The 60118-nt window shown below is 38.9% G+C and overlaps 5 protein-coding genes across 8 annotated transcripts in view; all 5 read left to right on the top strand.

The window, feature by feature from the left end:
* Positions 1-1508: 1508 nt before the first annotated feature.
* fkbp6 (FKBP prolyl isomerase 6) lies at positions 1509-6567 on the top strand. Of its 2 annotated transcripts, none has more exons than XR_012591463.1 (9): positions 1509-1718; positions 2613-2730; positions 2820-2909; positions 2981-3183; positions 3695-3814; positions 3929-4126; positions 5324-5533; positions 5657-5751; positions 6040-6567. XR_012591463.1 is itself a non-coding variant. In XM_074616063.1 (9 exons), exons 1-8 carry the CDS (start codon positions 1644-1646, stop codon positions 5727-5729), a joined length of 987 nt encoding a protein of 328 aa, XP_074472164.1. In that variant the 5' UTR covers positions 1510-1643; the 3' UTR covers positions 5730-5751; positions 6040-6567. The 2 variants fall into 2 exon arrangements, 1 of the variants encoding a protein (XP_074472164.1); XM_074616063.1 differs by having other exon boundaries at positions 1510-1718; positions 5324-5433.
* Positions 6568-9534: 2967 nt separating this feature from the next.
* On the top strand, positions 9535-32041 carry arhgap18 (Rho GTPase activating protein 18). Of its 2 annotated transcripts, none has more exons than XM_074616061.1 (18): positions 9535-9882; positions 18578-18842; positions 20069-20213; positions 20811-20893; positions 21137-21289; positions 22635-22705; positions 23812-23926; positions 25203-25274; positions 25493-25586; positions 25888-25979; positions 26887-26964; positions 27136-27295; positions 27393-27475; positions 27587-27793; positions 27952-28086; positions 29015-29136; positions 29232-29287; positions 29492-32041. In XM_074616061.1, exons 1-18 carry the CDS (start codon positions 9746-9748, stop codon positions 29581-29583), a joined length of 2160 nt encoding a protein of 719 aa, XP_074472162.1. In that variant the 5' UTR covers positions 9535-9745; the 3' UTR covers positions 29584-32041. The 2 variants fall into 2 exon arrangements, with proteins under 2 accessions (XP_074472162.1, XP_074472163.1); XM_074616062.1 differs by having other exon boundaries at positions 9537-9882; positions 22635-22698; positions 23808-23926.
* Positions 32042-33989: 1948 nt separating this feature from the next.
* LOC141756387 (protein sel-1 homolog 1-like) lies at positions 33990-46432 on the top strand. 2 transcript variants are annotated; one of them, XM_074616058.1, is made up of 21 exons: positions 33990-34464; positions 34580-34617; positions 35578-35773; positions 37907-38074; positions 38352-38457; positions 38605-38767; positions 38867-38920; positions 39059-39118; positions 39210-39291; positions 39409-39563; positions 40951-41007; positions 41100-41168; positions 41592-41669; positions 41869-41931; positions 42099-42186; positions 42396-42544; positions 42670-42835; positions 43562-43633; positions 43791-43963; positions 44120-44248; positions 44400-46432. In XM_074616058.1, exons 1-21 carry the CDS (start codon positions 34377-34379, stop codon positions 44682-44684), a joined length of 2439 nt encoding a protein of 812 aa, XP_074472159.1. In that variant the 5' UTR covers positions 33990-34376; the 3' UTR covers positions 44685-46432. The 2 variants fall into 2 exon arrangements, with proteins under 2 accessions (XP_074472159.1, XP_074472158.1); XM_074616057.1 differs by having other exon boundaries at positions 43559-43633.
* Positions 46433-46550: 118 nt separating this feature from the next.
* Positions 46551-54719, top strand: LOC141756388 (phospholipase B1, membrane-associated-like). Its single transcript, XM_074616060.1, has 16 exons — positions 46551-46750; positions 47020-47084; positions 48240-48330; positions 48440-48498; positions 48759-48826; positions 49344-49387; positions 49533-49653; positions 49742-49793; positions 49961-50041; positions 50147-50212; positions 50316-50407; positions 51502-51583; positions 51848-51949; positions 52199-52294; positions 52574-52645; positions 53926-54719. The coding sequence occupies exons 1-16, from the start codon at positions 46693-46695 to the stop codon at positions 54046-54048; spliced, it is 1272 nt and encodes a 423-aa protein (XP_074472161.1). The 5' UTR covers positions 46551-46692; the 3' UTR covers positions 54049-54719.
* A 4568-nt stretch (positions 54720-59287) lies between these two features.
* The window catches only part of chga (chromogranin A), a 9668-nt gene continuing 8837 nt past the window's right edge, over positions 59288-60118 (top strand). The window contains exons 1-2 of the mRNA XM_074615066.1: positions 59288-59546; positions 59826-59875. Coding sequence (XP_074471167.1) covers positions 59489-59546; positions 59826-59875 — 108 coding nt within the window. The 5' untranslated portion in view covers positions 59288-59488. The remainder of the gene's footprint in view (positions 59547-59825; positions 59876-60118) is intronic.

Genomic DNA, 60118 nt, shown 5'->3' with positions numbered 1-60118 from the left:
ATAGTATTTTATATTTGGCAATGTATAAAAGGAAATCTGGGGGACCCACACAGCTGAAGGCCTATATATAGGCTTTATTTATTTGGTGGGAGTAGAGGAGAGGATGGCAAGTGTGAACCCACTCAAGTAAAAGGTACATAAATTTTTTTGACAGGTTGATAATTAATCTGTTCACCTTTGTTCTATTAAGATTTGAACTGTTATTTCCCCTTGCCTGCATTTGTTTTTATAAAGAGAGGAGAGGAGGTGGTAGGAGAGTAGAGGAATACTTTACATTTCTGGGATCCAACATCTCCTAAGACGGGTCTGCAACCTTTACGATCAAAAGAGCAATTTTAGACAAAAAAAAAAAATAAATTCTGTCTGGAGCCGCAAAACATTTGATTATTGTGATGAAGGTAACACAGTTTATAGTCTAAGTATATAGTATATAAGTCTAATGCAGTGAGGGCCAAAGAGCAAATGTATACGGAGTATAAGGGTATAGTTTACAGAATAAAGTCATAATATTACGAGAAAAAAAATCTTAATATTACGAGAATAAAGTCATAACTTTATGAGAAAAAAGTCGTAATATTACAAGAATAAAGTCATAACTTAACGAGAAAAAAAGTTGTAATATTACTGGAATAAAGTCATAACTTTACGAGAAAAAAAAGTTGTAATATTACGAGAATAAAGTCATAACTTAACGAGAAAAAAAGTTGTAATATTACTGGAATAAAGTCATAACTTAACGAGAAAAAAAGTTGTAATATTACTGGAATAAAGTCATAACTTTACGAGAAAAAAAGTCGTAATATTACGAGAATAAAGTCATAACTAAACGAGAAAAAAGTCATAATATTACGAGAATAAAGTCATAACTTTACAAGAAAAAAGTCGTAATATTACGAGAATAAAGTCATAACTAAACGAGAAAAAAGTCATAATATTACGAGAATAAAGTCATAACTTTATGAGAAAAAAGTCGTAATATTACAAGAATAAAGTCATAACTTAACGAGAAAAAAAGTTGTAATATTACTGGAATAAAGTCATAACTTTACGAGAAAAAAAAGTTGTAATATTACGAGAATAAAGTCATAACTTAACGAGAAAAAAAGTTGTAATATTACTGGAATAAAGTCATAACTTTACGAGAAAAAAAGTCGTAATATTACGAGAATAAAGTCATAACTAAACGAGAAAAAAAGTTGTAATATTACTGGAATAAAGTCATAACTAAACGAGAAAAAAGTCATAATATTACGAGAATAAAGTCATACGAGAAAAAAAGAAAATAACACATAAAATTACTACTACTATACTACTATACATATATATACAGTAGTATATATATGTATAGTAGTATAGTGTATAATGTTATGACTTTATTCTCATAATATTACGACTTTATTCTCTAAATCTCAGATGAATTTCTTTCCTCAATGTGACCCTAACAGTAAACATGATATTGGGGTAATAGCAGTATTAGTAGTCTGTAACCTTGACACACATTGACCTCTGTGACGTCCAGCCCCGCCCTCACGCTGCAACCTGACGTCACTACTTGATTGATTGACCCCAAAACACAGTTAAACTACTTTTACTCACAAACAGGCTAAACCACGTGTTAGACTAAGGTACAATAAACCGACTAAATGTCAGGTAACGGGTTAATATCCAGTATCCGGAGGTTAATAAGCGATGAAGAGCAGCTGAGGAGGAACACTCCGGTACCTTACCATGGTGAAGAGGGTTAGCATGGCGAGCTAACTAGCAGGCTAAGTGGAAGCTAGCTAGCTGCAGGATGTTGATGTCTCAGTGAGAGGCTGACTGCTGACACCAGAGTTTAAAATCCACATTACTGCAGCTCAGCTAGTTCAGCTGAGGTCATTACTCATAAGTTAAGTCAGCATCAGTCTTTTCTAATGTTAAGAAATGTTATTATTATAGTCTACTGTTCAGCATATATGTGAATGAGGCTAAAGAGTGATCATACCAGTTAACTTAACAGTTTAAGTTAAGCATGTAAAGTTTAGTTTAAAGTTTAATTTTGTACAAATCAGATGAGTTAAGTGAAACAACATTAACATTATCTCTTCAAACTTGAATTTTAACGTCATCAGGAGTTGGTATCTTATATTTTAATGTTACTTGACACACTGTAAAACCCATAAATGGTTATATGAAATTTTAATGAAGCACTTTAAAGTGTACAAATTATACATGTGTACCAAATAAATATTGTATAGAAAAACTTTATTATAAACTTCATAATTCATTTAGCACAGCAGCATCAGCTGTGTGACACAAACAACAAAACAAATCACCAACAAAAGCTCAAATCAATAAGCTGACAAAAGAATAAAATGCTGTTGAGCTTTCCTTATAGCAGTTTTCTCATCAGCATTTTTGTAAATAGTAGATTTGTCTTTGTTTCAAAGCCTTTCAGTAGAATGAAAACTACTGTGAGACTAAATTTCCTCTGGACCAACAGTACAGTTGCAACCATGTGCTTTGATAATAACTAAGGATAATAACACTATACATAACAGATGTATTTACACACAGATGGAACTGATTGTGAAACACTGGAGTTCTTTCAAGGCTTTTCCTGCCGTTTGTAGAGTCCGTTTGATCAACTTCGCCAGCAGATGGATGATGTCTTGGGAGATGAAGGGATCCTGAAAGAGGTGGTACAACCTGGAGAGGGCCCACCTGTACCTGAAAACGCTTCAGTATTGAGTATTTACAAGTGTAAATTTATTCTAAAAAACTCCTGACGCAGTTTTTATTTTGTCCTGCCGTAACTTCTCTTTATTCTCCTTCCACAGTCCATTACTCTGGTTTCCTGGAATACTCTGACCGGCCTTTTGAAACCACCACGCACCTCAAGTACCCCCGGATGATGAAGTTAGGGAAAGGTCAGTAATTCTTTGTGCAGGTTCAATAGACGCTTTCTCCTTGATTGATTTGGAAATGATAATTCAAACAGATGTGACGGTGTTCGGACTGGAGGTGGGCCTGTTGACCATGCGGAAAGGAGAGTTCTCTCGCTTCCTCTTCCAGCCCCGGTATGCGTACGGGGACCTCGGCTGTCCTCCGTTCATTCCCGCCGCTGCAGTGCTTCTGTATGAGATTCAGATGGTCGACTTCCTGGACTCGGCTCAAGTGGACGACTTCATCGCGATGTGTCCGGTAGGGGAGAGGCTTCAGGTGTCCTGTTGTTGTCGTGGTCTGAGCGTACTGAGAGGTAACGCTCCTAAATTCAGATAACTGTGTAAATGACCTGCGTAAACATGATGAATGCCACCTGTGCATAAATGAGTGCGCGTTCATGAGAATTGTAAATGAGACAAGTTCTTCTAAATCACTCGTACGAGCCACTTAAGAACGAATCTGTTCGTAGGCCACTTGACAGCAAATACATGCTTTTGTCATGCTACTAACAGAAGATTTATTTACATTTTCATCCACTTATGCATGCATTTGCATTTCTGCAGTTGTGGAGAAGAACTGAGGAATCTTGATTATGATTATGCACCTCTAAACTTATCCTTTTCTGCACATGCATTATAGCGTATAACCTATTGCTCTTTTTATGATTAATTTTTTTAATAGCCAAAATAAGACAGAAGGAGGTAGAAAAATTCCCTTTGGATGATCTCTGTTTGGCTATTTTGCGTTGCTTTTTACCTTCTGTGTTCAGGAGGAGCAGAACACAGTTCCTCTGTCCACGCTCCTCGAAGTTGTCAGTACTCTACGCAGCTTTGGCAACCGATGCTTCAACCAGAGCCATTACGACAACGCCAAAGATCGCTATAAACAGGTAAATCTTGAAGAGTGTATAAAAAAAACCACATTCTATTTCCAGGTCCTTTATTTGTGTGTACTGGTAACGGTGAAAATGTGTTTTGTAATGGATTTTGTGCTTGGCCTACAGGCAACGAAGCTGCTAGGAAACAGGGAAACAGAGAGCGATGCAGAGACAGAGAGGATCAAGACAGCGCTGCTTCCTCTCTATCTGAACCTTTCTCTCACCGAGGTCCGTCTGGACAGCCCGAACAAAGCCCTGAAATACGGCAAGAAAGCCTTGGAGATAGACTCTGCCAACACAAAGGCTCTTTTCCGCTGCGGTCAGGTCAGACGGGGCTCCAAACCATCAGATAAAAATCCTCACAGACTCTTGGAGGTCTTTAAAGTGTGCCTGATATCAAATGTTTTGAAGTCGCCAAGGAGGTTAAAAATAGGGACGTGACAGCACAGGCAGAACCACATGCAATCTTTGGAGAAGTGTATTAAAGGTGATATTGATAACATTGATAATATTCAGCCACTAGATGTCACACTCTCCCTCTGCCGTTCCATTGCATTCACTTCCAACACTTTCTCATCCCAACTCGTCACATACTGACGCTTTGTCAGACCCCTCGGCGACGAGAACTAGAGGGAGGAGGAGAGTTTGATGTCAGAATGAGTCAGCAACATAACAGCCCAGCGATGGAAAGCTTTGGTAGATAGATAGACCGATAGATAGATAGATGGATAAATAGGTGAATAGATAGACTACCTATCAGTTAGTGAGTGGATGTCAGCGGTGTGTGGAGCAGAAGAAGAAAGAAGAAAAGGAGGAGAAACATGAGTCTTCGGCAGCAGTCCCAGGGAGGGTTTTTAACGGGTTACCACAGCAACGCGCCGTCATATTGGGAAGGGTTACAATCAGAGATGGGCAGTGTTTCTGTTACTTGTATTTTAAATACAATTACTTTGGAGTATTTCGTAATTGGTATTTGACAGCGGTATTTGTTTTGTTTTTTGTGCTTCAAGGAAAAAATACAGCATGGTCAAATCTAGCATGTACAAGAATGTAAGCTTGTACGGTCACCGAAATATGGCTAAATAGGCGTTTTTTGTAGGATCATATCATATCATTATTTTTAAAACTTGCCCCTCATACAATTCCTTCGACTTTTTTTCTCCCATTCAGAGCATATTGAGGACACAAAATCCATTGAGTTTGTTTTTGTTGCAATTTGTGTGAGGTTGACCCACGTTTTTAGGTAAAATGCCTGTACTGGTATTATTTTTTTTATTCGTCTACATAAAAATGTTCAATAAGACCTTTAAGTTTGCTATGTTGAATGAAAAACTACTAATGATAATGTTGTTGTTTTTTTTGTACATTTTGGTTTAGAATTGAAGTATATATTTATTTACTTTATACACTGTGGGATCCATGGGCAGCTTGACCTTCACCCCCTTGGGTCCCTCTGTTGCTAACTGCTTACACTCGTGATAACAATGAGTCCATTATTCACACTGATGTCATCTCTGCCAGGCGTATCTGGAGCTGCATGAGTACGAGAGCGCCCAGGGTTGCCTCATAACTGCTCAAGCAAAAAAGCCCTTCGACAGCGACATTAACAACCTGCTGAGGAAGGTGGCAATGTAAGATGAACTGTTGTTGACACATTTCAGGATGTTTGGAATTAACGCTGTTGTCAAGGCAGTGTGGCTCAGTGGGCCAGAAATTTGCATTAGTTTCAAGGTAGAATGATCAAACTTATATTAATGTGTTCACATATGCTTATTGTATGGCATATTTGGCTACTCTGAGCAACAAATCACTGAAGATATTCTATGTGTATAATAAATAGTTTCCATGTTTCAGATGTTGTAAAGAGAGCTTGGACAAGCAGAAAGACGTGTACTCCAAGATGTTCAAAGACTTGAGGAGCAAGTGAAGATGTAAAGACGAGTAAAAAGGTAAGAAATCATCAATATTCATCCAGGTTATTTAATCTCTTATCATTTTAACCAAGATAAAACAACAAACTACAGCTCCCATGATTCTTAGCAATAGGCACACAGTTGAAGTATCATTCGACCAGTAGTTTTTTGAGTGCTAAAATATGTTTTATGATGAAAATGAGGCGCTCAAATTTTACTGCCCAGTACAAAATTAGATATTAATTTAACAAGACAGAGAAACACTGCATCGTGTTTGAGCTTTTCATAAATACTGATCTCATTTATAAAATGTTTGTGTTGCAGATGACAATGTAAACAACAAACTTCAAGGTTCAACAGCACATTTTCTCTCCAGTACAGCGTATTCTGAAAGTTAAACCTTTTTGTGTTTTTTTTTTGTTTTTTTTGCATATGTTATGAAAGGAATAATGTTGTACAGTTAATTTCCGTAAAAGAGTTAATTAAGTTCTTTAAAGTTCCTCAAATGTTTGTTAATTATGTAGCTCAACAGTTCTGTTTCTGTTTGAGGATATGCAGAATTTGCTTTCACCCTAAATACCTAAATATTAAGACTGTGTTCGCTGGAGTGTTACATATTTGCATGGGGTCTGGTCACTCTTGAGGTGATAATGATAAAAAATAAAATTAAAAAAAATTTTTTTTGCTTCTAAGATATCTCGTCTTTGTTTTAGATAAATTGGAAATAGCACATTTTCATTATCGGTTTTTCTTAAATTACACTTGGCTACAGTTTAATGTAGAAGATAATTGGATTAATGTTCCTTTTAATTAATTTTTTTGTGTGAAATAAATTACTTCAGTTGTACAAATTATGATTGTCAGTGTAAATTTAGAGTTTATCTGATGACAAAGGAATGCATAATGAGTGTGTAAATGTAAAATCACTGGTTCTGGCAGAAAATGTTAGAGGACATGATCACTAAGTTTCTTTACAGTTTATATATTTAACACACTGACTTTAGACATTTATGGGTGTTGATAATAAGTGGTTGTGGTTCACTTCAGGGAGCAAAGTGTGACACAGTGCAAGTTTCAGATTATCAGTGTTGTAGTGTAAGTACTTGGAGATCATTTGCATTTTGATACAAGAACCACTAGTTGTTGTGTGTACCAAGAAACTCTAGGGGGCGTACTTGAACAATCTCTGCCTCCAGAACAGCAACCTGCCCATTTATAAAAATGTGATTTAAGAAAATGTGAAACTTAAGCAGTGGTGAAAGAAATACCCAGATATTTTACTACTTAAAAATACTCCATTACAAGTAAAACTCCTGAATTCAGAATGTTACTAAAGTAAGAGTACAGAATTATTATCAACAAAATCTTAAATTATCAAAAGTAAAAGTACTCATTATGTAGAACGGCTCCTTTTAAAGTGTTATATTATTATAGAATATTATATTATTCTTTTATTTATCCCTAACACATACATTTTAATGTTGTAGTTCTTCAATTTGGAATCATTTTTACATACTTTATAAACTACTGGGTATAGATTAGTATTACATTTCTGCATCATATCACAAAAGCATATATGTTTTTTTATGTAAGGTAACAAGTAGCTAAAGTGTCAAATAAATGTAGTAAAAAGTACAATATTTCTCTGAGATGTAGTGGAGTAGAGGTATAAAGTAGCAGAAAATGGTAAAACTCAAGTAAAGTACCTCAAAATTGTGCTTAAGTAAATGTACTTGGTTACATTCCACCACTGAACTTAAGTTTAAATATTCAAGCTTTGGTAGAAAAACTCCAAAAACAATGAACATATGTGACCAAATTAAAAAATGAAAAGTTAGATGGCTCATATGAATAGGCTGTTCGAAGATATTTTTTTTAATTCACCAGGGCCCCACGCTTCATTGTGAGTTTTCCAGAGCTACTGTAAGGCATCATCCTCCCTGCCTCTGTGACAGCCTATTATAGCAATTACTCTACTGTCCTCATTAACTGCCCTCATCACATGCACCAAACATGCTGCCATATTGTGTGTGGAAGCACTATTTGTCACAGTGCAGCAGAGTCCGAGAGGGCGGTGAGTGATTGGTAGTAAGTGGACAGACAGAGTAGTGGGGGGAAGGTAGGATGATGGGGGGCCAGATGGAGGAGCAGAACAATCTGATTGACCTCTGTGGCTAATCCACTCGTCACAGTGTGTGAGTGTTTTACTATCATCTCCCAGCATATGGCCAGCAGGTCATGCTCCGTTAAAGACTGTGTGACTGGACGCAGACACAGACGGACACAATGGTCTCCAGACTCACCTACTACCTTCATCTCAGGTGAGGAACCAGAGAAGGAGACAGCATCTCTCTGTGTGTGTGTGTGTGTGTGTGTGTGTGTGTGTGTGTGTGTGTGTGTGTGTGTGTGTGTGTGTGTGTGTGTGTGTGTGTGTGTGTGTGTGCATAATCCTTCTCATTTGCATGTATGTTGCTGTTTTGAGTGTGGATGTTCAGATTCTTAAAGAAAGGCATTTGTTCCACATTCAGGTGCCAATATTTTACCATTTTAACAGCTTAAATTTTTTAAAAACACCTGGAAATTTGTAGTTTCAAATATTAAGATGTCATTCAGTTTATGTATGTTGAAACATATTGTGTCACTTAAACATTTTCTGCTGTATATGGAAAGATATTCATCAAGTTTTGTTTACTCCCAGGGTGTGATATTCCCTGCTATAAATGTGCTGTGATCACTGATGCTGAACACTATCCAGAGCTTTGGTTTCAAAATAAGAGTATATATGAAAGTATGTAGACAACAAAAATCATTTTGAGGTGAGTTTTTTTTTTTTTTAGGTTTTTGGCTGTATAGTTACCAGGAACTTTGCAATATTTCACCTGCAAGATGATATGATACACATAAAATATGATGCATGGCAATGTTTTAAACAACCTACCACCTATCAAAATGAGATCTCCGTGCAACACTAATTATTACTCATTTGAAACACTGAGTGGAACCATTCTTTAAAATGAGGTGAGCCTTGCATGATGAAGTACATTTTACTGCGGATGCACTAAGTAAGAAGTAGCACCTTCACTTCTTACTTGTTTTTGGTGCTTTTACCTTCAGTCCGGCCTTCAGCTGAGCAGCTGTCACTCACTTGCGAACTCCGATCAAACGGTCAAACTAGGCAGCGCCGATCAAATATGAATCAATATTCAGTAACTGTAATGCCTATTTCTCGCCTCAAATGTTTTCAGAAACATCTTGTAGAGTACTGTTTAGCTGTAAAATGGGACAGTTTGTGATCCTGCAGCCATCTTGAGATCAGTTGAAGAAATACCAAGCACCGCCCACCAGCCGGAGCACAGCCAATAGGAACTCTCTCTCTCTCTCTGAAATGACCTGTGATTGGCCAAAGTCTCCAGTCACGGGCTAGATTTTCTAAAGCCTGAAAACAGAGCCACGAGGAGGTGCAGAAGTCTAGTAATCTCTCAAAACACTTGAATTACAATATGCTGAAAGGTTATTATGGAATTTTTTCCCAATGATGCCAAAAACATGTCTGCATATACTGCAGGTTTAATAGCTTTAAAATTGAATATTAACACTGAAATTAAAAATGCTTCAGACGTGAAGTGGGGTGTGCATTTATTAAAATGATGAGGTTTGTTGTTATTTATTAATAGCCTACATTGAAGCATATTGCACCAGGAAGTAGTTGGTACCCTCTTGCAGCAGCAGGAGGCGCCACATCACCTATGAAACATTTCTCCTGTGGTTTCAGCCAATCCCTGCTCTGTGTTGTATCTGTAATCCAGCCCCTGTGTCCTGCCTCACAAACACACACACAAGTTTGTAGAGAAAGACGAGAAGAAGTAGAGGGAGAAGGAGGAGGAGAGTTTGATGTCAGCATGAGTCGGCAACACAACAACCCAGCTGTGGCAGACAGATAGAGATAGACAGATAGATAAATAGGTGAATAGATAGACTATCAATTAGTGAGTGAAGAAGAAGAAAGAAGGAAAAGAAAAGGAGGAGAAACATGAGTCGGCAGCAGCAGCAGCAGTCCCAGGGAGTGGTTTTAACGGGTTACCACAGCAACGCGGAACTGCAGCCCAAAACTGGACCGCGTGCCTCCAGCTGTGCGTCAGCCCAGGACCACGAGCCCCCCGTGCCCAGGTGTGTGTAGTCGCTTTAGAATGAGGTCAGGTACAGGTGTCGGTGTGTGAGTGTGTGTGTGTGAAAGAAAGAGAGCAAAGGTCACAGTGATAGTGTTGTTTTCCTTATTTTTGCAAAGAAAGCTGTGCAGAGTATAGTTGGAAAAAAAGCAAACCATCCTTCAGTGTGTTAAACTAACCTGAACCCAGCACAACCTGCTTAATTACAGCTTCTTTTATTTTCCATGATGAGGTCAACAACTCCGCCCTAAGCTTTGCCCTGCCTGGCTTGTGTTGTTCCTTTTTAGTTTACCACATTCCTAATCAGCAGGTTTTAACCTTGACTTGGTTACACTAGCACAGATTTTTTTTGCAAGGTTGCCTATCTTAACTACACCACTGTAGGTCTGATGATAATCTTTGTTCCAATAATGTGCAATTTAAGAAAACATTGCTCTGAATCAGTGCCAAGTGTCTGCAACATAAAATAGCAACTTGCTTGTTGTGGGACTATGTGGTTGAAAGTATATTGAGCTCATTCTAAGTAATGTCTCAATCAAGAATGCCAAATAGTCGATAATAATAATAATCTTTATTTGTATAGCACCTTTCTAAACATAATTTCAAAGTGCTTGCACAGATGCAATGAAATACAGACAAAATAAAAACAACAATAAAAGAACAAAACATAAAGACCAAATAATGAGAATTTAAGTTGAACATCTTTGGGTTTTGCACTTGTTAGTTGAACAAAATAAGTAATATTAAGTAATATTTCAAGACATCTCTTTTAGGCTCTTGGAAATTGTTAAGGGCCCTTTTCACTATTTTCTGATTATTATTTTTTATTATGATCAAACAATTAATTGATTGAGAAAATAATTAGATTAATTGATTAGTTGTCAATTATTAAATTAATCGCCAACTATTTTAATGATCAGTTTGACATTTTCTTTGAGAAAAAAAGTCAAAATTCTCTGATTCCAGCTTCTTAAATGTGAATATTTTCTGGTTTCTTTACTCCTCTATGACGGTAAACTGAACACTTTGAGTTGTGGACCGAAACAAGACATTTGAGGACGTCACATAAGGGCTTTAGGCAACACTGATTGACATTTATTACCATTTTATGACATTTTATAGACCAAACAACTAATCGATTAATCAATAAGATTAATTAATAATTGTTAGTTGCAGCCCTAAACTTATGGGGAAATAACTGTCAGGAACAGCAGCCTACTGTACAGCAGCCGGACTACCAGGTTAAAAGGAGACTCATATCTCTTAAATCATCTACTAGGTCATAATTTTTTTAATTAATCGTTTAGTCTATGAAAAATAGTGGAAAATGCACGTTCTCACAGCCCAATGTGACAGCTTCAAATGTCTTGTTTTGTCTCACCAACCATCCAACTCAAAAATATTGAGTTTTCGGTGATATAAAATAGAGAAAAGCAGCAAGTCATCACATTAGAGAAGCTAAAACCAACAGATATGGCTTTTTTGCTTGATAAATGGGTTAAATGATCAACTAATCATTGAATGTATAATATAATGTAGAATATTTTAGCAGGAAAATATACAGAGGGGTACAAATGACAGGGAAAAGCAACAGTAAGTGTCTTAATAAGGTGTTTGGCCACAGTGTTTGGCATTCAGTTAGGTTGAGATGTGGGGATTTTCACACTCATCAGAGCTTCCAATGAGCCCTGAACTGTATAGAAACATCTGCATTTGTTAGGTTTCTACATTCATTTATTATGATGGAGTCACATCATCTGTTTTCATTGCATGATAACCTTCTTGTCTGCTTCTCACATTGAGGAAAAGACACATCTGAGGTGCTGTATGTCACAGAGGAAACACTGAATGGGAACTAAGCTCACATGGAAACAGCTGTACAGTTACAGTGTTTTATTTATAACCGAGCACACTTGTTTATTCGTCCGGGCCGGCGCTGGCTGTGTGTGTGTGTGTGTCCAGTTCATGTTTAGATCAGCAAACAACTGCTGTCAACAACTGTGGTGTGGTGAAAGTAAACAACTCAGTGTCCAGCTGGCATTCAAACGTATACACACCTGCCTCTCTGTGTTTGTGTGTGTATATACAGTATATGTGTGTGTGTGTGTGTGTGTGTGTGTGTGTGTGTGTTCCAGATGGCCAGTCCAGCTAACTGGAAAAAAAACAGCATCACGTTACAGCCTGCCTTTGTCTCACCTCCCACAGCAAAGTGTGTGTGTCCTGCCTAGGTTGACGTGGAGGCTTCGTTTTGTGGTCATTGTTTCCCCGGGTCAGGAAATGAGAGACAGAGAGACACAGACAGACAGACAGACAGACAGACAGGCCTTTTACCAGCGGCAGTGGACATCCGACCTAAGGAGCCTTAGGTTACGCGTCCGCTTTTAGATGCCCCGAGAAGGAGAAGTTGAGCTTTTAGCTAAAGGGAAGCGTGTTCCTGTTGTGTTTTCCATCGTCGTGTAGGAACCGGTGCTTCCCCCCAAGCATCTTTAGTGGTGTGACTTAGTCAGTGGACACACATGGTTTAGATTAATTCACTGTGTGAGGCAACAGACAGCCTGACCTCACGACAGAAATACAACACTGCACAGGAAATGACATCTGCGGAAAGGAGGAGAAGCTGTGAAAGGTTACAAGATGTCAGATCAGCAACAAAACAGTCATCAAAGTGGACACAAATTACTACTATAAATGAGCAAGAATAATAATAATAATCCAGAGAATCAGATGGCAAAACAGCAGCAATGTGGTGCCTGACAGGGATGGAGTGGCAGAAAGATTGACAAAAACAAACTGGCAGATTCGTCAAAACTAAACGCAGATGATTTATTCAACCAGTTCAGGGACGTCGCTGAGACCAGAGAGGGGGAACAGAGGCAGCCTCTGTTTTTCCACAGAGGGCAGCTGGCACCTGTTGATCTGAATGGGAATACCACGCACACAATTCTCATCCTCTTTCCCCTTCTTATGTTGGCTGCACAACATCCTCAGCTGCCCATTGTTCACTTTTTGAAGTTGAAAAATCATAAAACTAAATCGGATCTTCTACCTCATCCAGCTCAAGTGGTGGAAGCAGTACTCATATCCTTTAAAAGATTTTTTTTTTTTAAATTGGGAAATATGCAAGTGTGCTTTCTTGCTGAGAGTTAGATGAGAAGATTGATAGCTACTTGTTTACACTTTGTTTTTTGTATGGATCAAACAAGACATAACTTGTTAACTAGTGAGCTTTAGGTGCTGGTAGACAGATTTGCTACTTCAGTTTGGACAGAGCCAGGCTAGCTGTTTCCCTCTGTTTCCAGTCTTTGTGCTAAGCTAGGCTAACCAGCTCCTGGCAGTACTGTAGCATCATATTTACCGTACATACAAGAGAGTGGTATCGATCTTCTCAACTTACTCTTCGCAAGTATTCCTTTAAGTAAAAGTAGTAATAGGCCTACCACAGTGTAAAAGTACTTACAATTAATGCATTCAAAATGTATCTTAAAGGGACAGTGTGTAGGATTTGGTGGCATCTAGTGGTGTGGTTGCAGATTGCAACCAATTGAGTACCCCTCCGCTAACTCCTAACTTTCCAAGACTGCGGTAACGTGAGACGGCAAGTGCAAATCCGCGGTAACGGCGTTTGCCTCGCTCAGAGGAAATCTTTACCATAATAACACTACTTTAGGAGCAACGGAAGTCAGACGGCGGCTGCCGGTACCACGGTTTTGCACTCTGCGGCTCATGCTACAGCAGTTTCACAAGCGTGTCGGAGAAATACGGTGGCCTTCAAGTAACATAAAGAACACGAAAGGCTCTCTCTAGAAGCCGGTGTTTGGTTTGTCCGTTCTGGGCTACTGTTGAAACATGGTGGAGCAACATGACGGACTCTGTGAAGAGGACGCGCTCCCTATGTAGATATGAAGGACTCATTCTAAGATAACGAAAACACAACGATTCTTAGTTTCAGGTGATTATACACTGATGAAAACATAGTTATGAATATTATATTCCATTTCTGCTAATAGATCCCCCAGAATATTACACACTGTTCCTTTAAGTAAAAATAAATAAGTATTATCAGAAAAATATACCTGTAAACGTAATGAACATGCAGAATGGCCTCATTTAACTAAATGGCAGTTTAGTTGGGAGCTTTGTCACTGAGTGGTACTCTAGAAACACTCTCAGGTCATGTGAGATCAAATAGTTCACTTCCTCAGATCTTGACTCATATTCAGCTCATCAGTGCTGAACTTGCTCTTTGTTGGGTGATACCGTTTCCTTCTATTTCTGTTTGCACCTCGCAGTGTGGCATTTACTTTTACAAGGTGTTTTCTCTCCCCACACACACACACACACACACACACACACACACACACACACACACACAACCACACACACTCTTATGCCGACAGCTCTGAGCAGGTGATAAAAGGTGTGCAGATAAAGGTACAAAGAGTAAAACAATAGCACACACAGCTGCAGCACTGTTTTCCTTTGAAGGTCATTTGTCCATGCATGTATGAAAGTGTGCCAGAGTGAGAATGTGTTTTGTTTTACTCACAAGGGCAGAGCTAAGTCATGTGCACTATTGTTTGTAAAGCTTTGGATAATTTGTTTGCATTATTGTGGGTGTTTTTTCTGCACTTTCAAAGCGCATGAACTGGGATAGCTGCACTCCAAAAAACACACACAAATATGTCAGTGCCATGACCTATTCACTCAGAGGAAGCATGCCTGTCATGCTTTTGAGGCTGACGAATTGCTGAGTGGTCAACAACAATTACTTGGAAGCTGTAAAGCTTAATTTTTAACATGGTTGTAAATATTTTTTTTTCTACTACTTGATCATAGTTAAATGGAAAACAAGCTGTCTTAGCCAATCAGAGTGCCTAGGGTTGCATCATAGTCTGTTCTATATCCAATCAATAGCTACACCTATTTCTAGTCGGCTTTGGATTTTTGTGGTGTATAAGACAGATTTGGATTAACACCAAATATCTACAGAAATACCTACCTACTGAGGTAATAAATCAAGTGAGAAGTAGGCTCATTTTCTCATAGACTTCTATACAATCAGACTTCTTTTTGCAACCAGAGGAGTCGCCCCCTGCTGGCTATTAGAAAGAATGCAAGTTTAAGGCACTTCAGCATTGGCTTCACTTTTCAGATCAAGGAGTCGCCCACTGCAATTCACAAGTACAACCGAGGCTGATGGGAATGTCATTAGTTTAAGTATTTGTCATGAAGTATTGGGAAATTAAAAGTTTTGACCCTGATGATGGCGCTAGATGAAAAGTTAAGGGATCACCAAAGTGATAATTCATCCGGAGGTGGAACATAAGTTTGTGCAGAAAATGTCATTAACTCATTTAATATCCATACAATAGTTGATAGATGAAAAGTCAGGGGATCACCAAAGTCTTTAAGATCTATCCTCTGGAGAGAATGAATGTTTGTACAAACCTTCATGTCAATCCATCTGACAGTTGAACAGACGGACGTTACCATGCCGCTAGCGTGGCTAAAAATAGTACAAATGCAAGATAGGTGTGAACACATAGATAACAAGAAGTATCATACTTTGGGTTAAAGCAAGTACACACTTGTAAATATCCTGCAGCTGAATGAATAACCACTGCTTAACCTCCTCAATAATTTGAACTACCAACACTGACAAACTAATGTGTGTTAGTATTTTTGTGAGCGTGTGTTGTTTGCTAATCTCTGATTTATGGTTCAGTCAACCCGTTCTTCATACTGTCGCTCTGGATGGAGGCAAATGATTAACTCCTGGAGTTCATGTGTGTGTCTGCCACACAATCTGCTTCCAAGTTAAACAAAAATATTCTCGAGTATATCAGAAAACAGGGACATTTTTGCCATTCCTCACAAATTAAAACATTTCATTTGGTGAGGCTTTAGTGAGGCAATGAACATACAGTAGGTCGGGGGAATGACTTGCTAAGTTTGCTATTTTTCAAAACAAAGAAAGGCAAAGGTCGAGGAGTCAGACAGCGTGTTTTCTACATGTGTTGTCGCACTAGACTAGATCATACTTGGAGGAGAGAAGATGGTACCGTAAGGAGAGAGATATATAGGAAAACAGGGAGGAAAGTAGGGGTGAAATACAAAGTACTAAGTAGAAAGGAAAAGGAAAGACACAAGTCCCAGGCGAGGTGTAGGAGGAGAGGAAATGGATGAGGAGGAGGAGGGGTGTTTAAGAAAAGAGAGGAAGGAAGGAGAGGAGGCGGCCTTGTTAAAATACCTGATGGTCTCTGTTAAAACCAGATCAAAGTGTGTGTGATTTATATTTACCAGTGTTTTTATGGCTTTGTGGCTACGTCTGTGTGTGTGTGTGTGTGTGTGTGTGTGTGTGGCAGGAAGTCTTCTGTGGTATGTGGCCTTGGCTCAGCGTGAACCCTCGCTGCAAAGCTCCGCTGATAATTCCAAATTAATTAATATAGAACATCAACTCGATGCTGTACAGCCTGACTTCCTGTTAGCCTCGCACGGTCATTTATTTCCTTTCATCTCCATTACAATTCATGTCCTAATAGTCTGTTAAACAAGAGTTATACAATTTGGTCCCTAAATATTTGAAACATCATTATTTTCGCCTTTAATTGCACTCATTTCTTATACAAGTTTTTTTTTAAATTCACTGTAATTGCGTCATCTCCCACAAATGGGGCCCCCTTTTTAGATCATCTACACCATCTGAAATGTTGTCCTTTACTTAAAGCATTACTATTAAGCCAGTCTGTATTTTATATATGTTTTTCTTTTAAAACATCAGTCCACATCATGTCACTACGTGTGGTGTTTTTAAATGTCAGACTAAAGTGCCAAATGTGTAACAAACAGTGCTGTCTTCAAAGGTAAATAAAATAAAATTGACAAATTGTGTAACTGTAATATATTGGTGCGGTCATGTTGTGGCTTGTTTACTTCATGTCATACTTAATATCCCGGGTTGTTGCTTTCATTTCAGTATGATATGATCAAATCAACTTGCCGAGACTTGAAACGTGCTTTGCCCTCACAGTAACGGCTGAATCATCCAGGGTTTTAACAGCCCGACTGACAAATATACATCTATATTTGGATCTAGTTGAGAGTGAACTGATGATTATTTAGTAGATGGATCAATGTGTTGACAGCAACCTTCCTGCCTTATTGACATGGGACACATGCTGTAGGCAGCTGCACCATCAGTCAGTTGTACTATAACTGTAGCTGCTCACTCCATAATAACTCTATAGCCTCAAGTTGAAGAGAAACAGAGAGAGAGAGCGAGAGAGAGAGATAGATAGAGAATGTGCTGTGTCAGATGTAACTTCCTGTCACAACAAAGGGGACATTCAGTTGGACATCAGCAAAGCCGAAAGCATGAGAGCCACATTAACACACATTTTGTTAATAGTTATGATTAACCAACAGCTTTATATTCTACTGGCACTTCTGTTGTTGTTCATATTGTGTACAGCTCCGCCAAACGCCCTGCCGCCATTTCTTTGTTGTCACTCTTTCAGCATTTATAATTATACAATACAATGCAAAGTAGTACACGTACTGCTTATAGTATTAGCAGCAGTAGAGTCGCCCTGTTTGGGAGTACTGTGGCCATGTGGTTTTATGTATATGTGGACGCCCTAAAGAATGAATGAATGAGATAAGATGTTAAAGGACATTGTTGAGGCCTCCCATGCAACATATATTAAAGCTATGACATTTGACACATATGACACATAGAGTGGGAATTGTAGAACATTTTAGGTCTGTTTTAGTCTGCTGTAAATGTAATGTAAAAACCTTAAAACACTACAGTATTATATAAAATATATTTACACAACATAGTCTGTGACACATGGCCTCATTATGTTGTGTAATGGTTTTCATATGGGGAGTGTCTCCGTGTAATAAATACGGTCATACACAGTTTCAATAATTATACGCTCGACAACCTGTACGAGGTCATCCTAACCATAATTAGCTCTAATGGTTCACATTGTCTTGTTAGGCTTGGCTTGGCTTGGCTAAACCACACTAATATACTGTGTGCTGGGATGAGCTGGCTGTGTGAGAGCTGCTATTCTTAGTCCCCGCTGATGTTCTTCTCATTAGTTGACTGGCTGACTGGAATTTAACATACTGCTGGCTCATCTATCTGACTGACTCACTGACCCGTTTGTGCCATTGCAATATGAATCTAGTAGGGCTGCCCCCTCATGGTCGATTAGTCGACTGATCGGCCGTTTTGGTCTTAGTACACTAAGATTTCTTTAATCATTTAGTTGTTTTTTATGCTTTTTTTTAATGCTGAGTGACATTTCTCTGGTAAACACAAGATTCAAAGTGGTGCTTTTGTGTTATATCAGCTAATTGATTAGTCGACTAAGAATTTCTTTGGTCGAGGACAGCCAAAACATTGCTGCATACACACCTCTTTACAGAGCACAACACAACTGGTTCTCAGACAATCTAACATTTATAATCCAGGGATATTTTTTACGAGGTATCTATCATAACGTCACTGGTAAACAAGGTGCAAAGTACACAGCTATAAGTGAACACGTTCTTTTAAATCAAGAGGAATAGTTTTGTTGGGGCATGTCGGACAGGTTTTAAGGATTGTGCCGACTGATCACCAGATTTAGTATCTTTCTACCTGTCTGACTCACCTGTCTCTGTCACCTGTGTCTCTCTTGTAGCCGCAGAACCGGCCACTACACTGTTCAGCAGAACCAGAACATGCATCATGGAGACAGATCTGGGCCTTCCTCTCCCATCAGCGGTACCAAACCCACCGGCACTGACTCACCGTCGCTACTCATCCCAAGTGCTGGCGCTTGGCCCAGGTCTCCGGCCTCATCCAGCCCTAAGCTAGGCTCCAGCCCTAAATTAGGCTCCAGCCCTAGACTCAGTCCCAGGTCTAGGTCCAGACTGCGGCCACAATGCCATCGCAGCAACTCTCAGGTAGACTGCGAATGATGTGATAAAGTTGTGGTGGTGGGATTTAGTTTTTTGGGGGAAATCTTACAGTAAGTGCAAAAAGAGGTATTGAGTGTTTCTGCACTGTGTTTTCCAGAGCTTAATTGTGGAGCAGTGTACATTAGAGGTAGACTTTGTAGGATTTGTAGCTCACGTTAGCGCAGTTTCACCAGCATGTCAGTGAACTACGGTGGCCTTCAAGTAACGTAAATACGCGAAAGGCTCTCTCAAAAGCCCGTGTTTGGTTTGTCCGTTCTGGGCTGCTGTAGAAACATGGCGGACTCCGTGAAGAGGACCTGCTCCCTATGTAGATATTAAGGGCTCATTCTAAGCTAACGAAAACACGATTCTTAGTTTCAGGTGATTATACACTAAAGAAAACATAGTTATGAATATTATATTCCATTTCTGCTAATAGATCCCCTGAAAAGTTACACACTGTTCCTTTAAAGTCTGATGTTCTGTTGTCTTTAGTCTCTCAAAGTTACACTGCTGCTGTATTTTATTTTAAATGACGGATAAACAACAAAAAAAAAATTGTAACCATTCAGACAACAATGCAAAATCTTTAGAGTATTTCTGCAGCATTAAACCTTTAAACAAATAATATAGTTCCATTAATATACAATTGTATGCCTCTATATTGTTTACCTTCCATAAATAATAATACACATTAGTTATCAACCCAGTATTGCCTTTCACTTTACACTAGTAGTGGGGGTGGGATTCACAGGCAACAACCTGCTCTGCTGTTGTACTAACTCAGGATAAGAATGTCTGCTATAAATGTCTAAATCGTAACTGTTAAATTTTTACAGGGGGTTTGGTTGGCAGGCGTACAATTGTTGTCCCTCATTATGTTTTAAGTAATTTACAGCTCTCGGGGAGGCTGTGCTGCTCTGACAATGAGCGTGGGCTCAACAACAGCATGAAGACTCAGTGATAACACAACAAAATAACTCAACCAAATGCCTTTTTTTGGAAAAGCAGAGTGAACTGGAGAAACATGCTCTGATGTCTGTTTTAAATTCCAAGTTGTTTGCGTGTACAGTATATCTGAGAGAAGCTGCATGGCCACTTCATCATCATATCTGATGAACAAAAGCTACTGTTCAGGATAGAAACAAGATATGAAACACGAACGGGAACCTGAAACTAAATGGTGAAATCCTCATCTGCATACGTGTATATCTTTGTGTATCACCTCGCAGGACTCTCTGGACGAGCTGGAGATGGACGACTACTGGAAGGAGGTGGAGAATATTACCCGCTCAGGAGGAGAAGAAGCAGCGGGGAGGGGAGAAGGTGGAGGAGAAGGGGAAGTGCAAGAGGAGGAGCAGCAGAAAATTCCTGAGGGTAGGATACACCGTGTCCATGGATAGACCTGAAAGACACATAAATTTCCCCTTTTCTTTCATCTGTTAGTGCACACGGACATTTCACATTGATTTAGAGCATTCTAGAAAGTAGTGGTAGAGTTTGATCATAGGCTAGTTCAGGTATGTGTGTGGTTTTCCAGACATAGACGGATTACAATATAATGGGCTCCTGAGCACAGACATGATCTGGAGTGACTGTTATTATGCAAATGCTAGCTGTTTATCAAAAACACACTACCAGTTCAGACTAGCTATGCGTTGCCTTGCATAAGAGGTATCTTGTGTTTATATTTGTGAGTCTTATTTAGCCTGTTTATGAAGACTATTGTTCTCTGGAGCAAACACACACTTCCTGTATAGTATGTATGTGTGTGTGTGTGTCCTGCTCTTGTCTGTGGTTACACCTTTCCCTTTCCTGCACCTGTAGAGCTGTGTCTTACACGGGGATAAATCAAGGCTTCGGTCTCCCCCTTTCCCTCATTTTGAGTCACACAATAGCGATACTGATTTATTATCTCAGGAACTAAATAACAAAAATGAAAGTCCCTTATCTTCTTCTCGTTTTCTCTTTCAGAAGGCGAACAGGAGGAGGCGTGGCTTACAGAGGCGGGGCTAGCACGGCTGTTTGATGATTCACTGGCAGCTGACGGAGATCAGGTATCAATTATCTCTCCTGTATTTAAATAGTTATAGTCCAGGTTGAGTCATAGTTTATCAGTTTCATATTTGCAGTACTGTACTGTTTACTTTAATATGCCATGCTTTGAATCTGCTTTTGAGTCAAGAATGTATTTTACAGAAGACAGACTGACTAAAGAAAGCGTTATGTAGGTGGAGAGATATACTGTAAAGATATTAAAACTGTTGACTCATGCTTGATTCTGATTGATTGACTGACAGGAAGAAGACAGCGCGGTGTTCCTGTCCACGCTGACCAGGTCTCAGGCGGCGGCGGTCGAACGTCGTGTGACATCGCTACAGCAGACGTTGTTACGCCGACGCAACCGGCAACATGTTCCTGATGTTAGGGATATATTCAGACCTCCTGAAAAGGTTAGGAGATGCACACACCCACATGAACACAAACTAATTATATTCTATCTAGGGCTGCAACTAACGATTGTTTTTGTCGATTAATCGATTAGTTGTTTGGTCTATAAAATGTCGATCAGTGTTTCCCAAAGCCCAAGATGACGTCCTCAAATGTCTTGTTTTGTCCACAACTCAAAGATATTCCATTTACTGTCATTGGAGGAGTAAAGAAACTAGAAAATATTCACATTTAAGAAGCTGGAATCAGAGAATTTAGACTTTTTTTCTTAAAAAATGACTCAAACAGATTATTCTGATAATAGTTGGCGATTAATTTAATAGTTGACAACTAATCAATTAATCGTTGCAGCTCTCATTATGTCAACATGAAAGAGTATCTGAGAGGATAAACTTGAAACACCAGAGAAATGACAATTACAGGTGTTCAGCTGTAAACTGTGACACTGACTAGAATTAATTCATCAAACATTTTAATCTGTCTAAGTCAAAATTTAAGATCTCATTAAAGGAAGCTCTACATTTTGGGAAATGCGCTTGATTGCTTTCTTACTGAGAGTTAGTTGAGAAGATTGATACCACTCTCATGTGCTTAAATCAGTCGTACACACAGTACTGTCCAATCTGTTGACATGTTGCTACGATGTTTGTATGCACAAAATACTTGTGTAATTATGCTGGTATTGCTAACAATGGCTTACCTGGCTGTGGAAAGCCCCATTAAGTTTTCCAACTTGTTGTACTGGAACGCGGTCAACTCGGGTGTGACGTCATTCCCAGCTCCGACATCCGATTTCCGAGGTAAATGGAACGCAGCATTATGCATTGATGCTAAGTTAAGCTGATTGAGGTCTGCCACAGTCTGTCACAGTTTGATAGCATGAATTGAACATCTCACCACAACACACAAATGACACATTTCTTCTTTTTTTTTCTTACCACAAAGGAAGTGGTCACAACTTTGCTAAATATGCGTTTGTTGTTACTTCTCCAGTCTGGCAGTAATCAGTCACCAATTACCAAGCTGTTTTTTTATACCACCAAATCCCACTCCATATCTGCTAAACCAAGTCCCTTCAATACTCTGGACTGACTGGATTCATATTCAAAATATGGAAAATTCATTGATTTGGGTAGAAGTAAAAGTACTACTTCTTCTCCAAACTACTCCGGTCAGCAGAATAAACAAGAGTCTTGCACATTGTTTCACTTGGATGCAGTTTGTCCACTAATTAACAGAAAAGATAATATGTAACATGTAAAATGTAACAGCGAGGGTGAGCTTTGTCTGAACATTACTCTGTGTGCTGTACAGTTATGTGTGTCTGTGTTGTGCTTTGTGCTGCAGGATGAGGAGCCCAGTAAACCTAAAGGGGGAAGTGAGAACGGACAAAAAGATGTCACTTCAGCCGGTGCGTTCTACATACTCCTGCACACACACACACACACACACACACACACACACACATGTACAGTATGAGTCACCATGGAGAATGACTAACTGAGGCCCAAATAACCTTCTGCCTGGCAACTCATACTCACATACAAATAATAGAAAAGAGAAGATATAACCCGATACATTGTGATACAATATGATAGAAAACAATACAACACAGGTGATGTTTACAGGAAGTGCTGTTTGTGGCTACTCTAAAAATGGAATAATATTTCCATCATTTCAGATCTGCACAGTAGAGGTGGGACTCACTAGAGGTCCCACGATACGATATTTTAACAATACTTAAGTCATGATGTTATTGCGATTTTAAACATTTTGCGATACGGTGAGTATTGAGATAAGATATATTGCGATTTATTATCTTTTTCAACTGCAAATTGTTCAGTTTGTCAACATTTGTTTTATCTAATAAGATACAGTTTTCACTCTGTTCATCTCAGAGGTTTCATTCACATATCTTGAGGTCAGAGGTCAAGGGAGCCCTTTGAAAATGTCCATGCCAGTTTTCCTTGCCAAAATTTAGCACAACTTTAGAGCGTTATTTAGCATTCTTCCCGACAACCTAACATAACGCGGTTGGTACCAATGGATTCCTTTAGTTTTCTAGTTTCATATGATACCAGCATCTTCCACTCTAGCTTTAAGTCTGAGCCCGCCACAACCTCTGAAAGGCAGAATAGTGACAAGGCCTGCCGGCGGGCCGTCAGATTGTTAAGAGGTTGATAGTTGTTTTTTTTCCCCAACCCCTACTACACAACACCAGAATGCTTAACTTTTCACACTTTTACAGTATTACTTTAAATGGGTGGAAAAGTCATGGAATAAAATGTTGAGTTTGTTCACCAATAGACAAGTTATAGCTATAAAAAAAGCAGCAGGCCTCTCTTTCTTCCTCTTTATGCTTCAGTGACTTAAACACTGTGGCATTATCTACAGAAAGGCACATTTAATTGTCTGTCCCTGCATATATACAACTGAACTTTGCCTTACATAAACACATTTGTACATCACTACGTGTGTGGTCTTAACTTTTATTTCTTTTTTGTGTGTGTGTCCCGGCAGAAACGGAGACCGAGCTCAACGTTGAAGTGGCGTTTTCAGAGCAGGCGCTCACTTACAGGGACAACCACCAAAGGTCAAAGGTCATAATGAGCCCGAACTCACCTGACGACAAACTACCGGTAAGTCACACACACACATACACACACACAAGTACACAAAGGCTGTGTGAACATTCACGTCCTCAAGTGTGTGTTTCTTTACTGAGCCAATGGTGTAGCTATAATGAATAAACTGCGTGCACTGATTTAACGCTTTGGCATGCAGTTATAGGAAGGGACATTTTGAATTGCGCTCTTGCTGTTAGCATTTTTCAGTGCAAGTTTATATTAGAGCTTGTATTGATAACTTATTAATTGTTGTGGGGTCAATGATTACCAGTTATAGCGGAGGCAGACACCTGACAACAGTAATTTAAGAACCTTTACTGCACAAGATTGTTATTTTTATTGCTCATCGTGCACTTTTAAGTGTGACAAAATGTCTTTATTGCACCTGAATGTAATGTCATCAGTTTAATACTGAACAAAGTTTGATATTAGCTGCCATTTAGATGTTTGTCTTGCAGTTTTACAACCAGAAAAGTATATACTTTATTACCACAAGTTTTACATTATGCTCTATAGATGCTAATCTTAAGGTATATTTTAGTCAGGTTGTTTTATTGTGTTGCCTTTTGAGTGGAGAATGAAATGTAGGGTTGGGCAATATATCGATATTATATCGATATCGTGGTATGAGACTAGATATCGTCTTAGATTTGGGATATTGTGATATGGCATAAGTGTTGTCTTTTCCTGGTTTTAAAGGCTACATCACAGTAAAGTGATGTCATTTTCTGAACTTACCAGACTGTTCTAACTGTTTTTTTATTTCCCTTCACCCACTGAGTCATTATATCCACATTAGTGATGATTGTTTATCAAAACCCTCATTGTGTAAATATTTTGTCAACCCTATAATATCATCATTGGTCAAAAATATCATGATATTTGATTTTCTCCATATCGCGCAGCCCTAGTGATATCCAACAACATACATTAGAATATTGTTTGTATAGTTAATGATAGTTAAACAGTTAGACTTTCATTAAGCATATATTATGGCTCACAGGTTGTGTTGCACATCAGCAGAAAGCAGTGTTTGAGTGCTGGTCTGTGGTGCCATCTAGTGGTTGAAGCTGGTATTACTGATCCTCAGTGCTATGTGTTCATAAAAGGTATAGAGTCACCTCACATCCAATCCAGTCAGTTCAGTATGACACAGCCCCCACTCGGCATTCAATATGAAAGTAAATACGGTCGATTTAATTTAGCACAGTGTTTACTTTTAATATTTCCTCCCACAGTCACTGACGCCCCTCTGTCTCCCTCTCCTCTCTTTGTTTGTCCTCTCCAGAACTTCAAGCTGCTCCGAGATAAAACAGGTCAGACCAGAATAGGAGATCTGTCTCCTCTGGATATGAAAAAGGTGAGTAAGGGAAATGTGTTAGGACAATATATTAAGATCTGTTGATGCATACAGTATATGTCTGTTTATTTTATGAGTTTATGATGCCTTCATGAGACAAACTGCCCTATAAGAGATGAGTTAGCGGAGTTATTCCTAAAACCAGTTACTATTTAATATCATTGTTTTGTATTATACAGTATATATATATATTTTGTCTGTTTGTAATGTCATATCAGGTGCGAAGACTGGTGCTTGTGGAGTCGACAGCTCTGTTTGACACTGCTGGGATCGACCTAAAGGCACACAAAGCTGTCAAAGTAAAGAGTAAAGGTACACACAAACACAATCATACACTCTCATTCACTCTGTAACTGCTGTATTAACACAGACATATACAACTGGTAAAGCCCTGAAGATAAACATGCTTTCTCACCACACACAAAAATGGACACACTCAGACATGCATAATAAGAGCATTTACACAAAGATTGATACATGCAAACACAAGTCATTAGAAATAGCTCAAATGAATACAAAGTCTAGGTAAACATGTACAGTTGATGTACTCTATGAAGATATTTCTGTTTTACTAAATATTTGTGTGTGTGTGTGTGTGTGTGTGTGTGTGCAGAAAGTGGTCTATTTGGTGTTCCCCTTGCCACTTTATTGGATCAGGACCAGAGGCGGGCTTCTGGGACCAAAGTGCCATTCATACTGCAGAGGGTGAGTGAGTCACACTGTCTGTCTGAGACATGGACGATTCAACATTACAGCTGTGATGAGAGGAAAAAGAAATACTGCTGCCAGGTTATTAACAAGGTCCAAGAAACGTTAGCACATCACCCCTATCCTTCCTTGCATCCTTACACTGGCTCATTTCAGGAGAAACTTCAAAATCCTTCTAATTGACTACAAATCTCGTACATCCACCTCAGAGCTTCTCGCCCCTTTCAGCACCACCAGACCCCTCAGATCCACCACCACGCACTTTTATTCGCTGGCTTTTAATTGTATATATTGTATATATGTCTCTATGCTTGCATGTGTATGCAGATATGTCTGTCTTTGTGAAGCACATTGGTGCAAAACCTGTTTGCTTTTTAAAGTGCTATACAAATTAAATAAATTTGAAGCTAGGGCTGCAACTAACGATTATTTTCATTGTTGATTAATCTGTTGATTATTGGTCTAAAAAGTCTGAAAATGTTGATCAAAGCCCAAAACGATGTCCTCAAATCTCTCGTATTATCCACAACAACTCAAAGATATTCGGTTTACTGTCACAGAGGAGTAAAGAAACCAGAAACTATTCACATTTAAGAAGCTGGAATCAGAGAATTTGACTTTTTTTCTTAAAAACGTACTCAATCCGATTAATCGATTAATTTTAATAGTTGACAACTAATCGTTGCAGCTCTATTTGAAACTTGAAATCTTATGATAGTGTTTGATCAAACAGCAGCAATATATCAATGCATCTTACTGTATTACCAACATGTACACACAGTGCAACTTGAATCTAAAGTATATGAGACTGGCACTGTACTGCGATCATTATAACCAATATGTCCAAGTTAAATTGTTTCTACTTGTGAAGTTTTATCTTTATATCTTTCTCTCTCATTCCTAGCTTATTAGTCATATTGAGGAGGAAGGATTGAATACAGAGGGGCTGCTACGGATCCCTGGAGCGGCCACCAGAGTCAAGGTTGGTTTCACTGCCACCTCTACAGTCACATTATAAAATGTTAAGATTGTTTTGTAGCTTTAGCAGAGTAAAGAGAGGTCGATACCAACATTATCCAACTACCAGCCTGTTAACATTAGCGACATGACTTGTCCTTGAGGTTGATAAAGTGTGCATCTGTCCCAAATCCAGTCACTGTGCCAGGATCTCGAGTCCTCTTTCTATGATGGGGTGTTTCCGTGGCAACAGTTGAAGCAACACGATGCTGCTAGTCTTTTGAAGATGTTCATCAGGGAGTTGCCCCATCCGTTGCTGACTGTGGAGTACCTCAACGCATTTATCGCTGTCAACAGTATGTATAGCATTGGTTCATATTCTGCCTAATCCCTAGAGCTTTACAGCCACATGTACTCGCATTAAGCGTTTCTGTGTGTGTGTGTGTTTTAAAGAGCTCCCCACAAAGAAGCAGCAGCTGCAGGCTTTGAACCTGCTGGTCCTTTTGTTACCTGAGGCCAATCGGGACACTTTGAAGGTAAATGCTTACATGCACTCAGTTTGAAAGGAGCTTCATGTTTCACTTCAATAAATAAGAAACCTTTTAACTGCTTCTATTATAAATGTTTATCTCTGTTTGCTGCTCCAGGCACTAGCGGAGTTTTTCCAGCGTGTGATCGACCACCAGGCCAAGAATAAAATGACCCTCAACAATGTCTCCGTTGTCATGGCACCCAACATCTTCATGTTCAAAGGCTTCCGCTCCAAGGTTACAGAGCAACAGGAGTTCTCCATGGCAACCAGCACGGCCAACATCGTCCGGCTGCTGATTCGATACCAGAATCTTCTCTGGACAGTAAGGATCAAAAAGATCAAATCACCACTGTAAACAACAAGCTGTACATTTATGACCATGTCAACACTTATATAGTTGAAATCAATGCGTATGGAGGATGGTGTGTGCCAAGGTTACTAAATCTCCCTTTTGTGTGTGTGTGTGCGTCTTTTCTCCAGATCCCCAAGTTCATTATGACGCAGGTCAGACATCAAAACACTGAAAGCCATCGGAAACAAAATAAAGAGAGAGCTGTGAGGAAGCTGCTGAAGAAGATAACCACTGACAAACCATCAGATAAAGCTGTCCCTGAGGTAGGAGTCTTAATTCTGTGGTTGTGTAGCTGTCAGCGACATATTGATATTGATTGGAACTTAATCATTTAGTTGCCACCCTTATCCAGTTTGTTTTAAAGTAAAGCACCATATGTCTCAGCTCCAATATCACCAGTAAACAACCAGTGAAGGTGTCAGAGCCACAGCAAAGTGGTAGTTTCCCTACATCTTTTGATACTGACCATGTATGGAAGTGCCAGATACATAAATTATAGTTAAACTGAAATAGTAAGACACAATAAAAACCTTTAATAGTCACAATTTGATACCAACCAATCATCCTATGGTGGTCATAATATGTGCAGCACTATTTCTCAATACAGTTTATTGAGAAACAGTGACATCTAGTGGTGATGTATAGGAATGTTGTTCCTATGTGGGTAGACCGGTATCTTTTCTGTGGTGCAACATGTGGGCATCAGGAGCCAAATACAGGACAGTCAGTCATAGGATACTTATCCCTATCACGCTGGTGCAATGGTTTTCACCCTTTCATATATACAATATATGTATTTTAATTGGATGTATTTAGTAATAATGAGTACAAAACATTTGAAAATTTCACACACATTTACTGATTTTTCGTTTCTTGTAGGTCTTTGGTTATAATAGTGAAAGACCGATTATAGCAGCATATTAGAGAGTACTGTTCTTCTTGACAACATAGCAGTGACTGAGTAACTACGGCAACACTTGACCCTGCATGCTCCGCTAAGTGCTGTTAGACCAAACAGTGTTTGGAGTTTATTAAACAGAAGAGCAGGAATTTATCCAAGTCCACATTCTTGTTGTCTGAAGTCGACGCCTCTCGATGTGAGTGTTTGTGTGTGTGACGAGGACAGTGTTTCACTTTGTGTCGGCGTGATTGACTGTTTGTTTCTCTGTCCCCGTCTGTGTTTACAACCAGGAGAGTTCGCAGGGATTCATTCGAGTTCAAGCACCACAGTTCAGTAAAGTGTCCATGGCCGTTCAGCTTACTGGAGAGCTGCAGGCTGCTGATGTGTTGACACGCTTCCTCAGCCAGGACAGGTAATGTGTATACTTACAGTACTACTCATACAAATACACACACAGTCCTCTCTTTGTGTCTCCTTAACTCGTACTTTCTCTCTTTGTCCTCCCAGTTACGCGGCAGTGAAACGAGAAGAGCTGTGTCTCTATGAGATTGGTGGAAACATCAGTAAGTCCTGATCTATTAATTACAATGTTTGGATTTTGTATATTCTCTGCTGATAACCTAGATAGTGAGCCAACAGACATAATGGTGAAGAAACGTACTTCCCGTTGTGGGTCTAAAGGCCATAGACGAGTGCAGTAATCCAGCATAGTTATAATAACTACACCATGCGTCACTCTCTGCCTCTCTTTATCTGTCGTCCCTCAGAGGAGAGATGTCTAGATGGGGAAACGTACATGAAAGACCTCATCCAGCTGAACCCTACAGCCGAATGGGTCATCAAAGCTGTGCAGCGATAAACTCCTTCCTACCATCCTGCTGTGCTGGATAACAGACTGCTCCGAATTTTCGCCACTGTGTACTATACTGAGAGGAGACGTCACCTGGTTCTCTGGTTTCTGCTGGTTCTGGATGCACTCGGACCGTTTGCTTGTAGCAATGATTTTTGAACACAGGTGGTTTCATGCAATTTGTTTGTCCTGAAAACTGCCCAAAAAAAATACAAGTAGTCCAATGACAGTTTTAAAGAGGACCTATTATGCTTTTCTGCTTTCTTCCTCTTTCCTTTACTGTGTTATACTTATATTTTTTGTGCAAATAAAAGGTCTGCAAAGTTACAAAGCCCAAAGTCCACGCCACAGGGAGTTACTCACAGAAACACTGCTCCCAAACTGCCCGAAATGCCTTGCTTGAAGTCCCGCCTTTTCTTCCGTAACGTGGTGATGGCACCAAGTAACACTCTTGCATAATATCTGCCTATCCGCTTGTTTGGCACGCCCTCAAACAAGGCTAGTTAGAGCGGCGCTGGAACAGAGTCCGAAGGGTTTGGTTCGGTTGACCAATCAGAGCAGACTGGGCTTTTCAGGTCAGGAGCTCAGTCGGAGCGTTTCAGACAGAGGGTGAAAAGAGGTGCTGCAGCACAGCCGGTATGAGAAAAAATAAAGCGTTTTTTGAACATTTAAGTATGTAAACATGTTCTAGTAGAAACCTAAAATACAAGTATGCACCTGATAATGCGCATAATAGGTCCTCTTTGAAACGTATGAAACCCTTTTGGTGAAATCTATGTTGTATTTTTTTTTCCTCCAGATTGCCACATGAGAAAAGGGAAAAGGATGTGCTTTGATATACAATAATACAGACTTTTCCATTTTTTCCTGTCCTACCTTAAGGCACGGTCACACATGCGCGAATACAGGAGAATGACCATCGCCTGACCAGGCAATATTTGCCTGAAAATTTACCAATGTTGAATTACACTTGAATTTGGTACACCACCGGAAGCCAATGTTTTTTTTCACTTCGCTCATTTAGAATAGGAGTGAACGGGAAGCGAACGTTAATTTCACGCATGTGTGACCGTGCCTTTTTGCTACGTGTTGAAATTTCATCCTTAGGTATCAGATAATTGTCCAGGTTAAAGAAAACCACTTGTTTTTAGAAGATCTCTGGAGTCCTGACAGACTACTTTTTTATTTTTATTTTTTTACTGTGGTGGAAATATATATATGTATATATATATTTCTCCCAGTTGGCCACAGCACTTGAGCCACAACATTGTGATTCTTAATATTGTGTGATACTGTAAGTATTGCAGTTATATACTGTGATTTATTGCCACTAATCACTTTGTTGTGTCTGCATTAATAAGTTGAAATAATATAATTTTGGACAATAAAAAAATATAAAAATTCTATTGAATCATGAATCAATTACAAAACATAAATACATGTATTGAGAACATTGGCTTTTATTTATTTATATTTTTATTAAAAGCCCTAAAAAGTAAATATGTGGTCACAATATTGAATGTGAATATATGGAAGCACTTCACTGTAACCAGGAGTGGATGAACATTGGAGTGAATGGGTGTATGTTAGGGGGTCCGAAGCTGGATGGGGACTTGAGAGAGAGGAGAGGTGATGACGTACTACTGTACTGTAAGTTATATGTGAGGGAGGGTGACCTCAAAACCTTTCATAATAATGTCGTCACTGACGGCTAACCAGGACACGCAATGATGACATCACTGTTTTTATGGTACATTAATATTGTATATCGTTTTAAACCATTGATGTTTGAGTGTGTTAATGTGTGATCCATCTCCAGAAAACCGCTACTCGCCAGTGTACAAATGTGAACAATCACATTTTTATATATAGACAGTATACAGCCTGTGTGTTTGCTCGCATGGAACTCATCAATTGCCTTACAAGTTTTGTACCAAAGACTTGATCATTTGAAAGTTATGTTAAATTGCTGACTGTATAAATGTGCTTTCTTCAATGATACACTCTCACATGACGGGTTCCAAAAGTATGTGGTCCCTAGTACTTTTGTTTTTTTGTTGTTTTGAGTTTTATCTCTTCACAGTCTGGATATCAGTTGATATAATACACTGGCGAAAGTTGTATTGATCCAGGAATAGAAAATCTCCATTTTATCTTTTTGGCACATACAGTAGCTGTGCTTCTCTTGGCTTTCAACAATCTGATTCTGTGTGGTTTCTCACACAGTTTCTACAGTCTGTGGAGGATCATATCTGCAGCACAAAGTCAAACATCACAGATATTTCTCTTGTGGAAAGCTGTGGAGTACAAATAATGTCAGTTTGAAAAAAAAAATGAACTGAGTCACTCCCTGCCTTGTATTATCTTGTTTACTGTGAATATTTGTTTTTGGTTTTTTTCCAAATAATGATATCTTTGTCTGAAATTACCACTAAAGCAGCCTGTAAATAAACATGCAGTTATTACATCTGTTGGTATGTGTGCTTATGTATATGGAAAAAATAATGCGGTGACTTATGAGAGAAGATCGAAACAAAATTGTTTGTTTGTTTTAATTTGGCTCATTTTGTGTGTGTTTGTATTTCATATGAACTCATAATCTCCACTGTTAAATGTGCAGACATCTTTACAGTACCGCCCCTCTCTCCATCAGGTAACTGACAGCCCTGACCAGGTACTGTTTCATTCAACTAATTACCTGAGAGGATTAATGGCCCCAGTCAGTCAAACTTTCAGAGTGCTAATGGTTTTAGTGGGACTTATCGGGCCTGAGCCGTAGTGCACTGGTTTACTACGGGTCAGAGACAGACACCTCTTCTTGTGGTTACAAGTGAAGTCGATACTGACTGCAGTAATATCAAAGAGTAGTCAGTAGTACAGTGTTTTGGATTTAAATGTGGAAGCTATTCCTCTGAATCTGCTGAAACCACCTACAGCCAATTCAGAAATTATAAACTTGTACTGTATCATTAAAAAGAGAATATCTACAGATGGGGACCATTTGCACCAATAAAACAAGCATATTGTGTCCATTATCACACTCTCACTCACACACACGCTCCCCCAATACACACATACTTATGGAGCGCTCCACAGTAAATACATAGAATTAAAAACCTCGTAAGTGTGTGGTGCAATAAGTGCAGTGTAACCGAGGGTGAGGAGGTGGGTATGAATGGATGAATGGATAGAGACAGGGCTCTAGTGGGTCAGGGTCAGTTGTGAGACTCAGCTCAGCATCCGGATGGCCTGGGGATAGAAGCTGCTTCTGAGGCGGTTGGTTTTAACTTGTATGCTGATCAGCAGGCTTCCTCATGGACTGCTTCCTGATGTAGAGGCCTATGTCCTCCAAGTGTAATGTAATGTAAGTAAACTAGTAGCTATACTTCTACATTTTATAATTCTTGTGTTAGCTTTAAATATAGTAAAAATAAATAGTAAAATAGTAAAAAATATAGTAAAAGTAGTTACAGGTTTCTGCAGTTAATGTTTGTTACTCAAGTTATGCTGGAGGAGGATATACACTGCCATTATACACATACACATCCATTGGTTATGGACAGTAATGTGGGTGTCCTGGTGAGGCACATTCTTTCACATTTGATATACCTTGTAATTTTGTTTATTAAAATACTTATAATATTTTGTTTATAAAATACTCCTGCTGGTTTACAAAGCACTAAATGGTTGAGGGACAAAATACATTTCTGATCTTCTGCTATGTTATGAACCATCCAGACCTCTCAGGTTCATCTGGATCAGGTCTGCTTAGTGTCCCCTTAGAGTCACAACTAAACATGCAGAAGCAGCAATTAGTTTTTATGCACCAAATATCTGGAACAAGCTCCCAGAAACCTGCAGGACCAACTCCAACTTCTTTTAAATCAAAGCTTAAAACTTTCCTGTTTGCTGCTGCCTTTTATTAAATCAGATAATAATCTTATACTGCACTAGAGCTTTTACTCTTGTGTGTTATATTCTATTCTTTTATTTTTAGCTTGTTTTTATTTTCTAATCTTTAATGTTTTTATAATTGTTTTAATTATGTCGTAATGTTCTTTTGCACTTTATCACAATGTTCTTGAATGTTTATGTAAAACACTTTGAATTGCCCTGTTGCTGAAATGTGCTCCACAAATAAAGCTGTCTTGCCTTGCCTATTTATATTAATTTTAATATGTCTAAATGTCGGATTCACTATGGTTACGATGCTACTAATAACCAAAGCCACCGCCTCCACCTGCCTCTAGATGATAATGATATGTTCATCATAACATGTTGTGGTGTCGTGGACAAACCCATCAACTAGAAACATAACTGTGTTCGCACCTGATTGGCTGACACATCCTTGCCGCACGCTCATTGGCTACTGTCAAACCAGAACGCGCTGTGATTGGTCGAAACCTCGAGAACAGGAAGTGTCGCTCAGTAGTAGCAGGAGCTTAACTGTAACACAGCTAGCTAAGTAGTATCTGCTTAATATAACTACAAGAAGAAAGCTTTTACATGTCGCTGTTCAACTCGGCTGTTTGGGAGTACCAAGAGGTGCTCGGCAGCTATTATTCAAACCGAAGACTTGCCACTCTTGCACATTATTTCGTTGTTTAGTTGGTCTTTTTGTGTGGCTATGTAGCTTGTTAGCTCCCTAGCTAACGTTGGACGTCATTCAGTGAAGCTAACTACTCTGTGTGTGAGTTTATTAATGCTGCATATCACAGTGTGATAACACTAACTGGATGTTTGCTGATAGAAACAGCAGCAGCTAACAGCTAGCAGATTGCTGGCTTGTCAACATCAACATAATGGGCTATAAAAGGTGTTTAAAGACTGCAAGAGGGGTTTATATCTTCACCATCCTGCTGATAGTCTTCATCAAAGGAGTAACAGCTGGTGAGTATATGATGTGTATAAGTGGTTAATATCTGCACAGAACTGTTGCCAGCTGTTTATATTTAGATTTGTGCATCTCAAGTTCACACTGTGTGTCTTATTAATACTGTTTCAGATGAAGAGCAACATGGTAATGAAGGACCAGAGCTAAAGGTATGTCATGATGCTGATTTGATATTGTTTTTATTAAGTTAGACAAGGCAGCTTTGTTTGTATTGCACATTTCAAACACACAGGCAATTCAAAGTGCTTTGCATATATAAAAGCAAGATAAAAGTGCATAAGATAAAAACGAATAAAAGTGTAAGTTAAAAGAAAAAAATAAATTAAAAGGATAATAAAAACAATCAAAAGACAGTAAAAGCAAGGCAGCTTTATTTGTAGAGCACATTTCAGCAACAGGGCAATTCAAAGTGCTTTACATAAACATTCAGGGACATTGAGACAAAGTGCAAAAGAATATTAAGACATAATTAAAACAGCTATAAAAACATTAAAGATTAGAAAATAAAAACAAGCTACAAATAAAAGCTAGGATTGAAGCTAAAATAGAAATATAACACACAAGAGTATAAGCTCTAGTGCAGTATAAGATCATTATCTGGTTTAATAAAAGGCAGCAGCAAACAGGAAAGTTTTAAGCTTTGATTTAAAAGAACTCAGAGTTGGAGTTGGTCCTGCAGGTTTCTGGGAGCTTGTTCCAAATATTTGGTACATAAAAACTGAACGCTGCTTCTGCATGTTTAGTTGTGACTCTGGGGACACTAAGCAGACCTGATCCAGATGACCTTAGAGGTCTGGATGGTTCATAACATAGCAGAAGATCAGAAATGTATTGAAGTTAGCACATCAAACCTTGAGGATGAATGACTTGATTTCTTTTGGGGGGATTTTTTTTAAACAGAGTATATTTCTGAATTTTGTTAATACAACTCTGACAATCCACTGCAAGTGGAAACAAGTGTACAAAATAAATATAAATAAATAGATAAATAATCAACATAACCATCCATAACTTTTGCCATATGCAATTCTATTCAGCCTATTTTAATATGCAATGGGATTTTTTTCCTCATCCGTTCCTTTAAAATAACTTCTTGTTCATCCCTCCAGTCTTACCACGATCCAGACTCTGAAGAAGAAGACATCCGTCTGGCGTCAGGAATTGTGGCCGGTGCATCTGTGACCTCTGACCATGAAGTCTCCCAGCCAGAGGAAGAGAAACCGTCAACTGGGGAGGGACTAGAAGGAGAGGAGAAGGAGGACCTGCCTGAGCAGCCTCCTCCAGTTGAGGAGAAACCTAAAGAGGGTAAGGACTAAAATTCTAGCTCAAACGTCCATCCATCCTTTTGATGACTGGTTATTTCCGTTGTTTAAGGCTTCACATAGCTGTGTTAAGAAGGGTTGGTGAGCCACTGGGCATCTGGCTATTGTATGGAGTTAAGCTCCATATGAGTTATAATTATTTAGTGGTAGGAAATGTTAGTGGTATATTTCAGGGACCTCTAGTCTGAACCTACAATCTTAAAACATCTTTAGCTCTTATAAGCATTTATGGCTAATGTGCTGGCTGGCCTGAAGCAGGGATAGTCTGTCAGTAGCTTTACTGACTCCTCAATGCCCTCAGGTTTTCACCTCGTCTTAAGTCACATCTGTTTTTGAGAATGAAGACGCCGGTCTTGTCTTATTTTGTTAGCTTTGTTGAGTCTTGACACGTTAACCTGCTTTCAGTTTTGCTGACTCTGAGAAAAGATGTTTGTGGTTTCAGGGCAGCCAGCGCCAGATTGGATAAACGGTTAAATCCCATGAGAACTTAACAGCGCCTTGCACCTGTGGCTCTTCTTGCAGTCAGTTACATCATTTTACTTGTGGATTGTTAGTTATTTACCCATCGCCGTCTTGCACAAGTATAATATTGAGCTTGAATGAATATTGACATTTTACTGACATTTATTTGAATTAACAGACTTTGTATGTTTAATATGAAGTTGTAAATCTGTGACTGTTGTTTCTAGAAAAAAAAGATCACAATGGATATGGTAACAGGTTTTTTAGGTTTGTGTATTTACACGCGAGACAAAATATCACAAACAAAAGAAAACAAACATGGACACAAAAGGAGGAGGGGAGGGAAGGTATATACAGAACAATTGATGGGATACAGTAAAGGCTATGTTACATCGAAGTTCCTAAGCATGCCCCAGTGTCTGCTCAGGCCTTTATCAAAGTCTCTAAAGGGTAACCTTGGTATTTTTCAACCTGAACCCTATTTTCCCATGTTTTTGTGTCTAAGTGACTAATTGGGACAACAATTTTTGAAATTGGTCCAGTATTGAAAAAGGCTTAGGTTGGAAGCCCTGTAAATACATTTTCTTTACTAATGTACTTTTTATCATGAAGATGTTTTTTTTAATCACATTTAATTTATTATGAAAAGTCACTGAGAGCCATAACTTAGCGAACATGATGAGTAGACAGGTAGTGCGTCTGCTCGTTCAGATGCTCTCCACGTTGTTTTTATGTTCATAAGGCTTGCGGGGCACAAAAACACTTCGGCGCCATGCCTAAGTGTTTAATGGCAGGGAAAACCCTGTAATAGGGAAGTATCCCTGGATGTATTACTGAGAGTGGTACCGTTTGACTAATGGTTATTTGGCAAAGGCTTCTTTTCTTCTTCTGTTTAGTTTAACAGCAGTTTGCATCTGTAAATGTTGCATTACACCATCAATTTACATCCACTAAAAGTGCCTGTTTTTGCCACTGCCAGGCTCAGATTGTTATAACTGTCTTACAACATTATGGAAAGGACCCTACTGAGAAATAAAACATCATGTGTGGGCGGCTTCACACCGCCACTGCCTGTCACACAAAACATGCCCACCTGCCATAAACATCTTATACCACATGGGACAGGAGGGAAGGGCAAACCAGGCGATCCCAAGTCTTTGTCCAAAGCAACAGGTGGTTTGGTGTGATACCACAAACAGGGTAATATTATGTCGAGAGAGGATTGCATGTTCAAGCCATACCCAGCTGCTCACCTCTGGGTAATTGTATTTAGATGCCCAAGAAAGCAAGTAGTACCTTGAATTATATGCTAGATAATAATTACAAATATCAGGGACTCTACCTTTACCTCTTGGTATTGTTAATTTTTTGAAGGCGATTCTCTCTTTTTTTTTTTTATTCCAAAGGAATTTAATAAAAATAGCGTGTAACTCCTTAAACCAGGAGCATAGAACATAAGTGGGATTGAAGACCAGACAAATTCAACACATTCATTTTTAATACTTCAACTCTATCCCCACAAGGAGATATTTTTTTTTATACATAATACATACCTATTTTTTTACAAGTTATCATGCCATATCCAGTTGTTTTTTTACTTTATTATTTGTTTTGCCTATTATCTGTTATAATTATATGTTGTTTTTTTATACAGTTCCTGTGGTGAATGGAGGTACAGCCCATGGAGAGCCCTGCATCTTCCCCTTCCTCTTCCAGGGGAAAGAATACTCGGACTGTACCACTGATGGACGGGGGGATGGACGGCTGTGGTGCGCCACAATCTACGACTATGACCATGAGAAGAAGTGGGGTTTCTGTGAAAGTAAGTCTTTAACTTAATACCTTGGCTGTTAACTTATAACTACCTTTAGTGTCTCATTTTAAAGCCTAAATTAAAAATAAAATGTTAAAGAATTTGTTTTGTTGACTGATCATTATGACCTTATCAAACAACTTATCTGAAACCACCCTCACAGTGCACCATGTTTTCATTTCCAGAATTACTATCGATTGCCTCCTCTGCTGCCAAAGTGTTATAAACCTTTATTATTTTTTTTGCATCTGTAATTTCTCATTGGCTTCTCCTCTCTTTCCCTCAGCGGAGGAGCAGGCCCAGCAGAGACTGCAGGCGGAGGAGGCTGACGACCAGTATATAACTGTCCTGCGCATGCTCAATGCCACCACCAGGAGGACCCAAAAGAAAGAGTGAGTTTCTTCCCTGTGTGACTTTGCTCAGCACATCCTTATTTGCTTAAGATGTCATGTCAGCACTGTTTGTTATGTACACATCATTTTTATTATGTCAATCCGACTTCACTCAAGCCACCTCTGCTCATCCAAACACTCTTTCAGATTATACGAAAAGCTGCAGAAAGTAGCAGAGAAAGGCCACCATAAAGCCATGGAGAAGGTGGCGTACGCCATGCTGTTTGGAGACTACATGAGCCAGAACGTCACCAAGGCCAAAGAAATGTTTGAGAAGCTTGCCATGGAGGGCTCGCCTAAAGCTCAGACGGTAAAGATCTCATCCAAAATGTTATCTTATCAAATATACTGATTACTTGTGCTTATAGAATCAGTTGTGTAACATTGTGCATTGTTTACTTTTCCATAGGCTCTTGGCTTTCTGTACGCAGCAGGACTTGGAGTTAACTCGAGTCAGGCTAAGGTACTTTTTGTAAATTCTGTATAACTGAACTTATGCTGTTACTTTGGACAAAAGCGTCCGTGACAGTAATGTTATGTAATGTCTATCTTTTCCCAACATTTACTCACATATTGCCCACATTCTGTGTTTGTTTGTCAGGCCCTGGTTTACTACACCTTCGGTGCACTGGGTGGAAACTTGATATCTCATATGATTCTGGTGAGTTGATTTGTCTGTCAGTTGAGCAATGACACAGTCACGGTATTTCTTAAGTATAAAAAAATGACATTTCCTCTTATTGTTTTATTAGGGATACCGATATTGGGGAGGTGTGGGTGTTCCCCAGAGCTGTGAGTCAGCCCTAACACACTACCGGCTTGTGGCAAATCAGGGTGAGCATTCACTGCATTTTTTGATATGATATTCAGGTGTGATGTTCTGGTTCTTCATGGGCAAATAACCTGATTGAAACTCTTTTCTCCACTCCTCCTCTCCGCCACCACCTTCAGTGGCCAGTGACGTGTCCCTGACAGGGGGCTCAGCGGTGCAGAGGATCAGGCTGCTGGATGAGGTGGAGAACCCAGGATCTACCAGTGGGATGTTGGAGGAGGACTTGATCCAGTACTATCAGTTTCTGGCTGAGAAAGGAGATGTTCAAGCTCAGGTAAATTGGGTCATCATCAATATGTGTCCTTTGTTCATTTGTTTTTGTCATTACAACCTTATTCTGCACTGATAGTAAACATATCCCATGCAGTACACGTATCTTAATCAAATGTATTGATCATATATGGGACAGTTTTGGAAAAAAAATATTATACAAATCTAAAGCAATTTGCAGAACGTCAGTATAAAAAGTGTTTTAATGAAAACTAACAATGTGCAATACAAATATACCTCATTGTGTTGCCTTTTGTGACTGAGAGCCAAATGTTTGGTGAGAATAAGGGTGCTTACAAACCTGTAGTTCGGTTCATTTGGTCCGGACCAAGTGAAAAAATTATACACGGTTGCATTTTAATTCTGGCCCGGTTCCTGTTCACACTGACTTTTTACAAACGAACTAGAGGAGTAAACATGAAGTTATACAGACCGACAGGTAACACGTTGATTGGACAGTTTTGGCGATTATCATCCTGCATCATCAGGACCCACATGGGGAAATCAAATTCTGTTGACTGACTGAAGTTAATGAAGCACTTTAACGCTTCCAGATGACTGGTGCGAATGCATAGTCCAAACGTCGGGGAGCGCACGGACAAGTGCATGACCGGCATACTGCGGGATCGCTGTCACACACTTTTTAAAAAAGTTAATGAACTGACAAAGTACTTGAAGTCGGATACAAGCACAGCAGTTTTAACATCTTTTGACCTGTTAATTAGGGAAAATACACGCGCTGACGTGCTTAAATACACATCGATTCCTGAACAGATTTTACGTTCAGCAGATGGATTTATTAATAGTTAAGCTTTTGATATCATGCTAAAATCACATATCTGCTATCATAAAATCCTGTGGTTGGTTTGTTTGCTTTCACACCAAAAACGAACCACACCAGAGAGAGACCCATCTTCTCAAGTGGTCTCGGCTCAGTTGTTTATTGCGCACCAGAGTTCGATCGACAGCTTTGACAGCAGCCCAAATGAACCGTGCTAGTCGGGAAAACGGATCAGATTTCATTTTAACCAAACCAAACAGGTTAGGCGTGAAAACACCCTCAGTAAAATCTTTGTATATTCAAACTACTGGTAGCTGTGACTTGGTTACAGCTTATCTCCTGCCAAGTTTTACAGTTTTTGTCCTTGAATCCGTCTTATGGTCTAAAAATAGCTAAAGCAACAGTTGGCAAAGGTCATAATCACAGTTTACATTGTGTCAGCCTTTACTCATTTGTCCAGCATTTTTCTCTTTGCATGCAAATATATCTCAACCATATTACATGTATGTAATTAGAGGAAGACGAGACATCATTGTGTGAAATGTAATCTTCATATTTATACTAATTATGTGTCACTGAAGGTAACAAGGTTCTTTGTTTCCCCTGATAGGTGGGATTAGGTCAGCTGCACCTGCATGGAGGACGTGGAGTAGAACAGAATCATCAGGTGACATTTTCTTTTATAACAAAAGATTCATTTGAAGTATTGTATTCTTGTGATTTTAATTTCCATCATTAAATGTATTTTCTATCCAACAGAGGGCGTATGACTACTTCAACCAGGCTGCAAATGCAGGGAATACACACGCTATGGCTTTCCTCGGGAAGGTGGGTGAGATGCCTGTTGTGCAACGGTGGTGGAGACTGATTTATTTGTTTGTAATGAGACAGTTTTATTACAGTTATGTCTTTGTTTTACACTGGCAAGCCTGCTGGACATTATTAACTTACTTTACCTATAACAACAAACACTTCAGTTTAATCAAATCGTTTTGTCTTTTTATCCATCTGTTTCACTTCTCTGTCTGTAAACATTCTAAATATGTCGCCCATACTGTGTGAGATCTTGGGAGAAGCAGTCAGCGAGTTGGAGAGCAGAGAGATGCTACAAATTGAATCCAAAATAAATAAAGCCAATGATTTGGCAATGCTGTTTTAACAGAGGGCGGTGCAGAGCACTGCACTTGTGTTTGAGGCGGTGCATCACATTTTTGATTTCTGAGAGATGTCACTCCTTCTGTCCTTTTTCAGATGTACTCAGAAGGCAGCGAGTATATCCCTCAGAACAACGAGACAGCCCTGCAGTACTTTAAGAAGGCCTCCGACTTGGTAAGAACAAAGCTGTTGACTCATGTCTTTATCTCTATCTGAACTGGATAATTTACCTTTTTAGTGTTTGTAAGGGCGTCTATCATTACAGTTATTCTTTAAGAGAAAGCAGCACTCAGCTTTCTGTTACTCTACATACTTTTACCTGTTAGCTGACATGTGTTATTCAGTTGTCATGTTTGTTTTTGTTTTAATCTAGGGTAATCCAGTGGGACAGAGTGGCCTGGGCATGGCCTACCTATATGGGAGAGGTGTCCCAGTGGTAAGAGCCTTTTACACACACTACAATCTTTTTTAAAATCATGCCTGAGTTTAAGATGCACTCTCTCAATCCCAGTAAAGTCGTTTGGTTTATGAGGTCGATGGCAAGCTGCCACTCATGCTGAAATCAGAGCAGCCATTTGAATGTTGTGTGTTTTGTGTCTTCAGAACTATGAGATGGCACTGAAGTACTTCCAAAAGGCAGCAGAGCAGGGCTGGGTGGATGGACAACTCCAGCTGGGCACCATGTATTACAGTGAGTACAGCTGTGCATGGTGTGTGCTTGTGGTACACAATGTGTCACGGCCTCCTGTCAAAGCTTTTCATTGTTGTCTGTCTGATTATTCAAATCTTTAAAAAAAAGAAATTCTCTTTACTTTCTTCACATGATTTTCATTTCTGTGGACTAGTACACTTCTTTTCTCCTCCATTTGATTCACTGTTTTTCTTTCTTCCCCTCCTCAGATGGCATTGGTGTGAAGCGTGATTACAAGCAGGCACTTAAATTCTTCAACCTGGCCTCACAGGCGGGCCACATCCTGGCCTTCTACAACTTGGCCCAGATGCATGCTACTGGCACCGGTGTGATGCGCTCCTGCCACACTGCCGTGGAGGTGAGGCACCCGGGAGCTGCTGCTCAGTTCTTTGTTAATTGTGACATCATTGTGCGCCAATGTTACATGTTGGCGCCAATGTTACATGTTGTGTGACACACCGTGTGTCTGTGTCTTCATTTCAGCTCTTCAAGAACGTGTGTGAACGCGGTCGCTGGTCGGATCGTCTCATGGCGGCCTACGGCAGCTTTAAGGAGGGTGAGGCCGACGCTGCGCTGGTCCAGTATCTGCTGCTGGCTGAGCAGGGCTACGAGGTGGCCCAGAGCAACGTGGCCTTCATTCTGGATCAAAGTAAGAGAAACTGTGACATTAGTATCATAACAGGAAGGAGAAAAAAAAGTGTTTAAGTGAAAAGCACATCAGGTTCAAATGCCATAAAAAAAAAAAGTAGTCATAGCAGTAAGGTCTTTTCAGACCAAACTGAAATAATTAGTGCGAATAAATCGCACATCAAATTTAAACATTCAAACCCATCTATCTCTACGAGCCAGTCCAGTCATGAATGATGAAAACCAATGCAATAAGCTCAGTATTTACACTCGTTACAATAACTTGCTTCATAGGAAATGCGACCACATTGTAACTTTTCTACACAGACGTGCACACTTGGAATAAAAACCTAGAGTTGGGTTTGGGTTTATTATAGTAAAAACAAGTTATGCATCCATGATTGTGTGACGGTGCAAAACTTTAATTTTCGGAGGAATGCACGGAACGCAAATATTATGTGTTGGCCTTGGTGTGAAAGGTTTGAACGTGAAAAATCAGCCACAAATATCTCACATTTTCATTTTTCTTTTTTACGCTTTCTTCCCTGGTGTGAAAAGGCCTTCTGTCTTAGTTTAATCACACAATAGCAAAATTGATTTAGTGAAACAAATGTGGGTAAAAAAAATCCTTCTGTGTTTTATTATGCAAATTCCCCAAAAGTATTGACAGAGCACCAAGTTTGGGAAAAGTACCATCCTAACCTTTGAATGTTTTTTTTGTATTTGTCTGGACTGTAATAAAAAGAAGGAGCTAGAATCTTCACTGAGAATGAGACCTACCCTCGTGCATTGCTCCACTGGACAAGAGCTGCAGCACAAGGTGAGTCCGTACACACAGACTCTGATTTATTTGTAGCATTTCTTTTTCATGTTGAATCCACCTATGATTGGTTTACATAAAAAAAAAAGTAGTTGAATTTGGCTGCTCAATCCTACGCTTAGAATGAGAGTTTGATGCATATAAATCTCATTCCCAGGTTACACTGTGGCAAGGATAAAGCTAGGGGACTACCACTTCTACGGCTACGGGACAGATGTGGACTATGAGACGGCTGTGATCCACTACAGACTGGCATCAGAGCAGCAGCACAGCGCCCAGGCCATGTTTAACCTGGGCTACATGCATGAGAAAGGCCTGGGCATCAAACAGGTGGGCACAGAGTTTCACTGCTGACACTTAAACATCAGCTCACTCTCAATGCTTCACTCATATCCACTTAGTCACATTGATCTATGAATGCAGAGTAAAGTTAATGTAGTCACTGGACTGATTTGTGATTCTGAATTGTTTCATGCGGTTCTGCAGGACATCCATTTAGCCAAGCGTTTCTACGACATGGCCGCTGAAGCCAGCCCCGATGCCCAGGTCCCAGTTTTCTTGGCCCTGTGCAAGCTGGGCCTGATTTACACTCTGCAGTACCTGCAGGATCTTAATGTGAGTACTTCATCTTAAATTGTCAAGCTGGAGCCGTGACAATTTGGCTTTGAAATAGAAATTGTAAAAGCTGCTTCATCAGAGGGGAACTGAAATGAATCATATGTGTCTTTGTCCTCCATCCTCTCTCCTCATTCGGCTCCTTTGTTAGTTAAAGGAGCTGATTACTCAGGTGGACCTGGACCAGCTCCTGGGCCCGGAGTGGGACCTCTACCTCATGACCGTCATCGCCCTGCTGCTAGGCACGGTCATCGCCTACAGGCAGCGCCAGCACCAAATCATAGTTCCCCCTCGCCCGCCTGTCCCTGCCCCGGCGCCCCCTCCCAGACCGCCTCAGGAACAGTCGCAAGCCGAGGCCGAGCCCCAGGGACAGGGAGAGGGAGAGGCGCAAGCCCAGGGCCCGGCCCAGGCGGAAGAGGAGGAGCAGCAGCAGTGAGAGGAAGCCAGACGGAGCGAGGGCAGTAAAAGACAGACAAGATGCTCTGCTAGCCCGCCTCACGGAGCAGCTGGTGCTCACTAGCCGAATACCTGCTGGTTTGAGCAGCTCTCCCACTTTAAAAGAAGACTTAAGTTGGCTGCAGAACTGTGCAGTCTCACAACTCCCTTTCTCCATTTAATATATGCTGGTCTCGTGCTGCAGAAAGACGGTGGGGGTGTTTTATGGACAATGCCACAGAACAGAGCGTTGAGAGGATAACACAGACTTGGGACTTGCTAGTCTGTGACTCAGGACACTGCCAGAAGCAAAACCGTGTCCTCGCAATGGAAATGAGCCTTGTGGTTGCCAGATCAAGGCATCGTGGACTTGACTAATCAACATAGTCAACATAGTTGGAATCTAAAACGTGCATTAGTTTTCTTCTCACTTTCCCTTTTTGAGAAAATCACACTCTGCCTCAATCCTAATTTAGCGCAGTATTTAGAAGAAAAAAAACAGGCAGGAGAATGTGAATTCAGATAATTTGATGTGCTAGTTGGTAAAGAAAGTCATGTTTTTTTGCATGTTTTTTCTCTGATCAGTTTGACTTTAATTTTAGGCAACCCTTTTTCAGATACTTGAGTGAACAAATTTTTGCATTAATTAGTTTGGTTTATATGTTGGATCTTTACCTTTTCATACGTGCAATTCACTGAGAAAGATTAATTTATGTTCATTAAACATTAGTGCTTAAAATGTACTCCAGCCATGCTGTGTCATTAGTACAAGAAACCTGTTAAGCTGTAATCAAGGAGAGATCATTTAATTTTGAGCACACGGGTTGTTTGTTACGTTTCTAACATGGCAGACACAAAGAATGAGAAGCCGCTGAAGTCACGAAGCCGTCACCGAATCCTCATCAATGATGCAGATCCTGTTAGAAAATTCCTACAGAGGCGTCTCCAAGGATAGTGAAAGCAGAATGCACAGGCTTTTTAAAACTTCAATCTAAAGAGCAAAGGTCAGGAAAAAAACCTCTTCTGTATGATGTATACAGTCGAGTGAAAGGAAGCAGAGAACAGTTTTTGAAGATGTACTGTACGTTGATGTGATGCTTTTCCATCAACAGGCTTTGATTTCATTCTAGTGGTTGAGTAGCTCAATAGTTCCTCTCATCCTACATCCGCCTTTTTATTTCTTTTAGTTTGTTAAGCCTCGAGTTAGCTGAGGTGGAAATTAAAGAGCAGCCTTAAAGATAGCAGCGCCTCAAACTCTGGATTGTTTCTACATTAGAGGAAGTGGATGAGGTTTTTTTTGTGTGTGTGTATGTGTGTTTGGTTACACAACTTCAGCTGTTGTGAGAAGTTCCACCCCCTCACCAAAAGTCCAAGCTGGAGCCCTGCCTACACTTTTAAAGCTCAAATCTGAGAAACGAAGCCATGGTTAGGCCGTACAGTATTTATCAAAACGAAATAAGGTTTTGCCACATGCAGGTTTTTTTTTCTTCCTCTAAAAGCCTATTTGTTCAGTTCGACAGTATGTGCTTGTTGTTAAGAGTTATTGAGAATTGATCTGCCAATACGTCTGCATGAAGTGTATGAAGTCAAAAAGGACGATAAGAAAACGATTCCTGCATTCACACGACACCCACTCAACTCACAATTCGTCTAAAACGAAACACTGGTCAAGATTGTCGAGAAGACTGCATTTTTACCATCTCAAATACAAGTTTATAAAGAAATTAATAAATGATATATGGATATTTAGTGCTTGTTTTGAATGCTTTCTTCCTTGTTTGAATGTTAATATCCCAAAACCTTTGTGATGTAGAAAAGCCTGTGACACCTTGTTATTGTCATGATGTGTTGTGTGTTGCTGACGTTGATTGAATGGCTCTCACTGGACCCGCAGGTTGTCGCTCAGCTTTAGAGGGTGGGGAGAGACAAAAGCGACCGTGCTGTATAGCTGAGCATTGCATTGTGCAGGTCTGCAGGGGCGACCCGTTGACTGGCCCATACGCACTGCTATGGAGTGGCTTTGGATCGCCGTGGCAACATGTATGCTCGCTTCCTGTTCTGTCAAAGGTAAGTGCTAGAACAAGCAGGAGTTGCAGAGCACACGTGAGGCTGTGTGCCTGAATTTATTGTTACAACAGGGCCTTTTTTTTTAGGCTGATGGTGTTTTATAATGTCATCTGATAACAACAAAACATGTATATAAGTAAAGAGCCTTTCTAAAAGAGCCTGTTTTTGAGCTGTAAATGGCTGTTAAAGGAAAACTACATGTTAAATCGATAAAGTGGCTCATTGGGCCGTTTCAAATGGACACTTTGGATGTAATCCTTCTCTTTAAGGCAACGACTGGTGGTGGGAGTATGAGGAGGGGATACGACACTACAGCAAAGAGGCCCTCAACAAGGTACTGTGTGCACCTGGTTTTACCACTGAACAGAAAATGCTGTCTTTGTTAGCTACTGGTTAAGATTCTCACGGCAGAATATTGTTTAGTTCTCTGATTTTCTTTTGTTCGTCATTCAAACAGGTAGTGTCTGACCAAAGGGCCTTGATTGACAGGTTTATTAAAAAGACAACACTGTTGGACAATATGAAAACAACAAAAACAATATGAGTATATAACAATGGGTAGCTTACCTTTAACACAAGAGGCAGGTTACTATGGTATGGCAACTCACCAAACCACATGGACCAGCACATGTAGAGCTGTGGTTCTCCACCTTTTTTGTGTCAAGGACCCCTATTTATTTAAAAAGGATCCCCATTAGCTGATACCAATGGCACCAGCTAGTCTTCCTGGGGTCCGAAATCAAGTACATTCATTTATCACATACATACTATATACAACATCATATTTGTGTTACACTAATAACATTCAAAATTTCACATTCATACACAATCTTCCACAACCATTTAGCCTCAAGGCCCATCATCAGGGAAAAGGAACAAAAGAAAAAACCATACATGACCAACACTGGACTATCGATCAGCTGCTTAAGTAATGTACTCGTAGATGGTATTTGAATGAAGATTTGTTAGAGGATTGACGGATGTAAAGAGGGAAGCTATTCCAATGATACATCGACAAACATTAGGTCACGGTCACCATTTGATAATATCTTGCTTGAGGAACCTCCATCTGAAAAGATTGTGGTTGTTAGATATGATTAAGACCAGCATTTTATGTTGTCAACTACATTTGAGGAGATAATCGTGAAGAAAGTGAACCCTATGATCAGAATAGCTGCTCGCATGACTCTCACTCACCTTGGGCTCACTTCTATAGTGAATTAAATCGTAAAAATACACTCCCTGGAATTCCCTCAAGGACCCCTGGTTGAGAACCGCTGATCTAGAGTATGCGTGCAATAAGCAAAGCAAAGGTCAATGAGTGACAAGATAATGCTCACGGTATCAAAGACATCAAATTATATTAGAAATAATCTGCCCCCTGTGAGGAGAACTGTCTCCCTTATAGGACACATATTCAATCTGTATCTGAAAATAAGGGATTTAAAAGGTTTATTTCTGGTCTCACTCTTTCTTGTTTCATTCTCAGGAGTTTCCAGAGAAAACTCGACCGGTGAGCTTCAAACATCCCGTGTTCCAGTGCCCCGACATGAGTCCTTCTACCTCAATCCCTTCCTCAGGTCTGTCAAGGTCACATCCATAATCAATCTGTCTGTTATCCAGGAGTTGAAACTGGTTTATAATTTATTATCTTTCATCTCCCATCTCCCCTTTCTCCCTTTGGTTAAGTGGAATTTGTGAAAGCGGCAGATATCAAAGTCATCGCTGCCTTGGGGGATTCACTGACAGTAGGTGTTATTTGTTGCTGCAATGGCAATACAGTATAAGTATACTAATTAAATCATGATGACTAAATGTTGCAGTGACAGAAGTGTAACCAGATTACTTGTCATTACTGTTCTCAATTAGCTTTTTGGGCTAAAAAGTGTGAATTGTTAAATATCTGTTCTCATGTTTGCAAAGATACAACACCTCTTCAAAATGTAGTACACAATACCAGAACATACATATGATCATATTTGTCTCAGATGTTGTCTTTCCTTTTCAGACGGCCATCGGCGCCAACGCCACCACCGTCCTCGGGATTCCTATTGAGTTTCGCCACGTGTCGTGGAGGTGATAGAAATCATGAGTGAAACCTGTAATGGATCTCTTGCACGGATAATAACCATGCTCTAGTGGTCCTGCACTGTAGACAGCATATGAAATAATTAATATTCATGTGCATAATTTCATTACGTTAAATTGTTTCAATATTTGTATTATAAATAAATAAAAATAAGTAAAACAATATTATTATTAAAAAATAAATAATTAAAAGATATTAAAATTTTTATTTAATTAAATTATTATAAATTAAACAATTGTATTTATTTGTAAATAAAATAAAATCATAATTGTATTTATAAATGAATGAAATAAATAGAATATATATGTTTTTTATTTGTAAATAAAATAAAATACTTTTAATGTTTGTGTTTTTATGTAAGAGATGGAATTTGCTCTGTTCATTAGACTGTTTTTTATTTTCAGTGAGATAACACAGTTGATTTAGCATTGATTATACATTAGTTTATTACATAATTATTTTTGCTACTAATGGCATTCTTTTTTACATTTCTTCATCTTGCAGCATCGGAGGCTACGGCTCATTTCAGTATGTCATTACTTTGGCAAGTAAGATGTTTTAATCACCGATGATATCTCAGATATCTCTTGACATTTATTGTGTTGCATGTTCCATATAAACCAGAGCAGGATAAAGAAAAAAAACACAATACAATCGTCTTTACACGTTTCTTTTTCCAATTGTAACTTTCAGACATCATCAAGTTGTTCAATCCCAATCTGCTCGGTGCTGCTCCCGGCAAGACGGTTCATGGGATGCAGGCTCACATCAGCGAAACAGGCTTCAACCTTGCTGTGACTGGACACAACACATTGTACTGACTCATCAGTGTGACACCAACAGTTTTCAATCTGCACAACGTGTTAATTATTTATTATGATGTTGTTGATCTGTCTTTCTAGCAACCTCCCCGGCCAGACGAGACATTTGATCGACACGATGAGAGGTTATGAGGTAATGCCCTGTTTTCTCTGAAATGTAACAACAGAGAGATGGAAGAGTTTATAGACCCGGTTATTAAAGCTCAACAGACAGAATCTGACATATCCTGCAGCAGGATGATGTCCCTGAACCAGTTTTTTATGCACCATATTTGACCCCTCTGTTGTCTCTTCCTTTAGGGTCTGAACTTCGAGGAGGACTGGAAGCTTTTGACCATTCTCATGGGCATGAATGACATCTGCGATTACTGCAAAGACAAGGTCTGTCTTTTTCTTTCTCCAAATGAGTTTAGTTCATTCAAAATGTCTTTTTACAGAATGACAAGTATGTCATTAATCTCTGCAGAGTCTCCGTGTTCTCTCTAGGCTCTATTTTCAGTGGATAACTTCATTCACTATATCACCGTGTCGTTGGAAATGCTTATGAATGAGGTAAAGTGAAAGAAAAAGGAAACGAGACATATTTGGTCTCAGCGAAGGTTTCAGCTGGAATTCACTGCAGCGTGGGCGTCTTTTCCGTTGTGTTGTGCTTCAGGTTCCTCGTATGATCGTTAATGTCGTTCAGATCCTGCCCATGGAGACTCTGAGAGAGGTGCAGAAGCCCACCCCGGGGTGCCGGCTCCAAAGGTGAGCCGTTCATTCTTAACAGGAACATTAACATGAGCCTTAAAGTCTCCCTGCTGCTCAAAAATGTGTTTTATTGTGATGTTTGACCTTCACTCTGCAGAGTTTGACACTATAGAAGGCTGTTTTCACATTCATCTGCTGAAGAGGAAGGTTTTGCTGCATTTTGTGACATCACAACTGGCTTGGAAGCCAATCATGGTCCAATATACAAAATATAGTGTGCTGTTGAATAGAGCTACAACAATTAATTGATTATTAGTCAACTATTAAATTAATCGCCAACTATTTTGATAATCGATTTATCCGTTTGAGTAATTTTTGAAGAAAAAAAGGTCAAGATTCTCTGATTCCAGCTTCTTAAATATGAATATTTCCTGGTTTCTTTACTCCTCTGACAGTAAACTGAATATCTTTGAGCTGTGGACAAAACAAGACATTTGAGGACTTCATCTTGGGCTTTTGGGAAACATCGATTGACATTTTTCATAATTTTCTGACATTTTATAGACCAACTAATCGATTAATCGGGAAAATAATCAACAGATTAATCGACAATGAAAATAATCATTAGTTGCAGCCCTGAATTTGAACCCTCCAGCGCACATACACTGAGAATGGACTTCTCAGTGATGTAAGACACATCTTGTGTCCAATATTTCAAGTTTTGAAAGAAAAAAAAGGCATGCTTTGTTATGCTTTCGGGTTGTGCGTCCGTCCCATTCTCGTGAACGCGATATCCCAGAAACGGAATTTCTGGGAAGTTCTTTAAATCTGACACAAACGTCCACTTGGTGGCCAAAGGTCAAGGTCACTGTGACCTCACAAAAAAAACGTTTTGGGCCACAACTCAAGCATTCATATGCTAATTGTAACAATTTCACACACATGTTTAATGGTCATGTCTAGAAGGTAACGTTCAAATTGCAAAATGCAAACTTCTCAATTTACGTGTAACCTTCTAGACACAACGATGAATAACTGGATAAAATGATGAAGTGTGGACATTTTGGACAGACATGTATGTAAACTGCATGTTGACTTGTTGGCAGAGGAATACAACCACAAGGTGGTAATTCTAGTTTACTCTAATTTAGGTCTTTCTGCTCGTGCCTGATAGAGCCAGTAGCCAAGTCTCCTGAGCTTCAGGAGCTGGTAGAAATCAATCTGGAGTTCCAGGTACAGTTTATACCTCCATATTTATAGAATAATACATTTAATAGTATAATATAATAATATGTGCATATTATCCATAATGGAAAACAACATTTTAAATCATTATCAACCATCTTGCAAGATCATTTTATTTTGAAAATGCACTATAATGTACAATGTGCATGGTTCCGAAACAGTGCATGTTGATTTCATGTTAACAACTCTCTGCAAGTAATTTGCATGATTGCTGTTACTATAACTTGATTTTCATGCTACTCCCGTCCACAGAAAAGACTTGAGACGCTGCTGTACAGCAAACGTTTCTTCAGGGACGACTTCGCCGTTGTTCTTCAGCCCTTTCTGAAACACGCTGACCCTCCACGCCTCCCGGTAATCTATCCTCACTCCAAAGGCCACAACAATATCAACATGGCAGAGTCAGTGTCAACTCTCAGGAGATGAGTCAGTGTGAAACATTGCACAGCAATGATTGAATCATTAATATCGCGAGTGTGACAGCTGTAGCTTTTGGCTTTGTTAACACGAGGCTGAGAATGAGAGAGAAGTCACGTTTCACCAGCAACACGCTGCATCCATCAGTAAATCTACACCAGTGTACGTTTTTGTCTCCCTGAGCAGAATGGGAAGATCGATATGACCTTCTTCACTCACGACTGCTTCCACTTCACCATAAAGGGGCACGAGGAGCTGGCCAAGGGACTGTGGAACAACATGGTGAACAATGAGTCACACGGCTCGTATTTAATGGCACATGAGGTCAACAATCACCCCCATCAATATTCAGATGGATTTATTGTGTGAAGAAATGACGCAAAAGGATGAAAAGAATAATTTAATAGAAAAAAAGCCATCACAAACGTAGGAAAATCAAGGACAGTTATGAGTATTTTTTTAAAGAAAGTACTATCACTACAACTTAATTTGAGAAAAAAAACATTTATTTATTTATGCCACATATTAATTCTTCCTTGTCTCTCTGTCTTCTGCTCACAGTTTCAGCCGGAGGGGGGAAAGACGATTGTGAGCAGCTTTTCTGACCCCATCAGTCTCATCTGTCCACCCATGGTAAGACAGGTCTCTATACGACAATGTTACTATACCAGAGCATCATATGTTACCTGTGTCTTTAACCTGAACACTTCACTCTTAATTATGTGTTATATTGAGGGAAGAAATAAACTACTGTAGATATAGCTGCATTTGTCAAAAGTCGTTGTTGGTTTTTATAGTAATTTTGTACCTTTTTGAGGGGGACAAATTGATTCTACTAATTTCAGCATGGAATGAAAATAATCTCGCAAAGGTTTGAAACTTTCTTCAGATAGATAATCAGTCCCATTTTAGATTTTCTAGCCATTTTTGTTTGGTGAAAGTTATTCTTGAAATCTTTCTCTGTTGGTGCATTCAAGGAAGCTCAGATCTCAGAGTTGTTAGAGAATTCCCCTGTATCATGTGTGCTAATTGACTGTCTTGTGGGTTTGTTCATTGCTTTCCGACATAGGGCTGGGCAATAATTCATTACGTCAATAATATATATAATTTATCGTCTTTCAATGGAATCGTATTGTGATGAAATCATATATCGAAATATTGTGATACACAATTACATCGTCTTAATGGATGATAACATACTAACTTAAATTTCTCAGAAAATCTGATGTGAAATATTTTGAGGAATATCATTTGAAGATTTTTTGGAGATTTGCAGTTGTGTTTTTACATCACACTTTACATTACCAATCAGTTCAATGCGATTAACAAACGGTGTATATATGGAAATCTTTATTTATTTTATTCTTTAATTTCACTTGAAACTTCATTTTGAGAAAATACTCAATACTTTTCATTTGTCAAGTATTTAATTATCACAAGTATACAATAATAGACCTCAACATGTGGTTACTTCATAAACTATTCATTTATTGAATTACCAGAAAACATGCTACAGTGTATCGTGATATATATCGTTATCAAGATATGAAATTACCGAAATCGGGAGCGTTGAAAACCCAAAAATAAAAAGGTAGCGCACATCTTCAGGACAATCTCAATACGCTGCTCTTGTTTGCAGCTGCTTTTCCATGCAACAATGATATGTATAAGACACAATGCATAAGGGAAATAATTAAATAAATGGAAGCTGAAGAAATATTAATTGCAAGTCTGCAATAAATGGAAACCAGCAGTTTTCTGGATGATTGAAATCAATTTGAAAACTAGGCCATGCTTTGTGAAGTGTTCCCCAATGATGTGTAATTAAAGACCAGTATGATCATTTATATGCGTTTAGATACGCAGCTCAAACTGATTTATAACATCCCATATTCTCCATGTCTCATCTGTAGGAACACCCGTTTATCTTCACCCGACCGATAGCAGCAAAATCAGGTCAGCCTCCAATGCAGTCTGACGCTCTGTCACAGGCAGCCGTCTTCCTGCTGCTCCTGCTCCTCGTGGGTTTGGTTTGACTGGGACTCATCTAGCATTCACTTTGCTGGACTATTTTACAAAGCACCACTGCTACATTGGTTACTGTTGAGGTGATACAGCGCCTCAAAGGAGAGTCTGTGAGCCACTCTTTGAAACTTTGCATGTCTTTGGCCTCAAATAGCAGCATACAGGTAATTACTGCCGGACTGTAAGATAATGTGACTGTAAATCCTGCAACCTAAATATTTCATCTTGAGATGCAGGTGGAGGTGGTTGTTGCTGAGAAGCTTTCTCGGTAACACTTCATTTTACAGGTCAGCAAATTTCATGGTATTTAGGTGATAATTAGCAAGTAACCTATTTGAAATTTCTTTGGAATTACTGCCAAATTAGCCCAATATTTACCTCAAAATTGATCAAAAATTACTTTATTATAAACCATATTTAATAATTATATGCTTAAATAGCATATAATGGTTAAAATATACAAAAATGTATTGAGAACCTAAATTGATAAGGGGGCCGGATCAAAAATTTGTGAGGGGCCGGATTTGGCCCGTGGGCCTTGAGTTTGACACTGTATGTGCTGAATTACCTAATATACTGTATATATATTGCCGATTTTGTAACAAGCGAAGCATGAAGTAACAATTTTGTGACATTTCTACATTCATACTTGAAACATTAAACTAACTAGACTTTGCCAAAAACTGAAGTGAATGTCTGTTAAGTGTTTTCTTTAACAATCCTGAACCCTCAACTATTTTGAATCATCTCAGGTCACCTTTTTCTGATATTGTAGTGCGTAGTGCATTATAAAATGTGAAGTTTTCCAGACAGAATTACAAATAGCATCAATCCGCACATTAAAATTAATTTAGCTGGGAGGTTGACGGGGCTTAAATTCTCATTTCCAACATCATGCAGTGTGCATGCACAGTCAGGCCTTACTAGAAGGCCCTGATCAGCTCAGTGAAATGATTTAAAGATGGAAAAGGATTTGTCATCCGTATTACCCACAGCAAATGTTACCAGAAATCTGACTTTTCAAACCAGAGTCAATTTAGTCACACGTCTGTTCCTCAGATCTCCCGGCTGCTACTGGTCCACTTTCACTTTTCTGTCCTCCAGTAGCTGCAATATTATGCGCTGAGCACTAGAAGAGGCAAAGATACCCACCACAGTGAACAAAAAAGCCCTGAATATCGTACAGGCTACTGGACGCTGAGCAGAGGAGTCATTGTTTATCTGCACACAAATGATCACCATTCAACGTGATGTTCTACTACAGATGAGCTCCCTATTCATCTGCTTTCTGGTTAGGAGCGTACAGTACACTCTGTACAGTATTGACTCAGTTTAATTAGTGTAATTACGAGGGCAGGTGGACGCTATAATAAGCGCAGCTCGGGTTTGCTCAGAAATGTTAATTTAGCTCTTGAATGGAAATGAAAACCTTGCGGTGTGTACTCAGCATGGTCGGGTTGAGTTGTATAGAGCAGGTAAACATGTCTTGCATAATGCAGGAAAACCTTTTGGACATTGACTTTGAATGGGAGAGGTCCATTCATTGTTTATTTAGTGAAAGCTTGTCCAGTATGTTGTTATGGATCTAAAATATATTTTTCCTGTGTCCCTGTTTTTCAACAATTTCTCTCGGATGTTACAGCGAGCTGAATTTCAGCGAGTCCTCATAGCTGTTGGATGTCATAATGACCTTATTATTGCATTCAAAGAAAAACCCCTTCATGTTTAAACAAAGCGGTCGCCGGGTTATACGGGACAAATAGGGAACTGACGCAAACTGGCCTTTATTGTCTCTCTGAAAGCATAATGAGATCTTTGGGATCTCTGTGGACGGTGCAGTAGGAAATTTGAAACGGCAAACAGTCCAACCCACAGCTTGGAAACCTCTTTGTCTTTCAGGTTTTTTAATGAATGTGTCAGTAACAAAAGAGAAAATGACCTTATAGGCTCATGTACATCTGGTACTCGGCGTTTATGAGGTAGAGGAGAGCAAACAACTTTAGGATGTTCCATAGGTTGGTCATATATAGAGTACAATCAATATGTTCCTAAGACAGACATTTATATAATGACACTGTTATATAAGTAACGCTTGTTTAATTTGAATGAAATTACTGTAGGCCATTTGGTAACACTTTATAACAGGTTCCAACACACATGCTTAAAGATTTCCCTGTTAAATTACAGTAAACTACTGGCAACTGCAGTCACTAGCATTTTACTATTATGTTTGCGGTGTCACTACTACAATTTACTTCAACAGTTTATTACTGTTAAATTTATTGCAGTGTTCTACAGTACAATGTGAGGATTGCGGTGTAATACTGCAGCTAGGCCTGCCAGTAATATAATGTATTTCTAACGTTTTACTATAGTAATCTACATCAATGGTTTTCTAACTGCAGCCTATTCTTTACAGTACTCTATTGAAAGGTTTTCTTATTAATATTAATAAAAAATACTCTAAATTACAAACATGTACAGTAAATAAGAGGATGAGACAAGTGCTAGCTTTATGGAACTGAACATTTATTAAAAGGCAGCATTGTATGACAAATTGTAAAGTATTATTTTAACTTCCAGCAAACCAACTGTTGATGTTTTGGGCTAAAAAATAAGCATTAAAATCTACGGTACTTTAATATATTTTGGAAGAACGGTACGCTACTATTAGAATTTGGTTGTATTTTTTACTACTTACTGCTACTATTTTTACTGTGATAAAATAATTCACAATTATTAAGTAATAAGTAATAAGTTATAGTCACTTGATACATTTATTTATATTTCAACCAAACCAGTTATACAGAAAAGGGCATTTCAGATGCAAACATCTGCATGTTGCTGTGTGACTCAACGATCCAAAGAATCAATCTCTATTAATGGTGACAAGTCACAATCAGATTCCTGACACAAAATCTATACCCAGTCTTTCTTTCTCATTTCTTTACAGACGCATGCTTAAACATGTCTGCCCATGATTTGTCAACTGGGACCTGATACAGGTTTTCTCTCCCGGGCTACACACTTCTTTAAAATACAAAATATAATGATATAATAAAACCAAAAACTCCCATGCACAGAATAAGAGGGTTCATCCTCTAGGGATCATGATATTAATGCCACCGATGGCTAAAACAGCCTCTTATTTCCATGACAACATGTACTACTGGACTGTCAGAGAGGTTGATCAAATGCACGGCCCTGAAATATCCTAACGTTCATTAACTGATGATGCATTAAGTGTTAACTAATTCCATGAAGTGAAAGCGATTTCATCATTTATTTATGGTGAGCAACAGGAAGTCATGACACATCCTACATTATTAATGCATAATATAACAATGTGTTGTGCCCTTATTATAAAGGAGGAGGAATCCACAAATAACCACTTTCAAAATAGTCACGTCTGTGGCCAAACATCTTACGCTCACTATATCACATATCAGATACATTTATTAAGTATTTATCAACTAATGTTTATAGTCGTTAGCTATATGATTATGAGCATATACTGTATGTTTTATATTATGTCACACAGCTTACATTCTTGTGTCATTTTGTCACTGATAAGAAGGGTAAATGCTGCGGTGTCTTGGGTTATCAATTGTGTAAAAGGTATTTTTTTTAATCCATTCAAGCGACCAGATCAGAATAGGCACAGTAACAGCCATGACAGCATTCATTTTCAATATACCGTCGCCTAGCAACACATCTAGTCAAGACAGAGACATGGTCAGCAAATACAGTATGATGGCAGAGCTTTATCCTGTAAGGGAACACAACATAATGGAGGCAGAGACGTGAAATCTGTGCGTCTGTATTCAACAGGTTAAAGGAATTTTCCAGTGATATTTTTGTATATCTTTTGTTTTATAAGCAAGGTCACTTCAAAATTATGGAGGATTAATAAATAAATAAATAAATGACGGGATAAATAAATAAGTATGCCATTAAACGTACCAAAAACGATATTTCTGTTTTAATTTCCTTCTTTATTTATTGGCTTTTGTATTAATTCCCCTAGCTATCTACACTTCTATTTAACTTTCCATTTCATTTATTTATTTTTAGTAACTTTTACATTTATTTGTTTATTTTTGCATTAATCTTAAATTTGTTTAAATGTTTTAAAGGCATTTATTCATCATGAAACTGTATGTATTTATTTATGTATTCTGCATGATTTTCCCCTTGCATTCCCCCTATTTTATTTATTTATTATCAATTGTAACCTTAATTATTTAGTTTTGCATTTATTTTATATTTATTTTATTTCTTTAAATGTATTTATTCATTATGAAATTGTATGTATTTATTTATGTATTCTGCATGATTTCCCCCTTGCATTCCTCCCTATTTATTCATTCATTTTCAGTTTTCATTTTCAGTTTTTTTATTTATTTATTTTTAATTTATTTTTAAATTGATTTATTAATTATAAAATTGTATTTATTTATCTATTTATTTTAGATTTATTTTTCTAAACTTTTTTTTTTAAATGTATTATATGTTATCAATTTATGTCACATTTATATCAATAAATTTATACCTACATTTATTTTTAATATTATTTTTGGTACATTTAATGATATATTTAATAATTTATTGAGTCATGTATTTATTCATTTTTATTATTATTTTGGCAGGTTCCGACCTCCATACAGAATAAACCAAAACTTTTATAAAATAAAATGAAATAAAATGCTGAAATCTCAGAATCTACCTATAGTACACATGAATACTATACCACAGCTATGGTGTAGCACTCTAAACCTGTCCATGCCCTGACAACCATCTAGTTATATTGATCAGGTACAACATTATATGTTCTCAATTTATGTCACATTTTATCAATTAATTAATAACTAAATTTATTTTTAATATTATTTTTTGGTACATTTAATGGTATATTTATTATATAAATATTTTGGCAGGTTTCGACCTCCATACAGAATAGACCAACACTTTTATAAAATAAAATTAAAAAAATAAATTAAAATAAAATAAAATAAAATAAAATAAAATAAAATAAAGTAAAATATGAAATAAAATGCTGAAATCTCAGAATCCACCTATAGTACACATGCATACTACCATAGCTATGACGTACTCTAAACCTGTCCACGCCCTGACAACCATCTAGGTATCTGATCAGGTACAATAGTACTAATCAGCCCCAGGCAGGCAGCATGATGTCACTTCCTTTCTCTCCACCTCGTCCTATAAAAGCGGTCTCCGTTGCGGTGGTGAGGTCGGTGAGAGGAGAGAGGACGGAGAGGCTGACTGAAGGGTCACCACCGATGCTGCTGCAGGAAATATAGCTCTCCAGAAATACAGAAAGGCGACTAAGTTTAGTTCAGGATGCGTCCGTAAAACACCCACCTTCTGATATAAGAAAACACACCTTCTGATATAAGCTTCGCTATCTTTCTATTCCTGGAGAGCTTCATGTCTCCAAACATGATCGAGAGAGGACTGCTCGTCTTGACAATACTGTCCAACTGCGGTAAGGAAATGCTCATTGAAGTGAAAGTGACATCATGCTACAGTATATACTGTATATAGGTGTAGTTAGTTGCTGCATTAGAGAGATGTGGCTGCCTGGCTTCAGCACCAAGGACAGCGACACACACACATCTGTAATGGATGGAGGGAATTCACCTGAAACCTTTTGGCACATTTAGTCCCCTGTTACTCAGTGTGTTTTAGTAACAGTGACAATACCATGACATCTTTAGGGATTATAGAAATAATAATAATGCATCTTTTCTTGTTTTTCTTGCAGTTCTGTCATTGCCAGTGACTCATAGTCAGCTGGAGAATGAGGACGTAAAGGTAAAGATTTTGACATTATTTGCACTATTATTTGTAGCAGTATTATACAGTAACCTGCCAATATTGTATATGCCAACCAAATGTTCCTTCATTACAGTGTGACTAGTCCTACTCCCCACACATTTAAAAGGCGAGCAGTGATTAGAAATACTTAATCCAAGCAATTTAACTCACTTTAGTACCTTCTCAGAATCAGAATCAGAATCGTGTTTATTGCCAGGTGTAAGAGGTATACACTAGGAA

The sequence above is a fragment of the Sebastes fasciatus genome, chromosome 18 (assembly GCF_043250625.1).
Source record: "Sebastes fasciatus isolate fSebFas1 chromosome 18, fSebFas1.pri, whole genome shotgun sequence".
Lineage (NCBI taxonomy): Eukaryota > Metazoa > Chordata > Actinopteri > Perciformes > Sebastidae > Sebastes > Sebastes fasciatus.
This window is presented reverse-complemented; position numbering and strand designations above follow the sequence as displayed.

Bases quoted from the DNA above. Each gene is read 5' to 3' on its own strand.
- LOC141756388 (XM_074616060.1), top strand. From the start codon at position 46,693: ATGGAGTGGCTTTGGATCGCCGTGGCAACATGTATGCTCGCTTCCTGT. The intron at 49,388-49,532 runs GTAAGATGTTTT...TGTAACTTTCAG, and splicing joins GTATGTCATTACTTTGGCAA to ACATCATCAAGTTGTTCAAT. The intron at 49,794-49,960 runs GTAATGCCCTGT...CTCTTCCTTTAG, and splicing joins ACACGATGAGAGGTTATGAG to GGTCTGAACTTCGAGGAGGA.
- arhgap18 (XM_074616061.1), top strand. From the start codon at position 9,746: ATGAGTCGGCAGCAGCAGCAGCAGTCCCAGGGAGTGGTTTTAACGGGT. The intron at 21,290-22,634 runs GTTAGGAGATGC...TTTGTGCTGCAG, and splicing joins TATTCAGACCTCCTGAAAAG to GATGAGGAGCCCAGTAAACC. The intron at 27,476-27,586 runs GTAAATGCTTAC...TTGCTGCTCCAG, and splicing joins CCAATCGGGACACTTTGAAG to GCACTAGCGGAGTTTTTCCA.
- fkbp6 (XM_074616063.1), top strand. From the start codon at position 1,644: ATGTCAGGTAACGGGTTAATATCCAGTATCCGGAGGTTAATAAGCGAT. The intron at 2,731-2,819 runs GTATTTACAAGT...CTCCTTCCACAG, and splicing joins TGAAAACGCTTCAGTATTGA to TCCATTACTCTGGTTTCCTG. The intron at 3,184-3,694 runs GTAGGGGAGAGG...TTCTGTGTTCAG, and splicing joins ACTTCATCGCGATGTGTCCG to GAGGAGCAGAACACAGTTCC.
- LOC141756387 (XM_074616057.1), top strand. From the start codon at position 34,377: ATGGGCTATAAAAGGTGTTTAAAGACTGCAAGAGGGGTTTATATCTTC. The intron at 39,292-39,408 runs GTGAGCATTCAC...CACCACCTTCAG, and splicing joins CCGGCTTGTGGCAAATCAGG to TGGCCAGTGACGTGTCCCTG. The intron at 42,187-42,395 runs GTGAGTACAGCT...TCCCCTCCTCAG, and splicing joins GCTGGGCACCATGTATTACA to ATGGCATTGGTGTGAAGCGT.